Below are 71498 nucleotides of genomic sequence, written 5' to 3'. Positions count from 1 at the left end.
GTCAGTGACATATTGTACATATTGTAGCCAGTGCACAGCAGAGAGGAGGAGGAAGAGAAGGACAGATTGAGTACTGACCTCTGACGACCAGAGAGAGTCTGGGAGGGAGGAAGGAAGGAGGAATTAGAATTAGGAAAGGAAGGTTGCGTTAAAAAGACGAGGGCAAAAGAAGTTAACAGTGTGACACACATCTCTGCTTCCAATATGTCCTTCATTCGACTCACCGTCGGATTGATCCATCCCTCTGTCACGGCCCAAATGACCTCCTGGCTCTGACCAACTGGGAGCAGGGAACGTAGTGCGTCCCACTGGTTTTCTATAACAGCTTTTCATCTCCTCTTTTATCATTCTCTCCTCTGCAGGCAAGAGGTTTGAGTCTGAAGGTATTGGCTCATCGGACTCTTCAGGTAATATAATTTATAATTTTCTACCTGTTTCTATCTGTATAGCAAAGTCTCTCTAGATATTCCTCAGACAGAAAACCCTGAGTTAAGTCTTCCTCTCCTTTTCCTGTAAGAGGAGGAGGAAGAGAAGGACAGATTGAGTACTGAGCCTGACTTTAGGATTGGTCAGAGCCAGGAGGTCATTTGGGCCGTGACAGAGGGATGGATCAATCCAGCTGCAGAAGAACAAGAAAGAGATGGACTGTGTTTATGTTCAATTTCCTACCATTCTCCATTCAACAGGGTATAATCACTAATTTCCTCCCTTAATGACACAAACAGGGAAGCAAACTTACCAAATAAGTTGCAGAAAAACTCCTGTAAACAACAAGCTAATACTTTTCAATTCAATGATGCGTGGTCAGTGTCCAGAGTAGCAAGATACAGTATTATTCCCACATGTACCTGTGCTATATCTGGCTACAGAAAAAAACAGGTGCGCTCACAGTCTGTTTATTTCCTCTATGGACACCGTAGGACTTATTAATGATCATATGATCACATGCTATTCCCGGGAGAGGCTATGGGCGTCTTTATGTTGTTTCTGTCAGTAAGCATGTTGAGAAGGGCCTGTAAGTAAGCATTAAGTAAGCATTTCACCGTTAGTCTACACCTGTTGTTTACAAAACATGTGGCAAATAAAATGTGATTTGATTTGAAATAACAAAATTTGATTAAATCACATGAAGGACAAAACACTCACTATACAGAAAAGGATTAGACTATACATATGCATCATTTAGTTTACCTAAGTTACTGGGTAAACAATATGAAAAGGATTAGACTATATGTACATAAGTTTACATACGTTACTGGGTAAACAATATGCCAAGCAATATGCCAAACGGTCAAATGCATTTGGTATTGACCCGACGATTGGTGTCTGGGGTACTTGCTCAGATTAAGCCTCTCAAATGGCCAGTTTAGAAATCCCCTACAATAACCCATGTGCAGCCTGCAATATGTATTACATTTCATTCACACTTAGACAGTCAACAAAGTTGAATTTGTTTGGTGACAAATATAACAGACAAGACACATTGTGGGCCATAACATTACAGTTCCATCTAGATAAGCTATATAGATTAGCTATATTGTCGCAAGTAGGATATTATATATTTATTTGCATTCGAAATTTGGATCACATGTATGCAATTGGATTGTAAGGATAAAGATGTATTTACAGTGCCTTCAGAAAGTATTCATACCCCATGAATTGTTCCACATTTCATTGTGTTACAGCCTAAATTCAAAATGGATTAACTAGATTTTTTTAACCCATCTACACACAATAACAAATAATGACAAAGTGAACACGTTTAGAAATGTTTGCAAATTAATTGAAAATGAAAAACAGAAAATGCTTTGGTTCTGACTTCAAGTGTAGTTGGTTAGGCAAAGCGAGAGGGATAACCAAGAGGAAACTGCTCCCACAGTTTTGCTTCGGTACTGCAGTTTATTTTACGCCCGGGCCAGAAAGACCATTTCCATAATGGCCACGTAGAGAAGTCAGATTTGAAAATTCTTAGCAAGACAGTTTAGTCATTACCTTTGTGCACAAAACATCCATTGTATTATTAGTGGCCCAAAATTTGTATCACTTACTGCCGAAGATATTAACATTTTATATTCATCCAATGTCTGCCATGTTTTTGGATGACGTGATGACTTCGTTGTTGTTTTCAAGATTACCTTAAAAACAATTTTCTTAAGAGACAAAGACCAGGTCGCACATGCCCTTAATGCTATAACTGCATTTTATATTGCATCAGGATTAAAACTGAATGTTTCTAAATGTGAAATCTTATGTTTATTTGACTCTGATGATAAAGAAATTGAAAATATTCCTGCAAAGGACTGTGTTACATATTTAGGAATACATCTGTCAAAAAACCACTAAGTCAGACAACATTTGAATTTCTCTCCTAAAATTAAGAGAACTAAAAATATATTTAATAATTGGCTACAAAGAGATCTTTCTATACTTGGGAGAGTACTTCTGTCCAAGGCAGAGGGACTGTCTCGTTTTGTGTACCCCTCATTATCGTTATGTGTAAATCCAGCTACTTGTAAAGAGATCAATAAGACCTTTCTTGACTTCATCTGGAAAAATAAGTCTCACAAACTAAAAAAATATGTCCTTTCTAACCAAAGAGCTGAAGACGGTCTAGAAGTGTTGGACTTTGTTGACATAAATAACACTTTCAAGATAAACTGGTTGAACATTTTTTTTGCTCGATACTGATTCAATGTGGTATTTCATTCCAAATAATGTGTTTAATAAATTGGGAGGCCTTCAATTTTTACTGAAATGTAATTATATTCCTGAAAAATTACCTGCTAAATTGGCTAGGTTTCACCAGCAAGCTTTACTGGCCTGGAAAATATGTTTCCTGCACAATTTTTCCCCTCATAAAGCTCTTTTGTGGAATAATTCAGACATAACTGTAAGGAATAAGTCATTGTTCTACCCCAGCAGGCATGAGAGGAATATTGACTTTGACCTTGATATTTTCAACAACAAGGGTAATATTCTCACATATGAACAATTTCTAACATTGAAAGAGTTTCCAATACCTTTCAGAGAGTTTATTTCTGTGATCAAAGCCGTTCCCAGTGGTCTAACTACACTTATGAAAAGTCATCTTAATTTTGGGAATGATCACAAAGTTTATCCAGAACTCAGATTGGAAGGCGTGGGCTTACTTGAGAAATGTTGTTGTAATAAATATATAAGACAAATTCTTCATTCACAAAACCAACTTACACGAGGAAAGTTTTTCTGGAACATGCTTATTCCTGACATTGTCTGGAAAAATGCATGGTTAAGACCTTACAAATACTGTATACCAAACAAAGTTAAGGAAGTGCACTTCAACATTTTGCATAAGATATATCCATGTAATTCTATGATGTCCAAATTTGTGGCTATTGATGATATCTGCGTTTTCTGTGAAAAAGAAGGTGAGAATCTGTCTCACTTGTTCTTTGAATGTAAATTTGTGTCCGAATTTTGGGAAAACCTTGCAAAGTACTTATTTACCATTATGAACACTGCCTATAATTTTAACATAAAATATATAATATGTTACTATTGCAATGATAACAAAACCACTGAAATGATTGTTAATGTTTTTATTCTTGTTGCCAAATACTTTATACACAAACAAAAATTCCAAAATTCTATACCAAAATTACACATTTTTCTGATTGAATTTAATTAACTTACTAAAACACTAACCCTAGTGAATAACAAAAATAATAATTTCTTCGTGAATCATTATAATAAAATATTTTCAGAGTGAATATAATTGCACTTAAATTGTTTCTTTTTTGTATTTTATTTATATTTTTTGTATGTTTGAGCATTGTTAATACCTGTGTTTGGTTTGCTAGACATGTTTGATGTAAGTAGATTTTTGTATTATGAATAATACAAAATAATAAAACATATTAAAAAAATTACCTTAAAAACAATGGTCGGACATCTTGGATGCAGTCTCCAGTTCGTATTAGTTTATACTTCAGTGGGGGATAACTGGGCCCAAAAATCTGTCTTCTCCAGCAGGTGGCGTTTTCATTTTTTTTGCTCACCAAGCAAGGAGATTTTGTATGGAGATCAATGAGTGTCGAATTTGGTTAACTAAAAATGGCTTATTTGCTACAGGGCCTTAAAAAAGTATCCACACACCTTGACTTCTTCCACATTTTGTTGTGGTACAGCCTGATTTTTAAAATAGATTTTTTTTGTCACTAGCCTATACACAATAACCCACAACGTCAAAGTGGAATTATATTTTTCGATTAAAAAAATTAATTAATTAAAAATGTAAAGCTGAAATGTCTTGAGTCAATAAGTATTCAACCCCTTTGTTATGGTAACCCTAAATAAGTTCAGGAGTAAACATTTGCTTAACAAGTCATATAAGTTACATGGACTCACTCTTGTGTGCAACAATAGTGTTTAATAACATGATTTTTTGAATGACCACCTCATCTCTGTACCCTACACATACAATTATCTGTAAGGTCCCTCAGTCTAGGAGTGAATTTCAAACACAGATTCAACCACAAAGACCAGGGAGGTTTTCCCATGCCTCACAAAGAAAGGCACCTATTGGTAGATGGGTAAAACATAAAAAAGCAGACATTGAATATCCCTTTGAGCATGGTGAAGTTATTAATTACACGTTGGATGGTGCATCAATACACCCAGTCACTATAAAGATTCATGCGTCCTTCCTAACTTAATTGCCGGAGAGGAAGGAAACTGCTCAGGATTTCACCATGAGGCCAGTGACAGAGTTTAATGGCTGTGATCAACAACATTGTAGTTACTCCACAATACGAACCTAATTGGCAGAGTGAAAGGAAGAAAGCTTGTACAGAATAGCAATGAACTTTTTGTCTTGAATACAAAGTTATGGTTGGAGCAAGTCCAATACAACACATTACTGAGTACCACTCTCCATATTTTCAAGAATAGGGGTGGCTGCATCATGTTATGGGTGTGCTTGTAATAGTTAAGGACTGGTGAGTTTTTCAGGATAAAAAAAGAAGCGGAATGGAGCTAAGCACAGGTAAAATCCTAGAGGAAAACCTGGTTCAGTCTGCTTTCCACCAGACACTGGGAGATGATTTCACCTTTCAGCATGACAATAATCAAAAACACAAGGCCAAATCTACACTGGAGTTGCTTACTGAGAAGACAGGGAATGTTCCTGAGCGGCCAAGTTACAGTTTTGACTTAAATCTGCTTGAAAATCTATGGCAAGACCTGAAAATGGTTGTCTAGCAATGATCAACAACCAAATTGACAAAGTTTGAAAGCTCTTAGAGACCTACCTGGTAAGACTCACAGTTGTAATCACTGCCAAAGGTGATTCTAACATGTATTGACTTAGGGGATTGAATACTTATCTAATCAAGATATACAGTATTAGTGTTTTATTTTTCATATTTCTTTAACAAATGTTAGAATTTTTCTTCAACTTTGACATTAGAGTATTTTGTGTAGACCGTTAACTTTGGGAAAGGTTGGGTGCTAGTGTCCCATCTCGACAACATCCGGTGAAATTGCAGAGCGCAAAATTCAAAATACAAACATCGTAATATTAAACATTCATGAAAATACAAGTGTCATACTGTAAGGGTTTTCCTGTGGTGAAGTAGAGGCGGACCAAAACGCAGCGTGATTATATTGATTCATGTTTAATAAAAACTGATAAACATGAACACTACAAAACAATAAACGTGGAAAACCAAAAACAGCCCTGTCTGGTGCAAAACACAGAGACAGGAACACTCACCCACCAACACACAGTGAAACCCAGGCTACCTAAGTATGATTCTCAATCAGAGACAACTAATGACACCTGCCTCTGATTGAGAACCATTCTAGGCCGAAACATAGAAATACCCAAATCATAGAAAAACAAACATAGACTGCCCACCCAACTCACGCCCTGACCATACTAAATAAATACAAAACAAAGGAAATAAAGGTCAGAACGTGACACATACATCATTTAAAATCTTAACTTCTTGATAATCCAGCTGCTTTGTCAGATTTAAAAAATGCTTTACGGCGAAAGCATACCATGCAATTATCTGAGGACAGCGCCCAGCATACAAAAGCATTAAAAACATTTTCCAAACCAGCAGAGGCGTCACAAAAGTCAAAAACAGCGATAAAATAAATCACTTACCTTTGAAGATCTTCCTCTGTTTGCAATCCCAAGGGTCCCAGCTACACAACAAATGGTAATTTTGTTCGATGAAGTCCTTCTTTATATCTCAAAAAAAGTCTGTTTAGTTGGCGCGCTTGATTCAGTAATCCACCTGATCCACTCGTTCTAAATGCATACAAAGGAATCCCAAAAGTTACCAATAAACTTTATCCAAACAAGTCACACAACATTTCTAATCAATCCTCAGGTACCCTAGTATGTAAATAAACGATCAAATTTAAGACAGAGAATAGTGTGTTCAATACAGGAGATAAATAATGAAGTGCGCGCCCTCATCCCAGTGTTGCCATCTCCTCAGTAAGGAAAGTAGCTATTGGCTGTCCTAAAAGTCACTAGAAGTCGCTAAATGAAGTCATCGCCTAATTTGCATGATTGGACATGTGCATGTAATTGTCATGGACGCTGTAGGAGAGAGGAATAACGTCGTGGGAGAGACAAAAAGTGAGTAAAAAACACCCTAAATATGTTTAGAACTACAAATGAACTTTCTTCTGTCGATTCTTGTTTTTTTATGTCACAATTCCAAATCTCCTCCTTTATCCGGGCTTGGGACCGGCAAAAGTGACCCAAAAGAGACACTCTGGCGGAGTTACTTATTTTTATTTTTATTTTTTTTGTTTTTTTTGTCTAGTTTTCTTCATTTGGTTTGCTTTTTAACCTTATGGTCCACTTAGGAGCCTATAGCAAGTCACAGTAAAACAACATTTTTAACCATAACATTTTTTACATTTTTTTGTATACAATCTACATTAACAATCTAAATGGACCAAAAATAGACAATAGAAAAAAAATGTAATTGGCAATGTGAGAAAATGATGGTAATTAGTCTGGCCCTAATTCAGGTTAATTGTTTTTTATTCCAGACCCCCCTCTACACACACACAGGCTGTGCTGGCTGACAGAAAGGGTGGGTCATCGTCATTTTGGTCAAGGCTCTCTATGGCAGGTTCAGCAACTGAGGGAGCTGACTTAAATGAGTAAGCAGCTGATGTGCCAAATAGCTGCAAAACATTACGAGGCAGCTGGTTCTCATAGCAAGCCTCATCAGACAGCTTCAGTCCATATCGAATATACAGGATGGAGTTAAGGGTCTTCAGCATTCAAGTGTGGCAAGGACAATACGGACACAGCAGCCATGGCAAGTTCTTGAAACGGGTTGATATCAGCTGCATCCCTGAATTTCCAAATCTCACTCCAGAAGCCAGTGTGTTTTTTGTCTCATTCCATTTACTAAGATGGATGGCACACCATTGCTGGACAATCTTGTCAATCTCTGCAGAGGAGTAGCCAAGGAGATTGACTATTTTTTATATTTCTCCAGGGCTCTTATTGTGCTTTAGAGTTTCCTCCACATTGAAAACTGACATGTACTGCAATGCTTCGATGTTGTCCGGCAGTCTCACCCTCAACTCATTAGTGAGGGAGATGGTGAAGGCTACACACCACTTCGATGTTGTCTGGCAGTCTCACCCTCAACTCATTAGTGAGGGAGATGGTGAAGGCTACACACCGCTTTCAGACATTGTTTTCATCCTCAGGCGCAAGGTGGAGCTCAGCTGCCTTTGACTCAAAAAGGTAACCAAGGTACGGTTTGGGACTGATGTATCCATCTATTGGCCCTTTGAATACATCAACATTTGCCAGTGGATTCAGCACCCAGCTGCTCACAGACTTGATCAGGCTAACTAAGCTGTCAAGTAGCTTAAGAGGATCTACTTGCTCTCCCTCAAAAGCATTGATGGCCAACTGTACCTCACCCAGCACTGACTTCACAAAAGTCAGATACAATATGTTTTGAGGATCACTGTACATGGCGTATAAAACCTCAGCCATGTAGCAGTGTTCACTGGACTCGGTGACTGCGAAATGCAGTCTAAGCTCCTCTCACTGTTCCAAAATGCATGAAACCACGGGTTCAATGGAGAGCCAACGTGTGGCACACACCTTGGTTATCTGTAAAGGTTTCTCCGACAGTTGATGTTCTCAAATATGGCCTTGTAGGCCTCCCTGTGCTTTGGAGACACTGAAAACCAGTTATAAATCTCTTGTACCAAGTACTCCACACTACGGGGGATGGTGTAATTGGAAGCATGACTTACAGCAAGCTGCAGAGAGTGGCACACACAGCGAACAAGAACCAGATATTTGAGGCCATACTCCTCCTTCAGCACTTTATGGACCCCATTGTTAATCCCCGTCATAACAAAGGCATTGTCAGTCCCTATCCCCAGGAGATTTTCTTTTTTAAGACAACACTTCTCGAGGAAAGCCACAACAGCACAGGCTATAGATTTGGCATCTCCTCCCTCCAACTCAACAAGCCCCAGAAATGTTGTCTGCTTGGTGTCACTAAAGTACCCTATCACAACCCCTAGGTACTTAGAAACACTTACATCCGTGGACTCATCGAGGAGGAGGCTGAAACGCTGGTCACCCACATCTGCAACAAACTTTTTCAGAAAGTATGGTGCTAGAACACCATTCATTATTTCTGTGCACTTTATCCTGTGCATTTTGAAGTGGGTAGCAGCAGTGGAGTCTGAGAAAGCAGCTCTACATGCTTCTCCAATGTGATCACATGCCAGCATGGAACAGTGTTCAGCGATAGCTAATGCCATGGTGGCCTCAGAATTTTTTGCAGAATACATTTTTTAAACCATAAATGGCAGCTAGTTTTGGGTGGAACTGTTATAAGGCTTTGCCTTTTAAGTATGTTTTTGAGTTGTCATGTATTTTTTTACATTTTACATCACTAAGTTTGGCGTAGAAATCAGCCTTACAATACAGGCAGTATGCCCGTGTATCATCTCCAATAAACGGCTTCAACCAGCCTTTGAATTCAGGGTTTGATTCCCACTCCTTTCTGTATTTTTGAGTGTACAGTTTAGACTGAGACATGATGAGCTAGCCAGCTAGATGTTTAGCTTATGTCACAGAGACGCGCACACACACAGTGTACAAGGCGAGTAAGTGACTGAGGCTGTGTGAGTCAAATACAGTTATTTATTTTAGACAAAGAACATTTACATCCCACCCTGAATGTAAGCAAGGGTGGGATCAGCCAGCGGCAGCTTCCCGCATGCGCGATTCATTTGCAGTCTGGACGCAGAGGTGTGAACATCTCCTGCTCTGACTGTAGCTGGGAGGGACTGCTGCTCGAGGACTGGGCCACCTGTGAGTGCTTTGGGACGGGGGTGGGGCCCACGGCAGCACCCGCTGCTCATTGAGAAGAGTAAGAACAGTTTCTAAAAGTCTCCAATAACAGCAGAAAAAGTCGGTAGGCGATTTTTGGGAAAATGTATCGCTAGAGGGGTCTGAATACTCGCTAAATATAGCAACTAAGTCGCTAAGTTGGCAACACTGCCTCATTCACTCGCTCCACAAGACTACTGTCAAAATGAGAGCCACTTTGAAAAACAACAAATTCTATATCATTTTTCAAAAAACAAGCCTGAAACCCTTTCTAAAGACTGGTGACATCTAGTGGAAGCCATAGGAACTGCAATCTGGGAGGATTTCCTTTGAATTTCCCATAGACAAGCAGTTCAATGGGTGGTCACCTCGTGCTGAATTTCAGCCTAAACATAGATTTTCCTTCCCTTGTACTTCCATATTTTCGTCATTTGTTTGTGTCACGGCTGATTTCCTCCTCTTCGTCTGAAAATAAAAAAAATAAAAAATAAATAACAGTAACAAATAATTAAAGAGCAGCAGTAGCGAGGCTAAATAGAGGGGGTACCGGTACAGAGTCAATGTGCGGGGGCACCGGTTAGTTGAGTTCATTGACGTAATATGTACATGTAAGTAGAGTTAAAGTGACTATGCATAGTTAATAAACAGAGAGTAGCAGCAGTGTAAGGGGGTGGGAGGGGCGACGACAATGCAAATTGTCTGGGTAGCCATTTGATTAGCTGTTCAGGAGTCTTATGGCTTGGGGGTAGAAGCTGTTAAGAAGTCTTTTGGACCTAGACTTGGCACTCTGGTACCGTGCGGTAGCAGACGGAACAGTCTATGACTAGGGTGGCTGGAGTCTTTGATGATTTTTAGGGCCTTCCTCTGACACTGCCTGGTATAGACGTCCTGGATGGCAGGAAGCTTGGCCCCAGTGATGTACTGGGACGTACACACTACCCTCTGTAGTGACTTGTGGTCGGAGGCCGAGCAGTTGCCATACCAGGCAGTGATGCAACCTCTCGATGGTGCAGCTGTAGAACCTTTTGAGGATCTGAGGACCCATGCCAAATCTTTTCAGTCTCCTGAGGGGGACTCGGCTTTGTTAGAGTCGTGCCTGGCAATCTAGTCATGAGTGAACAGGGATTACAGGAGGGAACTGAGCATGCACCCCTGTTGCCCCTGTGTTGAGGATCAGTGTGGCGGATGTGTTGTTACCTACCCTTACCACCTGGGGCGGCCCATCATGAAATCCAGGATCCAGTTGCAGAGGGAGGTGTTTAGTCCCAGGGTTCTTAGCTTAGTGATGAGCTTTGAGGGCACTATGGTGTTGAAGGCTGAGCTGTAGTCAATGAATAGCATTCTCACATAGGTGTTCCTTTTGTCCAGGTGGGAAAGGGCAGTGTGGAGTGCAATAGAGATTGCATCATCTGTGGATCTGTTGGGGCGGTATGCAAACTGATATTTAGAAGCTCTTTTTGGTCATAAGTGAAGGTGGCAGAAACATTATGTACAAAATAAGTTACAAATAACGCAAAAAAACACACACAACAGCACAATTGGTTAGGGGACCGTAAAACAGCAATCATCTCCTCCGGCGCCATTATTCCAGTTATTGCACAATAAGCCAGATTCGAGTAAGATTCGAGTTACATTCTAGTGCTGAAACTTTAAGCAGCAGCCACAGCACAATCAATCGGAAATGTACAGCTCATGGTGCTGAAAGTAGGTATAATTCATTTCAACCGTCTCAATTTGAATTAGATGTTACTAACAACAAGAGGGTTTTGTGTTGGAGACCATTTCTTCCTATTTAAGAAATAAGAGGTAGGCTTACCTGTTTGACAAATGAATTTAGGCTACGGGCTGCTATATGCATAGATATATCAGTCACTTCCTCCACCCACCACTCTTTATATGAGGTGATGCAATAGGCCTACCTTTTATTAAAGAAACTGGGGAAAAAAGCACATGCCTATCCCTTATTTGCTTAAGAGCTTGAAGAAAATAAAACTGATCTGATTATATAAAGTGATCTATAACAGCACTTTGGTCTGAGATACTTTATGCTAGAAACAAGATGTAAAATACCCGGGAAAGATGAGACTCCGATGCATATGGGGATATCATTGTTTTGTTTCTTTGACATTTATAGGCTGACTTTGCTCGGGAATAAATCAAATTCTGCCTATCAATTGATTAAGCTATTAACTTTCTTTACAATAGAAGACGTTTAAACCCCTACTCTGATAACATAGTGATGTTGCTTTTGATACCGAAGCTCTGAGGCATACGTCAAAATCAATACGCAGTTTACTTCTAAGCAGTGTGCCTGTATCACTTTATCAGAAGAACATGATCAATGACGTTCGAAGCGTTGTTTCCTCGAACAACCACCATGATGACTCCTTGCTGTCCCCAGTCCACCTGGCCGTGCTGCTGCTCCAGTTTCAACTGTTCTGCCTTATTATTATTGGACCATGCTGGTCATTTATGAACATTTGAACATCTTGGCCATGTTCTGTTATAATCTCCACCTGGCACAGCCAGAAGAGGACTGGCCACCCCACATAGCCTGGTTCCTCTCTAGGTTTCTTCCTAGGTTTTGGCCTTTCTAGGGAGTTTTTCCTAGCCACCGTGCTTCTACACCTGCATTGCTTGCTGTTTGGGGTTTTAGGCTGGGTTTCTGTACAGCACTTTGAGATATCAGCTGATGTACGAAGGGCTATATAAATCAATTTGATTTGATTTGATTGTTTTGGTAGGCTATTGGTTTGGTAGAAAACAAAAAGGCTACTATGCGCACAAGCTCCAGCATGTGGGATGTCATCTATAATAATTTGGATGCTCTAAATTATTTTGACCAGCAGGTGCCAACAGTGTACACTGTGTTGAGCAAAGCCTTGAGTAATGAACCTATTTTCGACACAATTGTCTAGAAACCTTCAATGCTTCAGGAAGCTTAGTTTCCCCCTCACTACCGAATAATGCCGCAACTGGGAACTCTAAACTCTGAAATCTCAGAATTTCGACTTCCATGTGTTCAAAACAATGGGGACCTCGAAAAAACGAGCTCCAGCTGGGAAAATCGATTAAAACGGTAATCGAGAAGTCGGGCTTCTTTCTAGAGCTCTGACATTCTGACCTGAAGATCACTGACTTCATGATTTGACCTCGTATTTTTTCCGAGTTCCTTGTTGTTTTGAATGCGGACTAATAACGGGTTATTGGTGTGCATGTAACCGTGGTCACTGACTCCTTGAAGGAGATATTTACTGAGGCGTGCTGAAGATGGCGGCGAGTGCAGACGAGATTTCAGCTTGCTCCAAGTAACCTTAACTTTTATCCCTCTCAAACTTAATTAAATGTAAAGAAACTTGGCTTATAGTAAACACAATAGAGAACAACGCTTAGTTGAGCGCTAATTTGATCTGAAACTTTGAGAAATGTAAGGAAAAAATTAGCGAAAGAGCAAAGGGAGGAGAAGGCAGCTAGCTGAGCACTCATACATTGGAGAAAAACCGCCACCTGACTCCTCAGGAGAAGAAATGGAGGATTCTGGACATTCGGTTGATTCTGAAAATCCAGTCAATAGTCCTGCACCCAAAAAGACACAGAAAGAATTGCCTTTGCGCGAACTACAGGTCAACATAATCGATGCTGTCTCTGCAAAGATAAACGAAAGAGCCGATCGTCTGGAGAAAATGATACGCGAAAACACATAAAAAATAGTTGACCTCGAGACCTCTCTGAATCATGCATATAAGAGTATCGGGCACAGGAGAAGACCATTGCAGACATGCAAGAGCGCTTATCGGAAGCAGAGCGATACCGGAGAAGATGGGTGCTACGGCTTTATGGTGTCCCCGAGGACCAGGATGAGAATGTGAAGTGCTTAGTAAGAGACATCTGTAACCATGTGGCACCGGACTTCCCCGATGGTTATATGGATATGGCTGTGGATGTCGCTCATCGTATTGGGAAGAAGCACGATGCCTTCGTCAGCCGCTCGCTCATCATCCAGTTTGCTTTTCGCACAGCGAGAGATGCAGTTTGGAAGAAAGCAAAGGAAAGCGCCTTTCTGAAAGAGATAAAGTTTAGATTCGGTGACGACTTGACTGCAGCAGATAAGGCAGCAAAGGGAAAATGGTGGCCTCTTGTACAACAGGCCCGAAATCAAGGAAAGGGTGGATACTACAGGGGAATCAGAGCCTTTTTCACCACGGAAAAGAAATTAGACCGGGGTGATTTATTCTGTCGGTAGGTTTACAAGGTAGCTCCTTCCCCACTGCAAACTGAGCATTCTAGTTTTGAATTATGGTGTAACTGTTTAAGAGTTAAGACTTCTGTTAATACATACAGTGGGGCAAAAAAAGTATTTAGTCAGCCACCAATTGTGCAAGTTCTCCCAGTTAAAAAGATGAGAGAGGACTGTAATTTTCATCATAGGTACACTTCAACTATGACAGACAAAATGAGAAAAAAAAATCCAGAAAATCACATTGTAGGAGTTTTAATGAATTTATTTGCAAATTATGGTGGAAAACACCTACAAACAAGCAAGATTTCTGGTTCTCACAGACCTGTAACTTCTTCTTTAAGAAGCTCCTCTGTCCTTCACTCGTTACCTGTATTAAAGGCACCTGTTTGAACGTGTTATCAGTATAAAAGACACCTGTCCACAACCTCAAACAGTCACACTCCAAACTCCACTATGGCCAAGACCAAAGAGCTGCCAAAGGACACCAGAAACAAAATTGTAGACCTGCACCAGGCTGGGAAGACTGAATCTGCAATAGGTAAGCAGCTTGGTTTGAAGAAATCAACTGTGGGAGCAATTATTAGGAAATGGAAGACATACAAGACCACTGATAATCTCCCTCGATCTGGGTCTCCACGCAAGATCTCACCCCGTGGGGTCAAAATGATCACAAGAACAGTAAGCAAAAATCCCAGAACCACACGGGGGGACCTAGTGAATGACCTGCAGAGAGCTGGGACCAAAGTAACAAAGCCTACCATCAGTAACACACTACGCCGCCAGGGACTCAAATCCTGCAGTGCCAGACGTGTCCCCCTGCTTAAGCCAGTACATGTCCAGGCCCATCTGAAGTTTGCTAGAGAGCATTTGGATGATCCAGAAGAAGATTGGGAGAATGTCATATGGTCAGATGAAACCAAAATATAACTTTTTGGTAAAAACTCAACTCTTCGTGTTTGGAGGACAAAGAATGCTGAGTTGCATCCAAAGAACACCATACCTACTGTGAAGCATGGGGGTGGAAACATCATGCTTTGGGTCTGTTTTTCTGCAAAGGGACCAGGACGACTGATCCGTGTAAAGGAAAGAATGAATGGGGCCATGTATCGTGAGATTTTGAGTGAAAACCTCCTTCCATCAGCAAGGGCATTGAAGATGAAACGTGGCTAGGTCTTTCAGCATGACAATGATCCCAAACACACCACCCGGGCAACGAAGGAGTGGCTTTGTAAGAGGCATTTCAAGATCCTGGAGTGGCCTAGCAGGTCTCCAGATCTCAACCCCATAGAAAATCTTTGGAGGGAGTTGAAAGTCCGGGTTGCCCAGCAACAGCCCCAAAACATCACTGCTCTAGAGGAGATCTGCATGGAGGAATGGGCCAAAATACAAGCAACAGTGTGTGAAAACCTTGTGAAGACTTACAGAAAACATTTGACCTCTGTCATTGCCAACAAAGGGTATATAACAAAGTATTGAGATAAACTTTTGTTATTGACCAAATACTTATTTTTCACCATCATTTGCAAATAAATTCATTAAAAAAAGTGGGAGAACTTGCACAATTGGTGGCTGACTAAATACTCTTTTGCCCCACTGTATGAAGCAACTTTATATAGAGAGGGTAGAGTTGAGTTTGCATATGATTTTTCTTTCTATTCAGTAGATATGGACTTGAAGTTTGTCAATCAATGCCACGGGATTCTTCTGTTGCAGGAGAGGCGGACCAAAATCAGAGACAATGACTAACACCTGCCTCTGATTGAGAACCATATCAGGCCAAACACAGAAACAGACAAACTAGACACACAACATAGAATGCCCACTCAGATCACACCCTGACCAAACAAAACATACAAAGCAAACTATGGTCAGGGTGTGACAGCCAGGGGGATACAAAACCTGTTGAAGAGAAAATATTTTTTTGTTGTTTTGTAAGGACTGCAATGCAGATCTTGTATTCGTTCAAAAAACACATTCATGCAAAGAGGACTATAATTATTGGAAAAATCAGTGGGGCAATATCATTTTTTGGGGCCCAAGGAACTAATCATTCAGCTGGGGTTGCAATTTTAGCACACAATTTCAAAGGGACATTTTTGTTTACTCAAATGGACACCAATGGACATTGGCTAGTAGCGGTCATCAACCACATGGACAGATTATTTGTGATGTGTAATGTATATGGATACTGTTCTATTCCTCCAAATAACTTACTTCTAGAGGAAATTGAAGAAATTCTTAAAAGTCTTCTGAGAAAATATCCATCCAGTCAGATTATAGTTGGTGGAGATTTTAATATGGTTTATTCTAATGAGACTGATAAATTGCCCCATAGGCCTAACATTGGTGTGAACAAGTTGGTGAAGTTCTGCCAAAGCCTGAACTTAATTGACATATGGAGAGTTAAAAACCCTGGAGAGAAACAATGCACATGGAGTAATAGAGATCGTTCTTTACAATCAAGAATTGATTTGTGGGTGATAACCTCTAGTCTTGAGCCCAACACGGTAGAGGTAAAAATACTGCCTGCAGTCCTGACGGATCATAAAGTCATATGGCTGACTGTAATAATGTGCAGTAATGATGGTAAGAAATACTCTGGTGGTTATTGTAAATTAAATAACTCATTGTTATTGCATGCTGATTTAAAAAATGTGATTAAGAATCTAATTTCTGTTTCCTGGAGTTTTGCTACATCTAATGCAGAGTATGGGATATATTGGGAACTGCTGAAATGTAAAATCCGCTCAGACTGTATTACTTCTGGAAAAAGGCTTGCTTTAAGAAGGAGATGTGAGGTAACTGAACTCTCTAAGACAATTGCGGATATCACAGAGATTGAACATCTTGATCTTAATGAGAAAGCTAAATTGAATGATTTACAGAATCAACTAGATACATTGTATGAGGAAAATGCTAGAGGAGCATTCATAAGATCCAGAAAACAATGGCTTGAAAAAGGTGAAAAGAACAGTAGATACTTTCTTAATTTGGAAAAGAGGAGAGGGAAACTCAACACACTTAGGAAATTTAAGATTAATGGGGTTACCACTGAGGATAGAGAGTTGTTATCAGACTTTACCACTAAGTTTTATGAGAATCTTTACTCCTTAGATAACAATTTGAGTGACTCTAAGGATCTCCTTGATTCTATAGAGAATGTTAATTCGATGAGTGAAGAATTCAATTGGTCTTGTTGTCAAGATTTATCCATTATGGACATCCAGTACGGGATTGCTCAGTTAAAAAATAACAAATCTCCAGGTTGTGATGGATTAACCTCTGAATTTTACAAAACCTTCTCTGAAGAAATAGCACTATTTTTACTTGAAACCTTTAAGGAGGCGAAAAGAAGGGAGAACTACCTGCCTCTCTGAAGCAATGGGTTATTACTCTTATACCTAAACCACACAAGGATCTCGACTAAAAAATGATAGCCTTCATTTTTGCAAAAAGGTTAAAGTGTTGCTTGAATGATCTGATTGATGAATGTCAACCAGGGTTTATGAAAGGGTGCCATATATTTAATAATCTGAGGCTGGTGTTAGACTTGGTTGAGTATTGTGATCTATTGGATGACTTCCCTGTTATCCTATTTTTGGATTTTCAGAAAGTATTTGATACAATAAGTCACAATTTTATCTTTGATTGTCTTAAGCATTTTTTTGTTGATGCTATTAGAACTCTGTATAATGGTGGCAATAGCTGTATGAAACACTGTCATGGAACATCTTCAAGGTTTAACATTTACAAAGGAATACGACGAGGTTGTCCACTTTCACCTTTTTTATTTTTGTTAGTATCTCAAATGTTATGCTCATTAGTTCATAAAAGTCCATTTGAAGGCATTCCATTCCATTCCAGAGAGATCAGATATCCCAACTGGTGGATGACACCTCACTTTTTTTTTATGTGTCACAAGCTAGATTAGCATTGGATATCGTGAAGCAGTCCTCCAAAATCTCAGGTCTGGCATTAAATCTTTCCAAATGTGAGATGTTTGTTTTGAAATGAGCAGATGGTAACATCTCAATCCAGAAGATTGTAACATCTCTGAAAAAGATACTGTAACCTACCTCGGTGTAAAGATCACCCAAAATCTTAAGGCTGTGAATGATCTTAATTTGAACCCTGTAACTGAATCTGTCAAAACAACATTTATCCTCATGGTTAGGGAGGGATTTAAGTCTTCAAGGAAGGGTGCTTTTATCCAAAGCTGAGGGGTTATCTCGTGCATCCTATCTTTTTTCATCTATTGACATTCCCAAATCCACTTGCTGTACTTTAGATAGGCTTTTGTACAACTTCATATGGAAAAACAAGCCACATAAGATAAAAATAGATGCTATCACCAACAGGGTTTGTGATGGCGGTCTAAATGTCTTAGACTTCACTCTCTTCAATCAGATATCAAATGTCAACTGGATTAAAAGGTACATAAAAAATCCTAATAGTTTCTGGAATATTATACCTCATTTTGTTTTTCAGAAGTTCGGAGGGCTTAATTTTTTACTACGATGTCCATATATTGTGGATAAACTTCCTGTGAAACTGGCAGCTTTTCACAAGTAGGCTTTAATGTGCTGGGCTTTGTTGTATAAACACAACTTCTCACCTCATAAATGTTTTATATGGAACAATGGGTCGATATTACATAGAAACAAGATGTTGTTTAACCATAAATGGTCCTCGAAAAACATTGTCCTTGTCAGCCAATTAGTTAATATTAGAGGGAATCTATTTACACTGAAAGAATTTATGGAAAGATAAAACTTTGAGGTTTCAAGCAAGGAATATGACACTGTTATTAAAACTATACCTAGTGGGATAAAAACTTTACTTCAGAATAATGCATATTTTGGAATATCTCCGATTGTAAGCGATATCCAGGTGAATGGCATTGGTCTACTAGATATGAAATTCAACAATCGTTTATTAAGGGATATTTTCTACGGGAAGTCTATTCCCTCTGCGATATTTTGCTGGGCTTCATCGTTTGATGTAAACTGGCACCGTGCTTGGCTCACTCCACACACATTTATGGTGACCAATAAAGTAAAGGAGATCTCCTTTAAGATTATCCATAGATTATATCCGTGTAATAGCTTGATTTCTAAATATATACCTGATGTTACCAGTGAATGCAGTTTTTGTGAACTAGAAACTGAATCTATTGAACACTTATTCTGTCATTGTTTATATAGTGAAGTGTTCTGGACTGATGTAAAACTATATCTTGGCCTCAAATTGCATACAACCATAGAAATGTTTAAGTTTGACATATTATTTTACTACACTGATTCCACAATTGAACGTGAGGATGTCATAAATCTCTTTATTTTATTAGGAAAACATTTCGTACACAAATCAAAATTTATGAAGAAAAAGCCCCTTTTCTTATTTTTTTAAATCTGATTTGGAAAACTATTTAGAGTCTTTAAAACGTATACAAAACAAAATGTCAAAAAAATGTATTCGCTATATGTCTGTATTTGAATTGATATAATGTGGATTATTTTAATTTTATTTTTGGATTAGTTTTATTTTACTTTATGTTTTGCATGTTACTGTTAATAAAAAATAAATAATAAAAAGGAGCTATTTCCTTTTCGGAGTTTACCCAGAATACGCCGTGCGGCCCATTGCCAACGTACACCGTGTGTTAACAGATATACTTTTTGAGGAGATAAGAAACTCCTTTGTAATCAATTAACGGCAGCGCGGGGCATTCTGGGTGATTCTGGGACAACACGAGCTCTCCTACAAGGAGTGAATGGGAGTCAATTGGGCGCTAGCTCAAAAACCCAACATTAGCATGAATTTTGTAAACAAGAACTACGATATCAATAACAAATCGGAGACGTGAGATAATTTACTTATTATCTGTAATATCGTATAGCTTTGGAATCGGGACACTGTGTACTTTCAAGGAAAATAGGCAAGTTTCTCGACTCATACCCTGACTTTGAGAATGGAACGTGACGATGAGTTTAGCAACCACATGACGCAGAATGACAACTTAAACTCGATTGGGCGACTGTCTGCCTCCATTCATTTTCAAATGAGATTCCCATCTCCTCCTTTCTCTATTATCGCTGGTATTATTACGATTCCTTAAAAGTATATCCGCTCCTCCCCTCAGTTTGTTTTCGCGGAAGTAAAATCCATCAGCGATAGCTATCCGACCATTGTCTTTTCCTACTGAACATTATCTTTAGAAACATAACACTGGTCCGATAAAATGTTGTTCCAGGAGAATATGACCAACTGTGTTACTTTTCAGACCAAATTATCATCCGTTATGGATGTGTTGGCCAAAGCTGCAGTGACCGAAATAAGTAAATTGTTCGATGATGGGTTTGCTGTGTTACGCTTGGAAATGTGCCACAGAGAAAATGAAATTGAAGCCTTGAAAAGAAAATTATTCATGGAGAACGAACGGCAAGCGACGAGTTCAAAACAGCGAGAAGCAGGCAATTCTTTCACATGCTCTTCGTCTTCCAGAAGGACAGAACAGGGTAAGGTTGCGCGTGCTTGCTTACTGTACTAGCTAACTAGGTTGACTTACCTACAGTGTGTTGTTGTCCAGTGTCCATCTCAACTCGGGTCAATTCTTCAAGAACATATCAAATACAGTATTAACAACATAACTGACAATAATTTAGCTCAATGCCTATCTAGTGTACATATTGCCAGGAAACCCAACGTTGAATTGCATTGAATTCTGTTGGGCAGAAATTAGTTTTTGAGTCAGGGCAGTTTCCTCTCACGACCTTGAATACAATTACATTTTAACCTACTTTATCGGTTGTCCGTGCAGTTGGTCTTTTTGGCGTTAGGAATGTGACAATATATCCACAGAAAATTATGATTACATCAACTTTACAAAGCTCTGGTAGTGGGTTCAGATTTCTATCACCTGAAGCATGCACATAACCATGTAAGCACGAGCTCGGCAAGTATGCATGCATCTCATGAATGTATTTTATTATCTTGTGCACATGCTTCAGGTGATAGATATCCGAAAGCACTGCCAGTGCTTTAGAAAAGTTGATGTAATTATACTTTCCTGTGGATATATTGCCTCACATACCTACCTCCAAAAGGAGCAACCGCACAGACAAATATCAACAAGTTCAAAATTAATTTTATTCAACATTCTGACTTGGAGAGGTTGTGAAGGGAAACTTTCCAGATTCAAACACTCATTTCTGCCCAACATAGAATTCAATGCAATTCGAGGTCAGGTTCCCAGACAAGTGTAGAAAATGGGTTTCAGTTCTATTGTTGACCTTTGTTAAGTTGTCCAGTACACTCTCAACTTTGTTTTATAGTGCTTATGACATATAGCTACTGACAGTTCAGTTAAACCTTCCCTTTCAGGGTCCAAGGGGTCTGATGAGGATGCTGGTGAAAGGACTTCATTTGAGCAGACCGCCAGGGACAAAGCGATCACACCTAAAGACAAACAACTGGATCAAAATAGACCACAGCCACCTGCAGAATCAGTAGAGGGGCTCAATGAACAGTACAGGTCTAGCCAGCGAGAGAAGGGTAGTGCACTAGAGTTTGTGAAGACAGAGCACGAGGAGGAGTATGACGTTATTTCACTACATACATCAGGAAGTGAACATGGCACAGAGCTATCAAATCATCAGGAAACTGAGTTTGCCATGGATCGCAGAGAGAGTCATCTGTGGGCGTCTGTATCAGAGATTAACTGTGACTCTGAGGGTCCTGATTGCTCATATGGTACAGAACAATATAGACAGGATCTCAATACAGACATACAGCTTATTCAAAGTGCTGTGGAGGGTCTGGATAGCGATCCATCATCAGAGATGGGGTACATAAACAGACTAATGAAAGAAGAGATGCGAGCACAGTCTGGTTGGAATGACCAAAGAAGGACCCCTATAGATTTGGTTCAGGCACAACCAGGTCAGCACAGAGAGCAAACTATGCACCCAGAGAGAAGGGAGGATGGGACAACTACCAGAGTGCCGTCAGACAAACAAACACGAACCAATGAGGGTACAGCATATTCCAACGTTTGGCTAAACAATGTATTCTCGCTTACCCCAAATGGTTTCAACTCAGCAAAGGTAGCCTCAAGGAGTACCCCAGCAAGAGAGAAGTGGTTTGTTTGCAACTTTTGCGGAAAGAGCTTTGACAGGGTCAGTCACTTGGAGATGCATCAACGGATTCATACAGGAGAGAAACCGTACAACTGTGTGACATGTGGGAGGTGTTTTGCTCAGCAGAGTAATCTCCGCACACATCAGCGAGTACACCGGGGCCTCAGAACAAAGCAAACGAAAAGTAATCACAATGACGAGACGACTAAGAACATTCTAGAGAAACCAGCTGGGGCCCGTCCCACACATTATGAAACACAACCTCATTAATATAAACTTTTTCTAATGACTGAGAACAGAGAGTTCCTGAGAAGACAGTCAAGACACTCGGGCAAAAAGCCACAGGATGCTACTTTTGTCTTCCTATTCTGTAAAGTTAGAGCAGTGTGACCCTACCACAACTGTTACACTAGTGGTGCTAATATACTGTAGGGAGTTAAAGTTACAGGTTTACATCCTCCTGCTTGTATATTTTGAAAGGAACAGTTATCAAGAGGTGGATCTCCGTCATCTTTTAAGTTTTTGTAGGACTATGCCAGAGACAACACATCTGGAGAGAAAATACAATGCACGTGCTTTTATCAATGCATACATTTTTATGAATAAACATGAACATTCTCTGAACTTTGAGCCCTTGTTGTTGTTGAAATACACTGAGAATACAAAACATTAACACCTGCTCTTTCCATAATAATAATACTTTATACCATTTCTATAGCGCTTTTCATAGAATCTCAGTGCTTCAAGAGCAACAAAAAAAACACGCATGATAGGTGAACTAATAGAGGCCAAGTCTTTGAAAGCTGCATCCTCTGAAGATGGAGAGGGTCAGTTCATGGCTTGAGCGGAGAGAGCTGTTCAGAGGATGGTGATGGAGTCTGTTGGTGATCTTGTAGAGGGCACATCTGGGAACCAGTCTGACTCTTATAGCCACGGGTCTTCTTCTCTTCCAGTCTGTGGAGCACCCACTTGGGTGATGCCTCAGCAGCTCTGGACACCAGAAAGTACACCACACAAAGTTCAGAATAGTAGCCAGTCGTCCTCACTACGAGCGCTCTGTCTTAGCACTAATATATTCCTGCATCTCCCATTCCTCTCACGCTTCAGGCGACTCCTAAAAATTGTTCTCAGAAGATCGGGAATTGGCAGCCAGGAGAAACAAAAAAGCTGGTAATGTGTCCAGATGCATTTTTCAAACAAAAATATTAGCCAGCTGGCTAGAAAGCCAAACAAAAAATTGTTAACCTGTCAGTAAATCTGCAAATTCGTGGCCCTAAAACACAAGATATACAGTACCAGTCACAAGTTTGGACACGCCTACTCATTCCAGGGTTTACTATTTTCTACATTGTAAAATAATAGTGAGACATCAAAACTATGAAATAACACATGGAATCATGTAGTAACCAAAAAAGTGTTAAATCAAAATGTTTTATATTTGAGAATCTTCAAAGTAGCCAGCCTTTGCCTTGACAGCTTTGCACACTCTTGGCATTCTCTCAACCAGCTTCACCTGGACTGGTGAGGCTAGGGCACCATGGCAACTATAGAACATGACAGACTGACCAGGTGAATACAGATGAAAGCTACGATCCCTTATTGATGTCACTTGTTAAAGAGACAGGTTAAAGAAGGATTTTTAAGCCTTGAGACGTGTATTTAGAGGGTGAATGAACAATACATTTTATATTTATGCCCTTCTTTGAGAGGCATTTCAAAATCTCCCTGGTATTTGTGGTTGAATCTGTGTTTGAAATTCACTGCTAGACTGAGGAACCTTATATAATTGTGTGGGGTACTGGCATGAGGTAGTCATTCAAAAACCACAGTGTTACACACAGAGTCCATGCAACGTATGTGAGTTGTTAAGCAGATTTTTTGTCCTGAACTTATTTAGCCTCGCTATAACAAGGTGTTGAAACCTTTTTCACTCAAGACATTTAAGCTTTTCATTAAAATAAAATTGTTATCAAAAAACATAATTCTACTTTGACATGGGATATTGTCTGTAGGCCAGTGACAAAACAAATCTAAATTGAATCCATTTGTAATAACCCTATAACACAACAAATCAAGGGGTGTGAATACTTTCTGAAGGCACTGTATACAAGAAAGAAAAAAAAAGGACAAAGTAAACGTAAAAATGGCAATTAATGTGAACATGAGGTTGCCAAACACTCACTGAAGTCCAACTGTATCCAAGTTCAGTTCACAGGAGTGAGTAGCAGGCCTCCATGACCATTGGGTTAGGGTAGAGCTGAGGGCAGTTCCCTTTTCAACCAACTTCTTTCACCCCTGTCTAGATATTCTGTCCTCCGGGGTGTAGGAGAATGTTGTTGGAGTGTGGTTTTGGCCGCAGAAACCCATTGTTGTGGTTGGGGAGTGCCTCAGTATGATACTGTACATAATGTTGTAAATGTACAATATTGTTGACGCTTTTATGAACTCTCACCTCAAGGGACATTAGGCTTTTTTTTCCATTCTACTGTCTAGTCTGAGAAGTGTACAGTCTTCATTCTGTGCATGGGGTGACAAGTAAAAATACAAAAATGATTGCTGGCAGACACTCATTCGGCAGACTCGACAGCCTTGGTTTCTCAAATGATTGCCTCGCCTGGTTCACCAACTACTTCTCTGATAGAGTTCAGTGTGTCAAATCGGAGGGTCTGCTGTCCGGACCTCTGGCAATCTCTATGGGGGTGCCACAGGGTTCAATTCTTGGACCGACTCTCTTCTCTGTATACATCAATGAGGTCGCTCTTGCTGCTGGTGAGTCTCTGATCCACCTCTACGCAGACGACACCATTCTGTATACTTCTGGCCCTTCTTTGGACACTGTGTTAACAACCCTCCAGGCAAGCTTCAATGCCATACAACTCTCCTTCCGTGGCCTCCAATTGCTCTTAAATACAAGTAAAACTAAATGCATGCTCTTCAACCGATCTCTACCTGCACCTACCCGTCTGTCCAACATCACTACTCTGGACGGCTCTGACTTAGAATACGTGGACAACTACAAATACTTAGGTGTCTGGTTAGACTGTAAACTCTCCTTCCAGACCCATATCAAACATCTCCAATCCAAAGTTAAATTTAGAATTGGCTTCCTATTTCGCAACAAAGCATCCTTCACTCATGCTGCCAAACATACCCTTGTAAAACTGACCATCCTACCAATCCTCGAATAGCCTCCAATACCCTACTCAACAAATTGGATGCAGTCTATCACAGTGCAATCCGTTTTGTCACCAAAGCCCCATATACTACCCACCATTGCGACCTGTACGCTCTCGTTGGCTGGCCCTCGCTTCATACTCGTCGCCAAACCCACTGGCTCCATGTCATCTACAAGACCCTGCTAGGTAAAGTCCCTACTTATCTCAGCTCGCTGGTCACCATAGCATCTCCCACCTGTAGTACACGCTCCAGCAGGTATATCTCTCTAGTCACCCCCAAAACCAATTATTTCTTTGGCCGCCTCTCCTTCCAGTTCTCTGCTGCCAATGACTGGAACGAACTACAAAAATCTCTGAAACTGGAAACACTTATCTCCCTCACTAGCTTTAAGCACCAACTGTCAGAGCAGCTCACAGATTACTGCACCTGTACATAGCCCACCTATAATTTAGCCCAAACAACTACCTCTTTCCCTACTGTATTTTAATTAATTTATTTATCTTGCTCCTTTGCACCCCATTATTTTTATTTCTACTTTGCACATTCTTCCATTGCAAATCTACCATTCCAGTGTTTTACTTGCTATATTGTATTTACTTTGCCACCATGGCCTTTTTTTTGCCTTTACCTCCCTTCTCACCTCATTTGCTCACATCGTATATAGATTTGTTTATACTGTATTATTGACTGTATGTTTGTTTTACTCCATGTGTAACTCTGTGTCGTTGTATCTGTCGAACTGCTTTGCTTTATCTTGGCCAGGTTGCAATTGTAAATGAGAACTTGTTCTCAACTTGCCTACCTGGTTAAATAAAGGTGAAATAAATAAAAAATATTTTAAAAAATTCAAGTAGATGATAACTAATAACTGAAAAAGACCCCTCTAAGAAAATGAGAGATGACTGAAAATACGAGTAACAAGTGTTTGAATTGAAAGTACTCTACCTGTCGTCTGGGATCTGTGCTGAAAGAGTTGAGTCTTGTGGAGGAGGCCTGTCTGGAGAGTGTTGATTTTTAACCTATGAAAGAGCTTTTTAGAAACTAAGGAGGATTTAAGGATAGGGAAAGGGGGTTCCAAGTATTGTGGAAATCAACTCATGAAGCTCCATCTCTAATGTCCTGTTATTGCGTCTATGGTATTAGTTAACTAAGATAATAATGACGATGACCAACACCCCAGCAGCCACACCTATAATGATCATCACTAGAGTGTCAAAGATCACTTCCTGCACACTCCGAGATGTCTCTCAGTGAGGGAGTGGAAAGGAAAGAGGGAATGCACACAAAATTGTGAACACATACCACCAAAGGTAGCGATTGCAGTGCCATGTACAGTGGGGCAAAAAAGTATTTAGTCAGCCACCAATTGTGCAAGTTCTCCCACTTAAAAAGATGAGAGAGGCCTGTAATTTTCATCAACTTTGACAGACAAAATGAGAAAAAAAATATCCAGAAAATCACAATGTAGGATTTTTAATGAATTTATTTGCATATTATGGTGGAAAATAAGTATTTGGTCACCTACAAACAAGCAAGATTTCTGGCTCTCACAGACCTGTAACTTCTTCTTTACGAGGCTCCTCTGTCCTCCACTCGTTACCTGTATTAATGGCACCTGTTTGAACTTGTTATCAGTATAAAAGACACCTGTCCACAACCTCAAACAGTCACACTCCAAACTCCACTATGGCCAAGACCAAAGAGCTGTCAAAGGACAACAAAGGGCCCTACTGTATATAGGATGCAGGTTTGTTGCAACTTTAGTGATCTCTGTATTTCAGGTTATTATCACAAGTGGGCAGCAATATTACAAATATTACTAATGAGGCATCAAATAAAAAAATAATGATCACATGCGCCAATACAACAGGTTTCACCTTACAGTGAAACGCTTACTTACAAGCCCTTAACCAACAATGCAGTTAAGAAAAATAAATAAAAGTAACAAATAATTAAAGAGCAGCAGTAAAATAAATAAGACATGTGACCAGTGTTTTGTTTTTCTGTTCAGATCTTAGCAAAATACAGGAGTAACTTTGCCCATTTCCCCTTACCTGTAACTGTGATGTTATGTTCTACTTTCCTTGTCCCAACGCCGTTGTTCACCACATATTCATAAACTCCAGCGTCATTCTGTTTCGGGGCTCGGCCAAACAGAAGCCTTGCTCCATCCACAGTCAGGCCATCTGGCAGAACCTTTACCATGTACTGATGATGGAAGGGAAAGGGTGAGGAAAAGGAATAGAGGGGTAGAAAGCGAGAGCAGTAAAGGGGAGAGAGAAAGGTTTTGAGATTCAACTTGATGTTTTTTGTGAGAGATTAAATGCAGAATCTCCTCCCTCACCTTTTTGTCTTTCAGTTCATCTTTTCCCCTCTCTATCTCACCAAACTCCTGTTCCCCAATTGACATGTTTTGGTCCAGCTCCTCTTCATCCAATACCTTGTCCAGAACATGCATCTCTGTGGACACCTCAATCTCCTCAGCCATGAGACTGTCCTGGTCAGAATCCTGACATGTCATGAGGAAGAAGGAGAACACATTCTGTATACTGCCATTACCTTACATTGTCAGAGAAACATATGGACTCAGAATCACTTAACCAATAAATTGAGAATCACAAATGTATTTTATTTCAAAGATTGACTGTATTGGAATGGACACCACAAACAAAAACAGACTGAAAGAAAGGGATGGGCTTATGGGGCTACATACCACACAAATCTCTTCAGAGTAAGACAGCATTTATTTTTTATTTTTTTACCTTTATTTAACCAGGCAAGTCAGTTAAGAACATATTCTTATTTTCAATGACGGCCTGGGAATAGTGGGTTAACTGCCTGTTCAGGGGCAGAATGACAGATTTGTACCTTGTCAGCTCGGGGGTTTGAACTTGCAACATTCCAGTTACTAGTCCAACGCTCTAACCACTAGGCTACCCTGCCGCAGCATGTCCTTACAGGCAGACCGCCTTCCTCATCCTCCCAGTATTCATCCAGAACAGGAGGAGGAGGAAGGCCAGTAGGAGGCAGGACACCACTAGAGAGTGAAAGGTATGAAGAGGACAAAGGACCGAGAGGGAAGAGAGGAGGAATGAGTGAAGAGGAGTGAACCTCTCTTTAAGAATTGGTTCTCTGTGCTTAGGAGTGGAGAGGTGGGGGAGAGGAGGATGTGGTTGAGGTTAGCCTGCAGGGCTGGAGAGACTGGCAGGAGGAGGGCAGTGATGCACATGAGGTCACAGAGAGGGCCTTAGGCAGCACAGAGGCCTGGAGCAGGAGTCTGTTCTCCATGCTGTCGCTGGTAGTTGGAGTAGAGCCTCCCTGGTGCGGCTTGCTGATCCCGGGCCCCATGAGGATGGAGCAAAGTCAGTGCCTTTATCTCTGGTGGAAGAGAAGTCTACTGACTGTTAGGTCACATGTGCGCAGAAAGTTTACGTTTATTGGGATGTATCTTGTCCTGGAGGCCGAGCTGGGTGATTTCTACTAATGAGCCAGCAACAAAGTCAAAACTGGCTATACATTGTAAAAAATTAATGAAAACAAAAATATGCTTTTTTTTGCTTAACCTTAAGGTTAAGCATAAGGTTAGCAGTTCGGTTAAGGTTAGGTTTAAAATCCGATTTTATGACATTGTGGCTGTGCCAGCTGTCCCTGCAGAGCTGCCTCCAGTACACAAGTCATCCCAAAAATGCCAACCTGTGTATTCACACAGCACAGAGAGGGTCCGGGCCTTTTACAGTACATCTAGGATAAACATAAAACACACTGGCAAGACATTCCAGGTTCATTATTTAAACAGTCCGTGTAAAACATACAAACTGCAGGTAGCCCAGTGGTTAGAGTGTTTGGTCAGTAACTGAAAGGTTGCTGGATCACATCCCTGAACTGTCAAGTAAAAAATCTGTTGTTCTGCCACTGAACAAGGCAGTTAACCCACTGTTCCTAGGCTGTCATTGTAAATAAGAATTTGTTCTTAACTGACTTGCCTAGTTAAATAAAACACAAAAAAGCTATCCCTGTGTTTGAGCCTTTCTCTGAAAAAGTGAGCAGTAACAGTGAAAAAGGTTCACTCAACTCAGATAAAGATTGTTGTTTGGTTGAGTAGCAGGTGTGTGCTTTAGATAACTTGCTCAATAAATGAATGACATCAGTCCAGAATCATAGTATAATGCACCAATGTTGTTCTGGACAGAAAACCAGTCTGAATTGGTGATGATGTTAGATTGGTTCAGGAGACAATAGTACTGTAGTCTGTTCCCTGTGCATTACTACAGTACAGCCCATCAATGTACATAGATAAACCACTGCCAGACTAGAATATATTGTGCCAATCGAATAATATATTGTAAAAACAGCACAGGGATTAAATCAGAGTTGAAAGGAATCAAAAGGCACAATCAAGTTGGGCTACCCAGAATAATTGACATGTACATTGAATGGGCATAATATTAAGTCTTGGGCTCCCGAGTGGCGCAGGAATCTAAGACACTGCATCTCCGTGCAAGAGGTGTCATTGGTTCGATGTTGCATCACATCTGCCGTGATTGGGAGTACCATAGGGCGGCGCACGGTTGGCCCAGCGTCGTCCGGATTTGGTCGTCATTGTAATTAAGAATTTGTTCTTAACTGACTTGCCTAGGTAAATATATATATTTTTAATCCCCGAGAGACATTAACAGGGACGCAAACTTACCCAATAAATCGTGGAACAACTAATGTGGAACAACTAACTAATATTTATATATTAGTTATATATATATGTGTGTGTGTTTGCGTGTTTAAGATGCGTGTTCGGTGTCCAGAGCAGCAAGACACAGTATTGCGTGCCTGTGCCATGTATCTGGCTTCAGAAAAGACAGGTGAGCAGGCGGTCTGTTTATGTCCTCTACGGACACCGTAGGACTCTTTAATGATCATATGACCACGCGCTTCTCCCATCCTTTGTTGTCGCGGAAGTAAAGACCCATCAGTGGTAGCTAGCAAAAGTGGTTAACAGTTAACTCAAGCAGTTTACCTTCCCAAAAAGTATACTTAACTGGGTGTGTCTCCCATAGACACCAATGCAATAGCAGCTGGGTCTGACTTCCATGGAAACAGGAAAAAAAACAGCGAGTCGCTTCCTCTTCCGTCTCTGGTAGTTTGCTATTGTATTGTCTTTTCCGACTGAACATTATCTTTAGAAACATAACACTAGTCAGATAAAATGTTGTTCCAGGAGAATATAACCAATTGTGTTACCTTTCAGACCAAAATAACCTCGGTTATGGATGTGTTAGCCAAAGCTGCGGTGGCAGAAATAAGTAAAATGTTCGATGATGGTTTTACTGTTTTACGCTTGGAAATGTGTCGAAGAGAAAATGAAATCGAAGCGTTAAAAAGAAAATTATTGTTTGTGGAGAACGAACGGCAAAGGACGACGTCCAAAGCGCGAGAAGCAGGCTGTTCTTCAACATGCTCTTTGTCTTCCAGCAGAACAGAGCAGGGTGAGCCAGATCGTGTTTACTATACTCATAGAAATAAAATCCATGTATTATATTGCTAAGACTGTACTAGCTAGCTGTGTTTAGAATGAACCAGTACATGGGCTTGAGGAGACGATACATATGACGAGCACTCTGACGCCCAGGATCCTTCAATTTAAAGACCCATTAACCAGCTATATAAACGTTATAATGTAAAAAAAAAAACACATGGAGTTATGCAGAGCAACTACAGTCATTACTGCCTTACGCACGGTATGTACTCCCAAAAAAGGTAAATAAGACCGCATGCGCCAAAACCACCTCCAATAAAATCACTCATTACTACTGTCTCGCATGCTGATCCACCAGCATTACAATATTCCGAAAGGTCATAGATTTTATTGGAAGTACATACCGTGCGTAACGGCAGTAATAATTAGTTGCTCTGCGAAATTCCATATTTTGGTGAGTACAGAACCTATTTTGACGTAACGTTCGCAGAGCTGGTTAATGGGACTTTTGCCTCGTTCTATTGCAAGTCTGAAAAAGAAAACTTTGACATTTCCGACATGCTAACTGTTGTAGCGATACAAGTGCCGCGTTCAACGAATCAGCAATTCGGAAATGTCCGCGTTTCCTACTTCCGATTAGAATGTGAACGCGGCATTTGAATTGAAGGATCCTGGGCGTCAGAGGAAAGGTCGTTATATTAAGCTTATCCCCAAGCCCAGGTACTGGTTCAGGTATGCCGTGTTCAAATGCTAGTCGGAACTAGGAAACTCGGAAATTTCCAACTTGATGATGCGTTACTACTACCAGTTAGCAAGGTGGACATTTCCGACTTTCCTAGTTCAGACTAGCACTTGAAAGGTGCATTTGAGTAGACCTATCTGAAATGTGTTGCTGTCCATCTCTACTAAAGGGTAAATTCTTCAAAAAGATAGTATTAACAATATGACTGACATTTATGCCTAGCTAGTGTAGATAATTGATTTCAGTTGTTGACCTTGTTCAATTGCTCAGTGCTCTCTGAACTTTTACATTGTTTTTGACATTTACTGACAGTTCATTTAAACCTTTCCTAGGGTCCAAGGGGTCTGATAAGGATGCTGGTGAATGGACTTCATTTGAGCAGACCGCGAGAGACAAAGTGTTCACACCTAAAGATGACCAACGGGATCAAAATAGACCACAGCCACCTAAAGAATCAGTAGTGGGGCTTAATGAACAGTACAGGTCTGGCCAGCGAGAGGAGAAGGGTAGTGGACTAGAATTAGTGGTGAAGACCGAGCAAGAGGAGGAGTATGACATTATTTCACTACATACATCAGGAAGTGAACATGGCACAGAGAGATCAGATCATCAGGAAACTGAGTTTGCCATGGATGACCGAGAGAGTCAGCTGTGGGCGTCTGTATCAGAGATTAACTGTGACTCTGAGGGTCCAGATTGCTCATATGGTACAGAACAATATAGACAGGATCTCAATACAGACATACAGCTTATTCAAAGTGCTGTGGAGGGTCTGGATAGCGATCCATCATCAGAGATGGGGTACATAAACAGACTAATGAAAGAAGAGATGCGAGCACAGTCTGTTTGGAATGACCGAAGTAGGACCTCTACAGATTTGGTTCATGCACAACCAGGTCAGCACAGAGAGCAAACTATGCACCCAGAGAGAAGGGAGGATGGAACTACTACTAGAGTGCCATCAGACAAACAAACGCGAGCCAATGAGAGTGGAGCATATTCCAACATTTGGCTAAACAATGTATTCTCGTTTGCCCCAAATGGTTTCAACTCCCCAAAAGTAGCCCCACAGGGAACCCCAGCAGGAGAGAAGCGGTTTGTTTGTACCTACTGCGGAAAGAGCTTTGACTGGGTCAGCCACTTGGAGATGCATCAACGGATTCATACGGGAGAGAAACCGTACAACTGTGTGACGTGTGGGAGGTGTTTTGCTCAGCAGAGTAATCTCCGCACACACCAGCGAGTACACAGGGGTCTCAGAGCAAAGCCAACAGTCTACTGATGATTATCACCATGACAAGACAATTAAGAACATTCTAGAGAAACCAGCTGGGGCCCGCCCCACACATTATGAAACAACCTCATTAACCACGTTTCCATCCAGTTTTTATGCGAGGAAAGTCATACCATATTAAAACAAAATCACAGCTGTGATGTTTCAGTGCAATTTCATAAATTCTGACAGATAATTTGTTTGTTCTACCTTTTTGTGTCTGTAAAATGTATTATGTGAGAAATGACAGTGGAAACACCTTTATGCGCAAATATTTATATAATAACCATATCAAAGTAAACTTGGAGTCACAATTATATTGTGGGTGGTCCTCCCATACGACTTGGGAAACCATGGTTTATTAGGCTACAGATTCAGTTATAAACTTCACAGCCCAATAGGCAAAAACTAGTTGCATCATTGTTTCCATGTTATTTCAACAACAAAAATGTAATCTGATGACGTTGAATCAACCTGGAAAACTGATTGGATTTGCCAAAAGTCTTAACTGTAAGGAAATGGTCTTTTTCATCCAACTTTTAACCTAAATCTAATGACATGGTGACATTTCACAGTAGTTGACATCAACCAAATGTAAATATAAACTAGACGTTGAAATTGTCTATGCCCAGTGGGAAGGTGATGAAAGTGCACGGTGATCTTGATGCTCCTTTCCAATAAATATCGAGGGTCTTATTCTGGTGACATGATCAACGCTTGACTGCCGTGCTTGACAAATAAAAATATTCATAATCTCATCATGTAGACTAACCCTACCCGTACTGTATGTGAGCTGTTGGCTATAGCGCACATGCCACGACCAGAGTAGGCATATTTGCTATATAACGCAACTGTTTTTGTGACCAAACTATCGGTAGTTGAAAATGTGATGGGAAAAGCATTGAACTTTATTCAGTACATGAAAACAAGTCAGTTTGGGGTAAACACTGGTTGGAAATACAAATATTTTATGGGGATTCTAGAATATTCACATGAATCGCCAATTGGATGGAAACCTAGCTATTGACAAATGTTTTCTAATGACTGAGAACAGAGTTTATGAGAAGACAGTCAAGACACTTGCAGAAAGCAGCAGTGTTACTTTTGTCTTTCTATTCTGTAAAGTGAGAGCAGTGCGACCCTACCACAACTGTTACACTAGTGGTGCTAATATACTGTAGGGAGGGATCACAGCCTCCTGCTTGTAACCTTTTAAAAGGAACAATGATATCAAGAGCCGGATCGCCATCGTCTTTTTAGAACTTTGCCAGAGACTAAGAATTCTGGAGAAAAAAAACAACAGTGGACATGCTTTTACGAATAAACATGAGAATTCTCTCAAACAGCCCTTTTGATTTTTTTAAATAGAAAGAAACATGAAAATAACATTAAGGGTAGGGTATATTTAGTATATCAGAACTATAAGGTTAGCTAAAATGACACCACAAGCACAACTGATAAGTGCTTAGACAATACTAGGTTTACAGTTGACAAAGTGATGCTGGAATTTAACAGGCCTCCATGACCATTGAGTTAGGGTGGAGCAGAGGGCAGTTCCTTTTTCAACAAACTCCTTTCACCCGTCTAAATGTTCTGTCCTCTGGGGTGTAGGAGGATGGCGTTGGAGTGTGGTTTGGGCCGCAGGAACCCGTTGCTGTAGTGGAAGTGGTTGGAGAGTGCCTCTGAGATCTGGTATGAACTGGTGTCAAAGTCAGCCTCGTCAACCTCCAGCACGTCCTGTCTGTCGCTCCAGTCTTCCCCTTCCGTCATGCCTTCCCTCTGGCCACCCAGGTTGCTGAGCATTGGGGGGATGTCTGTGGGCCCCACACTGCCATCATGATCCTGGGGCTTCATGGGGACAAGGGAGGAAGGAAGGCCAGAGTCCTGAGAAATGGAGAGCCACATATTGTGTGGCATTGAGAGAAACAGATAGGCCTTTCAGTTATTACAGAGTAAACTTAGTCTGCATTTTCAAACTTTCACGTATCCTCTTCCTCTCTCGGACACAAATACACACCAGGGACATATTGCTGCTCTTTAGGTACGACTCCACCCTTCGTCTGCGCTCTTCCCTTTCTCCCTCCATCTCAGCCCCCCTCATACTCTCTCTGCACTCGCGCCAGCTGGATTGGTACAGGATGGGGCGGCCTAGGTAGTCCAAATCACCCTCTCGAACTGTCCCCCACTTCCCACCGAGGGTGGATTGACTGCCTTTGTAGATGGGATGGTCCTAACGAGAGGGATCACAATAATCCACAGATTAAACATCAATTAATAAATCAGTATGATATTGTTGAAGCTTTTATGAACTCTCACTTCAAGGGACATTAGGCTTTTTTTCATTCCACTGTCTAGTCTGAGTAGTGTACAGTCTTCATTCTGTGGGTGGGGTGAAAAGTAGAGAAAGATAATAATTATTGCTGGCAGACACTCATTCACAAGTAGACGATAACTAATAACTGAAAATAAGAGCAAACAAGCGTTCAAATTTAATGTACTCTGCACCTGTCCTCTGGGGTCTGTGCTGACAGAGTTGAGTCTCCTGGAGGAGGCCTGTCTGGAGAGAGTGTTGATTTCTAACCTGTGAAAGAGAGCATTTCAGAAATGAGCATTTAAGGATAGTGAGGGGGGGGGGGGTTCAAAGTATTATGGAAATCAACTCACATCCTTTTGCTAAGCGCCATCTCTAATTTTCTGTTTTTGCGTCTGTGGTATCGGTTGACTAAAATGATGACGATGATCATGACGATGACCAACACCCCAGCAGCCACACCTATAATGATCATCACTAGAGTGTCAAAGATCACTTCCTGCACACTCCGAGATGTCTCTGAGTGAGGGAGTGGGAAGGAAAGAGGGAATGCACACAAAATTGTAAACACAAACAACAAAAGGTAACGATTGCAATGCCATGTATATAGGATGCAGTTTTTTTTTCAACTTTAGTGAGATCTGTAATTATTATCACAAGGGGGCAGCAATGTTACAAATATCACCAATCTGGTGTAGTGTGACCAGTGTCATGTTTTTCTGTTCAGATCTCCCCAAAATACAGGAATAACTTTGTCTATTTCCGCTTACCTGTAACTGTGATGTTACATTCTACTTTCCTTTTCCCAACGCCGTTGTTCACCACACATTCATAAACTCCAGTGTCATTCTGTCTCAGGGCTCGGCCAAACAGAAGCCTTGCTCCATCCACAGTCAGGCCATCTGGCAGAGCCTTACCATCCCTGCAGATGGAGACAAGTGTACACACATACAGAGGATTAAAGAATAGAAAACAGGAATGCCCACATTAATACTAATCCTCTCAACAATGTACTCATGTAACCTACTCAACATTGCACTATGCTACCTGGGGCAGCAGGTAGCATAGTGGTTAGATCATTGGGCTAGTAGCTGAAAGGTTGCTAGATCAAATCCCTGAGCTGACAACGTAAAAATCTGTCGTTCTGCCCCTGAACAAGGCAGTTAACCCACTGTTCCGAGACTGTCATTGTAAATAAGAATTTGTTCTTAACTCAGGATTAGTACACATTAAATAAATAAAAACATACTCATCATCACTCATGGAATAGCAGACTCACTGCATGAAACAATGGCTATGTCCATGAAGGCAGACACCGTGGGTACATGGATGGATGGGCCTCGTTGGACACAGGCCCACCCACTGGGGAGCCAGGCCCTGACAGGCCCACCCAATCAGACTGATGTGGTTTAAGCATTTTTGTGGACTTATATCATCACATTCTTGTCCATTTTCTATTACAAAAGTGTGATTTCGAGAGTGTACATCTGAAAATCTATAGGAAAACTCATTAAAGAAAACAGGATTGTTTCACACAGGGTGTCATTACTTTGCTGGGCGGGCCATTTGGGAACTTTTTTGACAAAATTAGACTACACCACCTTCTTCAGTCACCACTACACCACTGCATAGGACCGGTAGAAAGACAGCAGTCACACACAGCATGATGTTTGGGATAAGCAGTCCATAAACTCAGACATAATAAGCCAGTAGGTCCCAATCAGAATACAAAATCACAACCATTAAGCATTTCCCAATCGAAAAGTACAACTACTACTTCCCATTGCAAAGAAATTCACGTTTAGCACACAAAGTAACCAGTGACCTTAAGTTTACAGTGGAACTGACAGCGTTTTAACTACTTTGCAGATATGAAACAAACAGACAATCATAATCAGTCAAACATACAACATTCCCAGTTTTTGCTACAAAATCAACATTATAAGAAGTTTTAAAAATAGGTTATATTTGACTCGACGTTCCATGATGTACACTAAGGCATTGTTGGCAGAATAGATGGACGCAGTTCAACGCATGATTAATATAATTCACCAATACTTCTTTGTCATCTAAAAAATATTGCTATCAGGTTGTAAATCACAGCTGGCCTGGTACATCGTTTGCTGCCACCATTCGGGATGCACCATTTCAGTTTCAATGACTCAATATTCTGGACAAAAACTGAGAAATGTAACTAAGGATGGGAATGTCAAGACAATCAAACTAGGAAGAGCAATGATCACAATTCAGTCATAATGTGGCTAATAGGCTAGTGTATATATTTATGTATCAAGCTAAAAACCCGGAGCCTAACGTTACCTAGATAGCTAGCTGCTAGGAGGATGTCATGTCATGTCATGCCCTGGAGGAGTGACTTTTCCCCCCTCATTGTTTTTCGGTGACTATACACAGCTAGAGATGCAGGTGTCATTTGGTTAGCTAGCAAGAACTTGAATGACTATTATAGTTAGCATATCTCTTTCGTTCACAAATTTACTCTGGCTATCTACTCCGATGTCAGAGCACTCTCGTCTTGAGTGTGCGAGAGCACAAAACAACTGATGAATTTACGAACTTGCAACACCTGAATTTGACCGGTGTCAGTAAATGTAGGCAAAAAAAGTAATAATTAGTCAAGAACGCTCTAGATAACATGTAAACAGCCTAACCAGCTCTTCTTTAGCGAGTAAAATGGTCATTTGTTCTCTCATTTGTGTCTGGAAGTAGCAAGCTAGCCAACTTTACCCAGTTAGCTTGGGTGCTTTGTTGGGACAAGCATGCATTGGCAGGCAAGCTGCAGAAAGACGAGGAGGCTACAATTTTCCATCGTTTATCAGTGCAATTTTGACGGTCAACTAGCTGAAAAAGTTTGACAAGGTTTTTAATGTTCCTTCATTAGATTTTAGCTCATCTTGCTCTTGTTAGCATTAGTTGTTGATGTGCATAACAGAGAGAGCGCCTACATGGTTGTTTGATCAATAGGACTATAAAGTTCCCACATGTAAGAGGACTCATGGAGTTTACATTTTTGCAGAAATCCTTTCAGGTGTATATTGTGGCTTTTGGCGAATGCATTCTAATGATCTAAAGTCGCGCTGTTGCGACTGCCTGTAAACACACAGTCCAGTTCAAAGTGAATGATGGCAGGCCCATGTGGTATAAAAGCCTACTGTAGCTCTGATTGGCTATAGAGCACCGGTCCTGGACAAGAGAGGCGTTTTTATTCAGTGTTATTTACTGCAGTGTCAATTAATTGTCCAAGCGCATGGCCGCATTCCCTCTCTATATTGCTATAGAATTTTCAGATGCCTTAGTATACATAATTCCCAAACATTCTAAGAATGTATGAAAACGAAAAAATTACCATATCTACATTTTTTAAAAGTGTGATATTCTTCCTGGTAGTGTATATGAACATATTTTAATAAAATTTCATGATGCTAAAATGCTTTCAGTTCCACTTTAAATGTAACAATGTTTCACACACAAGCTATTTTCAAAGAGATGACTAACATCAAAGTGCGCTGCAATAAACCCAGTTCCACTCACCAGATGAACATTTGAAACTTAACTTCTTGTTTAAAGTTATTCTTGAAAAGGGAGAAGCTACCAAATTAGCAACAACATCCTCTTTGATAACACCTGCTGCAGCCGCTACAAACTAGTTAGAGAAGGCATAAGTTTTTTGTAAAAACGGTCAAAATGTGATTGATTGGTTCCACTGTCACTCCACAAAATGTTGCCCTAATACAGTTGAATGGCAGATGTCTTTATCTACTGTTTATTCTTATGGCCTAGTCAGTGGCTGATTTAGCTAGCTAGATTTATCTCCCAAGAGACCTGCAAAGAAAAATCCTGATTGGATCTTTTTTTTCTCTTCAGTGTTAACCCTTTCCAACACAAACTGAAGAGATTAGATCAGAACATTATTGAAAATAATAATACAATTATATTATTATAATTATTTCATAAATCCTTAGCCCTTCTATGAAGGCGTAGAAGGCCAATTGTTCCCCACTATGTTTGGGTTAGTAATAATTTGTAGAGTGGCTATATTTTCCCTCAGAATAAATTTTTTCACTATTCTGAATGTCTAAAGAATCTATATGTTGTTCTGAAATATGAACGCAGAAATACTAGATATTTTTTACTCTTATTATGGTGGTGATTTGACAAATTACAATCATGGTCTTGAATTGGACTCGCATTTTTCTGATCTCGGTCTTGACTCGGTCTCAGACAACCCCTTGTCCCCCTCCCAGTGTCAGTTTTGACTCGGTCTCAGACGACCCCATGTCCCCCTCCTAGTCTCGGTCTCAGACGACCCCTTGTCCTCCTCCCAGTGTCGGTCTTGACTTGGACTCGATTTGCTCCAGTCTTGGTCTTGAATCGGTCTCGCTTTAGGTGGTCTCGAACACAACACTGGTTTTTAGATAAATGCATTTTTGTTGTATCATGTTGAACACAAAGGGAAACCAACCATTTGCATTCACTTGTAAAATCAGTTTAATTGCTGCTCCTATTGATCTGAATAGGAAATGACGCTTGGCCTGGGATTTGAGCCTACTATGAAGTAGGGACTATAATAGAGACAAGTATCTGACCCCACCAGGAACTAGGTCCACTGAGAGGGCTCATGTTGCCCTAGTTTCACTGTACCTAGCCGGGTTACCATTTTACTGCTCACCCCAACAAGAAGCTTCTCACATTTCTGTTCTCACTCAGCCCAACCTTCTAACCAATCCTTCATAATGGAATCAACGCCAGAGATTACATCTGACATTGAATATACTTTTTTTTGAAAAGTATATCTCCTTCAATTATATCTAACTACTGCAGAAACAGATTCATGGATTTTTATCATACTGCAATAGTGAGTATTTAATTGGGTGTTCTGTCATTATTGTAATGCTCGCAGAAGAATCTTAAATTATGTGCAGACCCTGTGTTTTACTGCGTATTAGAGTGATATTTGATAAAGTACTTAAGATGCGCCTCCAACTCTTTCCCCCTCCCTCCTTGGCTCCCTCACTCATGCGAAAATGTCTCTCTCCCAATCTGTTTTCTTATTCTGTAACTGGACACGATGTCTTTTATTTATTCTTGAATGGAACAAGGAGAGAAAGGCACCCTCCTAATTTACATACTCTTCTTTGTGTGTGTGTGTGTGTGTGTATATTTTTCACGCCAGTATTTGTATAGTATATTTTATAATGCAGATTGTGTTACATTAGGCAAATAATACATAGACAGAAACAAAGACAGTCAGTCAGACATCCAGACAGACGAGTAATACCTGGTCCAGGTGAAGTTTTTTGGTTTGGGGTTTCCTCCAGACTCACAACGGAGTTCAGCTCCCTTCAGTCCCATGTACCAGTTGCCATCAAAGCCGGTGACAGATGCATCTGGGGGAACTATCAACACAAACAATGTCACTTTAATCCATCCTAGCGTGGCCATCTAGTTACCACCTTCCCATGGTGATAGCTGAGGGTAAACTCACATTGCACCACCAGGCGGTTGCTGATCCTGCGGGGTTGTTCCAGAGCAGGGTGCCAGACCAGGCAGTCCAACCGCATGCCATTCATGCTCCTCAAGGGGTGCAGGGAGAAGTGAGTGGACACGACCCCGCCCTCGGAGCTGCGGTTCTGGGCCTGGCCAGGAAGGTCCGTGTCCCAGGTCAGGCGGGGTGGAGGGCGGGCCACGGAGCGGCAGGAGGCAGCCACGTGGAAGGACTGGCCCTCCTCCAGAACCACCGGGTCCAGAGAGGAGATGGGGAAGGCTGGGGGGAAGGGAGGTAGAGGGGCACGGTCAATCTGAGGTATATTAGATTGCATTTTATACAGTTAAATAGAGTTTTTAAGTAAGGCTTTGGTTAGTCAGAACTGAGAGTTCCTTCGGTGGAAATGGCTATGATGATTATAACAATGAAAATAGTAACTTGGTTTACATTTAGGATGAAAAGGAGGATGGTTAAAGAAATGTGTCTTACTCCACACAGTGAGTGACAGCTTCCTCTCAAAGTTCCCATAGGGGAATGTGCTGATGTGACAGATGTATTGCCCCTCATCAGACTCCTCCGTGGTCAGGATGAGCAGAGCAGAGTTCACCATGGAGCGACGGCTCTCAAACCTCACTCTCCCAGAGTACCGCCCAAACTCTGATACAAAAATGAGACACAGACAGATTTGTTTCTGGTAAACATCAGTCATTGTAGACAAATGCAAGAAAACAACATGATAGTGATTACGTGATGTGTGAGTTGGTGAGGGCATGGTGATACCAACCTGTGTGTCCCTCTGTGCGGTGGGCGGTGGTGATTTGTTCCTTGGTGCCATCAGGTAGCTCCTTGATCCAGCTGACCTGAACTACCTGCTCGTCCTCCTGAACCTGGTACTGACAGGGCAGCCGCGTCTCACCCTCCGTCAAGGACCGCAATGCAAAGGATGGAGGAGGCTCCACAAACCCACCCCTCACACACACTGCTTTATGCGAGAGAGAGAGGAGTGTGTGTGTTTGTGTGTGTTGGAGAAACAGGATGAGATAATGGGTGTGAGAAAGAGTAATGCATAATCATAATAAACAAGAGCAAAAATGTCTTTGAAATGTCTGGGGGGGATAGACAGTCTGTAGTTAATGATTACACCTATTTTACAGACAGGGGAGAGTGGGAAACAGACAGATACACACAGGGACTCAGAGGTAGAGTATGTGCCACAAAGCTGTTTAACTTGCTTCTCCTGTTTATGACATTTTCCTTTACCACATTGCAGTTTGGCAGTCATGCTAAGGCCATTAATACACAAACACACTGAAAATAAGTGCACTTACCACAAAGCAGGCCTACTTTAAACACAGGTATGGGTCTATACATGCTACAAAAATGTACTCATTACTAATCAATCAAAACAAAAGATGCAGGAAAATAGCCTGTGTTTTTTTTGTTTTCCAGAGAAGAATGTTACTCTACCAGATTTCTATGGTGAGTGTTGTTCAGCACTTGTCACCACCACTCCCTTTCCAAAGTGTCATGGTATGCAATAAAAGCTATATAAATACATATATTTGTTGTTGAAAACCCATTCCCAAATCTTACCAAATCCCCATAACACCAACCAGGCTGCCTCCCACTGGTTCTGGTCCCAGACAGGTAACTTCATCCCTCGATTCACCAGTTCCTCACAATATCAACGTTGAACTACAAGCTTCTTAATGTTATGAAATAATTCCTTTTCGTAATCTCATGACTAGAAATATGAGAGTGAACTGGTGCCACTTAAAAGTGCAATTGAAGTGTATTGAAGCAAAAAGATTCAGCTCCTAGCGCTGTTTACGGCAGAGGCAGGTAGACGGGCTGTGCGTCAAGTTGGCAGTGTGTCAGGTGTTCACCTCTCTTCGTTTATGCTTCACTAACCAGACTGTTACCATGGTTACTCTATGGATTTGCAGTGTGACCAAAGTCGCCCTAAAAAAAAAGACACAATAGTCTCTACAAGCCAGAATGTTTAATAAAATTACATTTACTTTCCCTGTTGTACATGCTGGTTGAGAGAATGCCAAGAGTGTGCAAAGCTGTCATCAAGGCAAAAAGGGTGGCTACTTTGAAGAATCTCAAATATAAAACAGATTTTGATTTGTTTAACACTTTTTTGGGGGGGTTACTACATGATTCCATGTGTTATTTCATCGTTTTGATGTCTTCGCTATTTTTCTACAATGTAGAAAATAGTACAAATAAAGACAAACTGAGTAGGTGTGACAAAACTTGTGACTGGTACTGCACATACACAACATGGCCAAGAAAGAAATGACTTCCTAGCGAGGGTGGTAGCATGTTGTCACTAGAGGGTCATGTTGAATAATGGGGTGCTGTGGAAAACAAATAGCCAGAAAAGAACGAGTAGAAAGTGTTTTAGGTAAGAAAGAGAAGTTTAAACTCCATCGGCATTACTTTTCAATTCGACATCTTTCTCTGAATGAAAACTCAAGAGCCCATTACGTCTTTAAAATCATCTTCTCGTCAGTAGGCTTACAGTATTGTTTTTCCTAACAGGACCAGAGAATGAAAGACAGGGCTTCATACAATCACAACTTTGTGTATGTGAGAAAAGCAGAGACGGGGAGAACAGGAGTAAAAACATCGAGCACACTATACAAGCTACTATTATCAATAAAGAAACATTCAAATCTTTGTACACAGACACACACACACCACCACTTTTCCAAAAGTAAAAACATTTGTTTGAATTGAATTATAACTTAATAAAAAACATGTATAGAAAACTAAAACAACCTTATAGAAAATGTATTTAAACCCAGAATTCTAGCATGCATAAAAAAAAAAAACTGGAATGACACTCTTTAGCATTGATGATATCATCAATTATGTCAAACCAGTTGTGAACTTTCATTGGTTGTTCTCACAGAAATGTACGGTATTAGAGTTCTAACTGCTTGAATAGAAATGATTGGCAGTCATATTGTGGCTCAGAAGATGAACTGCACCAAACTGTTGTCTAAGTAGCAACATTAAGCTGCCAGTCACAGTACATCTGGGTTCGAACCGAGAGGTTTAGTGGTCAGAGAAGTGGTTCTTTGCCAGAGATCACCGGCCAGCATTTTGTAGTTCACACATGGGTAAGGCTGTTACTGTGCTTGTTTTAATGTTTTACAAATGTGGCACAATCTGGTGATTTGCTATGACAGCAGACGACTTGCAGTGAGGATACAATCACATGTCCCTGGTCAGAGTGAGATGGGTGGAGGACAGTGGACACAGGATAGAGACAAGGCAAGTCCATTCAAAACAGCTTCATGGAACAACAGGTTATTCAGGAAAGTCAGTCTGAGAAACATTGTAAGAATGCTGTCCCAAGGCAGGAATGATTTACTCATTCAATGTTACCAAATCATGATAACTTTTGTGTAAAAAAGAAAAGGCCAGTGTAAAATTAAATGAGAGCCACATATACATGAAATAAGACTCTACAACACACAGAGTCTCAGTTACAACAAGCTCAGGAATGTAGTTCCTTTGGAAACTGATGGAGACAGTTGGCCTACAGACAAGAAACACCGTAAGGGAATTTTACAGTGTCATAAAACATGGTCAAGGCATCCATTTTCTGTCTTTGGAAGATCGTAGCTTCATCCCATTCTGTTAACATCCATGACAATGGTTCAATAGGAGAGTACATGATGATCTAGCACCCTGCGTATCCCAGTAGGATCAGGGGCCTCCACTGACCCCCCTTCACACAGAGGTCTCCGACTGCAGCCTCATCACAAACTTGTGGCTCTTGGGGTCGATAAACTCCTCACCGATACGCAGGAAGGGGAGGGGCTGCACCGTGACGACAAGGGAGAAGTCGAGGCGGCGCAGAGAGAAGACCAGACCCTGACGCAGGGCAGAGGTTACCGGCTCCTCGCTCACTAGAGTCCACTGGCGCCCCCTGCCAGTCTCACGCTGGTACTGCATGGTAGGGCCTGGGCTCACGTAACGCTCCAGGAATGCCTGGACAGACAAAATAAAATACAGCCTTTCAAAATCAACCTGAATGAGGAAGACATGTGAATGGGTACAGAGAAGATGAGTAGTTGTGTACAAGTTAGAATTTGAATTCAAGATCTGATCAAATGCATGCTATTTATTAGGGCTGGGAGGATACCAGTATAGCGATGCACTTGAGTATTGTGGCAAGGAGAGCGGATTTGACTTCTTTAGGACAGTCCTAATGTTTGAAAACAAATACAATTATGCTGTCATCCAGTCACATGTATTTATTTTCCAAGCTGTGGCAGACAATATTTTACTTTTAGCAGGTTTTTAAAACCAAACTGTTTCGCGTTTTAAATTTTGTCATGGTAAAAAAATAAATTGCAACACTGGTATCGTCCCGGCCCTACTATTTATCCCAAAAGCCGTTCTAATATTTTACCCAGAGTCACACTATTTTAGCATGATATATTATAGACTCCAAGAGAACATGATCAATTCTGCTCACCTTGGGGGTCATGTTGTGGGTGATACAGAACTGCAGGTGTGTGAGGATGCTCTCCATGCTGTGATAGGGCTGCTGGCGCGTGGTCCTCAGGTACTTCTGCATGGCTCGCGCCATGGGGGCGAAGATGGCCTGAGCCGCCTCCCGGGGGTCCATCACCTCACGGGGGTGTTTGTGGGACGAGACTGCGGGGTCATCATCCTGGAGACGCTTGATGTGGGTGAAGGCCTCTTCCACCGCCACTACCAACCTGGACAGCGCCACAATAAATCATTATGATCAGTGTTAGTGTTATTATTACCATCAGCAACCGCACTATGATACAGGAGAACTCAATGGGCAGTGGCATCAGTCATCATAACTGTGCCTGAAATACACTATGAAAGGGACTGGTTATCCCCCAGCAACGTACATAGCAACAAGACTGACTGGAGACAAACAGAACAGGGACATTAACAGGGTTCTTCTTTCCCTAATCACTTTAAAAAGCATATTAGACATGTATAGGGAGACAGGATGTTGTCGGTCTTACCTGGCCTTGCGCTTGCGGCACCTGCGGTCCATCTCGGCCTCCTCGTAGTAGTACTCGTTGTGGGAGTTGTCTCTCCTGCGGGCCGCAGCAGCGATCATGGCCCGGGACTGACTGGTGGAGTTATTGGTGCTGTTCTCTGTAGATCAATACATCAGCCAGTGGATGGATTAATAGGAGGGAGGGAGGATAGTTGGATGAGTGGGTGGACAAATGACTAGATGGGTGGATTGATGGACAGCTGAATGGAAAGATACTGTAAGGTAGAGAGATAAGGGGGGGGGGGGGGGGGGTGGAATGCTGTTTACCGTCCAGTGAGTAGACTTTGAATCCAGACATCTTCTTGGAGAGGATGGACTTGGGCAGGTTGAGCAGGGCAGGGTTGTAGACTGGGAAGTCCCTGTAGTACTGATCCAGCACCCACACTGCTGCCCTCTGGATACTGGAACACACAAGCATCTTCAATACTATCAACATCGCAATGAGGCTACGTGAACAGCACAGTGCACACACACAGACGAACACGTAACACACTGACCTGAGGTGGCCGACGTTGTAGAAGCGACTAGCTCCGTCGGTGGTGCGCACCACCTTGAGGCAGAAGGCAGGCTGCAGGTGTCTGACCTCCAGCAGCACCAGGGCCAGGTACTGGATGAAGAGCAGCGCGTCCACCAGTGATGCAGCATACTCCACGATGCCTCTGTAGTCCCTCTCCCGGGGCTCCAGCACGCGCACACCGTAGAACAGCCAATAGGACGCCACGAACAGGAACACCAGCACCATGAGCAGGCAGCGGAAGACGAAGAAGCGGGGCAGGGTGGCGCGCGGCGGGTGCAGGAACAGCGCCCAGGAGGAGATGAGGAGCACCAGGAGCTTGAAGGCCAGGGAGACGTAGAGACCCTCGCAGGGCGTCCCGCAGGGCTCCAGGGCCTCACGCCACAGCAGCTGGGGGAGGACAAGGAAGGCCAGGGGGGTGAACAGAGCGAACAGGCCCAGGCAGCCGCCCAGCACGGGCCCCAGGAAGCGCTTGCATTCCAGAGGAGACGATTCCTCCAGCTCCTTGGAGACGCGCGTCAGGTCCTCGTTGGACACACTGTGTTCTGATGTGCCTGTGACCACGGTGGTGGTCTCGCCCCAGTTGTCATCCTGCAGACAGGGACAGAGACAGGACATCAGGTAAACGCGGAGGAGAGATTGGAGGGGGGGCTTTATAGCGATATAAAAGGATAGAGAGGTTGTGATTTGGACGGGTAGGGAAGATTATTAACGGGACCTGACGTTTTTCTGACCGCATAACCTGATCCTGGTTCAGTCACAAGGTCAGGAAAAAACAATGTCCCTATTATGAGAGAAATAAATACGGAGATGTAGAGGGGTTGAAGAGGAGACGGTTGTGATTCTAACCCGGTCATCGCCCCGGGTCGACTCTGCGTCTAATAGCGACTCCCCGGGGGCCTGGATGGTGACAGACTTGTCCCCACGGCTGCTGCCATCTCTGCTCTTGGAGCGATGTCTGTCCCGCCGATCCCTGGATAAAAGAAACGGGACAGCCACACAGTTATGTCCAGCGTGTTAAGCCTCTGTCATTGCGTAACCGAGGCCCGGGGGTACATGTGTTTTGTGTGTGCTTGCTCATCAATGTGCCCATCGACTAATGGATCGATGTGTGTGCATATTACAAATGCGTTTGAGCCAAGTGTTTCACTAAAACATTTGTGGAACGACAGTTTCAAATGTACTTGCTCACTTGTGCGTTTTTTGTTAACTGACTGACCCTCTGGTACCTGTGCTTGCGGGAACTGCGAGAGTGAGACGACTTGTAGGAGTAGCCTGAGTACTGTGACTCGTTGTCCATGTCTCGGGTCGGTGGACAGGGTTGACAGGCCCCTCTCCCCCCGCCCCTCGTTCCCTGACTCTTCCCAGCTGGCTCTTGAGCTCGGAGATGGACTTGGTGGACAGGGCCAGAGGCAGCTTCAGCAGCTCAACCTTACTCCTGAGAGAATCTATCCTGGAGGCCAGAGGACAGGGAGAAGAGCCCACCAGACAGATGGAATCGGGGAAACAATGGACTAGAAAAAGGAGGGTAGGAAGAAGAGAAGACAGACTAGACAGGGGGTGTGAAAAGATAAGATTATGAGTAGGATGGGGGGGCGGGTTGAAGTGGACAGGCCCTGAAATAAAGAGAAGGGAATTAGTGACAAAAACAAACTCCTATCCCGAATCTGGTGTTTAAATCCAACCCAATTTCATTTTACATTTCATTTTTTGTCATTTAGCTGATGCTCTTATTCAGAGCAACTTACAGTTAGTGCATTCATCTTAAAATAGCTAGGTGGGACAACCACATGTCTCGGTCATAGTAAGTACATTTTTCCTCAAAGTAGCTATCAGCACAGTCAATGCTAGTGGGGAGAGGGTGGGGGCTTGTTCTGTGGGATTTTTTTATTACCTTTATTTAAATCAGGTAAGAACAATTGAGGTTAATAACCTATTTTAGGGGAGCGACCTGACAATGAGGCAAAACAGGGAAATAGCAGCATGTGCATCAAATATTAGCAAAAAATACATAAATACACACAAAAGTGTCATAAGTTCAGAGGGAAGCTGGTTCCACCATTGGGGTGCCAGGACAGAGAGGAGCTTTGACTGGGCTGAGTGGGAGCTGCCCTCCGTTAGGGGTGGGTGGGTCAAGAGACCAGAGGTGGCAGAATAGGGTACTGGGGGTTTGGGGTGTAGGGCATAGCCTGAAAGTGTTTGTGGGTATTTGACCCTGACCGTCTGCGCAACTGAAGACATGTTAGCTCTCGGGTTAAATACAAGCTTTTAGATCTCAGGCAGGGTTGGCCCTCAAGTAGTTCTACAGACAACAAGTCTGCAGTGATGCCGAGGTCCAGGAAAGCTTACAGATCTGATACAATGGAGTCATATTGGGTTACTGTGTGTTCACAAACTTGTTTGCCCTCGCCCCCTCTTTCCCTATCTCACATTCCCTCTTGGTCTCCCTTGGCCCCCTGGGTAACAGGGCCTCTCCGCTGCTGGTGATGATGAAAATAGGGTGCTCAGATGGAGGGAATTGGAGGTTGACCTTACACCACCCTCTCCTACCCCGAGAAACTGTATTGGCTCACCATGTTAATTGGACAGTTTGATTTGTCACATATGGGGCAATAGTCAGTCATGGCCATGCATGCAGGGCATTACGTTTAACAACTAACTCCATTAAACTGCCAGTCTATTCTCAACTGTGTGTATCTGTTTGCATGCACAAGTTGACTTGAGCCTCATCTTGGGAAATGCCCCACTGTATATGCTATAAAAACTCATAGCCTTTGTACCCTCCAATGGAAATCTAAGGGCCCCAGAGCATTTGCTGAACTTCAGCTCCCATCACATGCTGTGCAGCCCTGGGAGGGTGTGGTGGATATGGAGCAAGCAGGGGCAAAAATGTATAGTCTACTCCGCCTGCATTTCAAAACCATTGTCTGATACATAATGCAAAACAGAGGGAACCCACATGCTCATTGTGGCTTGTTTGTATTCCCATGCTCTGGGATTGAGCTCCCAAAAAACAAATCCCCACAGGCTGTCTGTGATACTGGCGATATGATGAACACCTGATCCATCAACGTTTGGTCTGCTGGAGAGACAGAGTTCCCTTTTCTTATTTCAACCGTATATGTCATGTGATCCGGTCAATGAACTCGGCGACCGTGGTGATTCCACACTCACGCCGTCCTCACTTAGCCACATCATGATATCATAAAGACCTAACCAGCAGGAAGGTCTGATTTCACTATTATTAAAACAAGATCCCAGATGTCAAATACAAAGACCCAGCCCATCGGGGAGAAAAAAAGAAGAAAAAAAAACTGGGAGACCTCTTCAATGTTGTGATGCAAAACACTAGCGTAATGCATAGCACTCAGAATTAAAAAAGGTTTTACCAGGCAATGTTCATCCTGATCAGTTTTTTTCTACATGAACGATACATTGGAGATAATATATGACAACTACAAGAAATAACAGCACAACATGAAACTTCTAAAGAAGCCAGGCCTGGTATTTATAGCAATTTTGAAAAGGCCTTTGATAAAGTAAGACTGGATTTTATATATATAAATGCCTGGATTTTTTTCATTTCAGTGAGTCTCTTATTCAATGGGTACAAGTAATGTATAGTAATCCCAGATGTAAAATAGTAAATACTTCTGAGAGTTTTGAACCGTCTCGAGGAGTTAAACATAGAGTGCCCACTGTCACCATATGAATTCGCTATAGCCATGGAAACGCTAGCTATTAAAAGCAGATCAAATAACAGAGGATTAGAAATCCAGGGCTTGAAAATAAAAAGGTGTCCATGTATGCCGAAGAATATGAACTGGGTGGGCTGAGATTAAATAGAAAAGCACTAAACCTCGAAAAGCTTTACTTACACAAAAGTTTTACTTTAATTCAAAATGGTTCTCAAGTAGATTATCCCTCGTTTAAAAATTGCCTCTGGGTTTTCTCTCAACCAGCTTCATGAGGTAGTCACCTGGAATGCAGAAGAGGACTGGCCATCCCACATATGCTCTCTCTAATTCTCTCTTTCTTTCTCTCTCTCGGAGGACCTGAGCCCTAGGACCATGCCCCAGGAATACCTGACATGATGACTCCTTGATGTCCCCAGTCCACCTGACTCTGCTGCTGCTCCAGTTTCAACTGTTCTGCCTTATTATTATTCGACCATGCTGGTCATTTATGAACATTTGAACATCTTGACCATGTTTTGTTATAATCTCCACCCGGCACAGCCAGAAGAGGACTGGCCACCCCACATAGCCTGGTTCCTCTCTAGGTTTCTTCCTAGGTTTTGGCCTTGCTAGGGAGTTTTTCCTAGCCACCGTGCTTCTACACCTGCATTGCTTGCTGTTTGGGGTTTTAGGCTGGGTTTCTGTACAGCACTTTGAGATATCAGCTGATGTACGAAGGGCTATATAAATAAATTTGATTTGATTTTGATTTAGCTTTTCCACAGTCTTGAAGGAGTTCCCACATATGCTGAGCACTTGTTGGCTGCTTTTCCTTCCCTCCGCGGTCCAACTCATGCCAAACCATCTCAATTGGGTTGAGGTCGGGTGATTGTGGAGGCCAGGTTATCTGATGCAGCACTCCATCGCTCTCCCGCTTGATCAAATAGCACTTACACAGCCTGGAGGCGTGTTGGGTCATTGCCCTGTTGAAAAACAAATGATAGTCCCACTAAGCGCAAACCAGATGGGATGGCGCATCGCTGCAGAATGCTGTGGTAAGCATGCTGGTTAAGTGTGCCTTGAATTCTAAATAAAATCACCAGCAAACCACGCTCATACATCACACCTCCATGTTCCACGGTGGGAACCACACATGCGGATATCATCCGTTCACCTACATCTCACAAAGACACGGTGGTTGGAACCAAAAATCTCAAATTTGGACTAATCAGACCAAAGGACAGATTTCCACCAGTCTAATGTCCATTGCTCGTGTTTCTTGGCCCAAGCAAGACTTCTTCTTATTGGGGTCCTTGAGTAGTGGTTTCATTGCAGCGAGTCGACCATGAAGGCCTGACTTACGCAGTCTCCTCTGAACAGCTGATGTTAAGATGTGTCTGTTACTTGAACTCTGTGTAGCACTTATTTGGGCTGCAATTTCTTAGCCTGGTAACTCTAATGAACTTTGGGTCTTCCCTTCTTGTGGAGGTCCTCATGAGAGCCAGTTATCATAGCGCTTGATGGTTTTTGCGACTGCACTTGAAGAAACGTTCAAAGTTCTTGGCATTTTCTGGATTGACTGACCATGTTTTAAAGTAATGATGGACTGTCATTTCTCTTTGCTTATTTGTGCTGTTCTTGTCATAATATGGATTTTGTCTGTTACCAAATAGGGCTATCTTCTGTATACCACCCTACCTTGTCAGAACATAACTAATTGTCTCAAAACTCATTAAGGAAAGAAATTCCACAAATTAACTTTAAACAAGGCACACCTGTTAATTGAAATGCATTCCAGGTGACTACCTCATGAAGCTGGTTGAGAAAATGCCAAGAGTGTGCAAAACTGTCATCAAGGCCAAGGGTGGCTACTTTGAAGGATCTCAAAAATGAAAAATTGTTGATTTGTTAAACACTTTTTTGGTTACTACATGATTCCATATGTGTTATTTCAGAGTTTTGATGTTTTCACTATTATTTTTCAATGTGTGTCCCAATGGCACGTTGTGTTAGATAAACCTGGATTATCATTTTAAAAGGCTAATTAATCATTAGAAAACCCTTTTGCAATTATGTTAGCTGAACAGCTGAAAACTGTTGTTCTGATTAAAGAAGCAATACAACTGGCCTTCTTTAGACTAGTTGAGTTTCTGGAGCATCAGCATTTGTGGGTTCGATTACAGGTTCAAAATTGCCAGAAACAAAGCACTTTCTTCTGAAACTCGTCAGTCTATTCTTCAACAATGAAGAGGCGACTCTAGGATGCTGGCCTTCTAGGCAGAGTTGCAAAGAAAAAGCCATATCTCAGACTGGCCAATAAAAAGAAAATACTAAAATAAAATGGGCAAAAGAACATAAACATTGGACAGAGGAAGATTGTAAAAAAAAAGTGATATGGACAGACAAATCTAAGTTTGAGGTGTTCTGATCAAAAAGAAAAACATTAGTGAGACGCAGAAAAAATGAAAAGATGCTGGAGAAGTGCTTGACGCCATCTGTCAAGCATGGTGGAGGCAATGTGACGGTCTGGGGGTGCTTTGGTGGTGGTAAAGTTGGAGATTTGTACAGTGTAAAAGGGATCTTGAAGAAGGAAGGCTATCGCTCCATTTTGCAACGCCATGCCATACCCTGTGGATGGCACATAATTGGAGTCAATTTCCTCCTACAACAGGACAATGACCCAAAGCACAGCTCCAAACTATGCAATAACTATTTAGGGAAGAAGCAGTCAGCTGGTATTCTGTCTATAATGAAGTGGCCAGCACAGTCACCGGATCTCAACCCTATTGAGCTGTTGTGGGTGCAACTTGACCGTATGGTACGTAAGAAGTGCCCATCAAGCCAACCAAATTGTGAGAGGAGCTTCAGGGAGAATGGAATGACTAGAACGCCAATGGTCTGCAAGGCTGTAATTGCTGCAAATGGAGGATTCTTTGACAAAAGCAAAGTTTGAAGGACACAAATATTATTTCAATTAAAAATCATTATTTATAACTTTGTCAACGTCTTGACTATATTTCCTATTCATTTTGCAACTCATTTCATGTATGGTTTCATGGACAACAAGGACATTTCTAAGTGACCCCGAACTTTTGAACGGTAGTGTGTGTACTAGAGGTCGACCGATTATGATTTTTCAACGCCGATTTTTTACATTTATTTGTACTAATGACAATTACAGCAATACTGAATGAACACTTATTTTAACTTAATATAATACATCAATAAAATCAATTTAGCCTCAAATAAATAATGAAACATGTTCAATTTGGTTTAAATAATGCAAAAACAAAGTGTGGGAGAAGAAAGTAAAAGTGCAATATGTGCCATGTAAGAAAGCTAACGTTTAAGTTCCTTGCTCAGAACATATGAAAGCTCGTGGTTCCTTTTAACATGAGTCTTCAATATTCCCAGGTAAGAAGTTTTAGGTTGTAGTTATTATAGGAATTATAGGACTATTTCTCTCTATACCATTTGTATTTCATTAACCTTTGACTATTGGATGTTCTTATAGGCACTTTAGTATTGCCAGTGTAACAGTATAGCTCCCGTCCCTCTCCTCACTGGGCTCGAACCAGGAACACAACGACAACAGCCACCCTCGAAGCAGCGTTACCCATGCAAAGCAAGGGGAACAACTACTCCAAGCGAGCGAGTGACGTTTGAAACGCTATTAGCGTGCACCCCGCTAACTAGCTAGCCATTTCACATCGGTTACACAAGCCTAATCTCGGGAGTTGATAGACTTGAAGTCATAAACAGCGCAATGCTTGACGCACAACGAAGAACTGCTGGCAAAAGGCACGAAAGTGCTGTTTGAATGAATGCTTACGAGCCTGCTGCTGCCTACCACCGCTCAGTCAGACTGCTCTATCTAATCATAGACTTAGTTATAACATAATAACACACAGAAATACGAGCTTTAGGTCATTAATATGGTAAAATCCGGAAACTATAATCTCGAAAACAAGATGTTTATTCTTTCAGTGAAATACGGAACCGTTCCGTATTTTATCTAAGGGGTGGCATCCATTAGTCTAAATATTCCTGTTACATTGCACAACCTTCAATGTTATGTCATAATTACGTAAAATTCTGGCAAATTAGGCGGCCCAAACTGTTGCATATACACCGACTCTGCGTGCAATGAATGCAAGAGAAGTGACAATTTCACCTGGTTAATATTGCCTGCTAACCTGGATTTCTTTTAGCTAAATATGCAGGTTTAAAAATATATACTTCTGTGTATTGATTTTAAGAAAGGCATTGATGTTCATGGTTAGGTACACATTGGAGCAACGATACGCACCACATCAATTATATGCAACGCAGGACATGCTAGATAAACTAGTAATATTATCAACCATGTGTAGTTAAATAATGATTATGATTAATTGATTGTTTTTATAAGATACGTTTAATGCTAGCTAGCAACTTACCTTGGCTTCTTACTGCATTCGCGTAACAGGCAGGCTCCTCGTGGAGTGCAATGAGAGGCAGGTGGTTAGAGCGTTGGACTAGTTAACTGTAAGGTTGCAAGATTGAATCCCCCGAGCTGACAAGGTAAAAATCTGTCGTTCTGCCCCCGAACGAGGCAGTTAACCCAAAGTTCCTAGGCTGTCATTGAAAATAAGAATGTGTCCTTAACTGACTTGCCTAGTTAAATAAAGGTGTAAACAAAAATTGGGGACAAATCAGTGTCCAAAATAACGATTTCCGATTGTTATGAAAACTTGAAAATCGGGCCCTAATTAATCGGCCATTCCGATTAATCGGTCGACCTCTAGTGTGTACAGTTGTGGCCAAATGAATTTCCACAAATGTTTGCTGCTTCGGTGTCTTTAGATATTTTTGTCAGATGTTACTATGGAATATTGAAGTATAATTACAAGCATTTCGTAAGTGTCGAAGGCTTTTATTGACAATTACATGAAGTTGATGCAAAGAGTCAATGGCAGCCCATTCTTGCATAATCAATGCTTGGAGTTTGTCAGAATTTGTGGGTTTTTGTTTGACCACAAGTTCTCAACGGGATTAAGGTCTGGGGAGTTTCCCGGCCATGGACCCAAAATATCGATATTTTGTTCCCCGAGCCACTTAGTTATCACTTTTGCCTTAAGGCAAGGTGCTCCATCATGCTGGAAAATACATTGTTCGTCACCAAACTGTTCCTGGATGGTTGGGAGAAGTTACTCTCGGAGGATGTGTTGGTACCATTCTTTATTCATGGCTGTGTTCTGAGACAAAATTGTGAGTGAGCCCACTCCCTTGGCTGAGAAGCAACCCCACACATGAATGGTCTCAGGATGCTTTACTGTTGGCATGACACAGGATTGATGGTAGCGCTCAACTTGTCTTCTCCGGACTAGCTTTTTCCCGGATGCCCCAAACAATCGGAAAGGGGATTCATCAGAGAAAATGACTTTACCCCCAGTCCTCAGCAGTCCAATCCTTGTACCCTTTGCAGAATATCAGTCTGTCCCTGATGTTTTTCCTGGAGAGAAGTGGCTTCTTTGCTGCCCTTCTTGACACCAGGACATCCTCCAAAAGTCTTCGCCTCACTGTGCATGCAGAAGCACTCACACCTGCCTGCTGCCATTCCTGAGCAAGCTCTGTACTGGTGGTGCCCTGATCCCGCAGCTTAATCAAATTTAGGAGATGGTCCAGGCGCTTTCTGGACTTTCTTGGGCGCCCTGAATTCTTCTTCACAACAATTGAACCGTTCTCCTTGAAGTTCTTGATGATCCGATAAATGGTTGATTTAGGTGCAATCTTACTGGCAGCAATATCCTTGCCTGTGAAGCCCTTTTGTGCAAAGCAATGATGACGGTATTTGATTCCTTGCAGGTAACCATGGTTGGCAAAGGAAGAACAATGATTCCAAGCACCACTCTCCTTTTGAAGCTTCCAGTCTGTTATTCGAACTCAATCAGCATGACAGAGTGATCGCCAGCCTTGTCCTCATCAACACTCACACCTGTGTTAACGAGAGAATCACTGACATGATGTCAGCTGGTCCTTTTGTGGCAGGGCTGAAATGCAGTGGAAATGTATTCGCAAAGAGGGACTTTGCAATTAAATGCAATTCATCTGATCACTCTTCATAACATGCTGGAGTATATGCAAATTGCCATCATACAAACTGAGTCAGCGGACTTTGTGAAAATTCATATTTGTGTCATTCTCAAAACTTTTGGCCACGGCTGTATATAAGACCTAGCCATACCAATCTAAACAAACATAGATGGCACCATAGTAAATGGGTGGTAACCATGAATGGGTGGTAACCAACCCCAGTGTAGCTCCCTGTAAACAAGCGTAACGGTAGGGCCATTATCTTCTGGCAAATCTAATCCATATAGTGTAGATAGGGAAAATATGCAAACATCTGCCAAGTATACTGGCATCTATCAGATTCATCTGCCAGTGCTCGTAGAAAATTCATACACAAGCAAGCCCATTACCCACTCGGGCCCCTTGAGTAACTACCTCAAATGAAAGTCAAATGATATATCCAAATCAACCTCTGTCACTTGTAGAAGTCTAATCTGGCCCTGTTGTCAGGGATTTGAGATAATGACCCAGTCAGATAAGCCAATGCCAAAGGCAGGGCTTGCCTGACAGTGCATAAACTATCATGCACGCCTCGTTGCCCCACAGTGAGCATCACAGATGCCTTTACCTTTTCTGAGTACACATCTCTCTCTCTCTTCACATGGCTCTAACAATTACTAGCCTAATATAATGACAACATCTCCTTCCTCTCGTCCAAATCTTAATGGGTTAATGGAGCTTGGTAAATATAAACAGAGGAAGTGATATACCTCTAACTACATGCCCACACAGAAATACAATTTAAAGCCATTGGACAAATCAACGTTTCTACATTTCATGAAATCCAAACTTTCACCAGCTGTTTGAGGGAGGGGAAAAGTCCAAACAACTGATTGTGGCAATGCGGTATGTAACTTCATGTATGAGTAATATGAAGCCAAAAGACTGCAACTGTGAAAATAAACATGTACAGCCCAGTACAGTGGTAGAGAGTTAGTGAGTATGAGGGGGCCACACACACCACCCCCACCCACCTACTGCTAACTGCAGTGACAACAGAAAATCCAGCGAAAAACAGACAACTGCACTCTCAACCTTTGTGCCCAGTGCTCCTATGAAGTGGAGCAGGTGTGTGTACAATGTAAAAGATGAGGTGTGGCCAAATCAACATACAGTCTATGGACTGGACAAAGCAGGCTTGTTACAACATTGTTACCAGAGGGGCAAGACAGTTTACCGTTCACTTGCCAATACATTTTTCTGTGACCATATCCAAGTATGGATTTGAGGTTACCACTGTCCAAAGTCTTGCCTCAATAACCACTTGTCTCTTTTGTCGTGATGTGCCCAACAATGTTTGTACCCTGTTTTGTGCTGCTGCCGTGTTGTGTTGCTACCATGCTGTTTTGTCATGTGTTGATGCCATGCTATGTTGTCATCTTTAGGTCTCTCTTCATGTAGTGTTTGGTCGTGATGTGCATTTTGTCCTATATTTTTATTTAATTTATTTTTAATCTCAGCCCTCATCCCCACAGGAGGCCTTTTGGTATGCCATCATTGTAAATAATAATTTGTTCTTAACTGACTTGCCTAGTCAAATAAAAAAGTCTAATAAATACAACTATGCCTCTAATCTAATGGGCCTGTTTATTTTGAGAGCCACAGGCAGCTGGGACAATAGCATTTGCACTGGGAACTCTACATTAGCCCTAGCAAAAGCTAATTACATGAGAAAAATAGGCATCAAATAAGCAAATAAAGATTAATATTGTAGGCAGATTGCTGTGGCAAAGTTGGTCGTTTAGGACCATTTTGATTTCATAGGCCTAACTTAACGTTTAACCTAAAACATTCAAAACTCAGTAATTGTGTAGTTTACGAAGTGAAAGCTTAACATTCGCCATAATTGGGGCTACTGTAGTAGCCTACTGTAGACATACTGTTTCACTTTAGTCTCTAGACTAGATTACAAATTTGTAACATGCATATCTGCAGTCCTTGTTAATATCTTGCTACGTTGTTACAGTGTTGCAAGTGCAACAAGGTTACAAACACGTAATTTAGCCACCAACTGAATCAGATCCACTGTAGCTAACTATATTCGTAACAAATAGTGGCATGCCTCATTTCATTACCGGTCGGTTTGGAACAGGGATTTAAATGAAGTGTATCCACAAAAGCCTGAATGAAACAATAACCTGTTACTAAATGAGCAATAACCTAGCAAACACAAAACACGTTTATCGAAGATTCAACTACGATATATACAAGTTATAAATGCCCATTTTATCCGACCTAAGCATAAATGTATCCTCCATTATGAGGGTTAGCAAACAATAGGGCGAGACTCTCCGGTCACTATCGAGCACAAATGGATGATCAGTTTTCCGTCTGCGAATCTTTTCCCCCATTTATTTTCGAAAGGGGAAGCCCTGGACGAATGGATCATGCACATTGAATTGAACACCAACCTTCGGCGAAATTTCTCACAGAGCTTGAAGCCACACGTGTCCTCTCAGCGTCTCGTTCCCATGTCGTTGGGATGAGGGTTGGCTAATTTCTCCCAAATTGTTGGGACTCAGGATTCAACTCTTCGAACCACGTAGCTACGTGGCCTGGGTGAAAATAACAATAGGCCCGATCACGCCAGGGGTCCTCTCTAAACTTCCCTGCAGTTTCGGTCTGGAATGAAAACCGAGTGCGAATATAGTCTCTTCCCGACTTTTGTTTCGGAACCATGAAACCTCACCCTAGCAATATATATTGTATTCCCTCTTTACTTCAATGGTGAATTATTTCCAAACATGTTCACTATATATATCCACACAGAAAAAGACGCTTTCGACCCCCCGCCCAAAAAACAGGGTATGGCTACTTATCCCCAAATATACATTCAGGTATTTTCACTTTCCTCTTTTCCCCCACGACTGACTGGTAGACAGGGTTGCCAGGTCAAGCTACAATTTTACTAAAATATCTTCTGAAAACCCACCCAGAATGCCTGGAAACTCTCCCCAAAACATCGCAGCAAGAGATGAGTTGCCACATTTAAACCCCTTTTCCATAACGTTATTCAGCAAATTTAGAAGTAATATCGATGTCATTTTTAACATGTTTTCCAACAAAATAATAATTATCGGGAGTTTAAGAATTTGTCACAAGAGAAAAGACAAATCGCCCTTATTAAACGCTCGAGATAATTTCCCATCAATGGAAGTCGATGTAACTTGTTTTGCCTGCTATGATTAAGCAATACGGCCCGAGGAGGTGTGGTATAAGGCCAATATACCACAGCTAAGAGCTGTTCATAGCCCTTAACCATGGTATATTGGCCATATACCACAAATACCTGAGGTGCCTTATTGCTATTATAAACTAGTTACCAATGTAATTAGAATTGTAAAAAGTTCGTTTGTGTCATTCCCCTGGTATATGTCTAATATACCATGGCTTTCAACCAATCAGCATCCAGGGCTCAAACCTCCCAGATTATAATTGTAACCTCAGGGGGTGGGGTGTGGTATATGGCCAATATACCACGGCTAAGGGCTGTATCCAGGCAGTCCGCGTTGCGTCGTGCATAAGAACATCCCTTAGCCATGGTATATTGGCCATATACCACACCCCTCATGCCTTATTACTTAAATAAATCATGTTTGCTCATATGCATAACTATAGATAAATCCGACAGGAGAGTTTGACTGATGAAAATTGGACAGGGGATCCCAAAATCTCTGTGTAAGAAACACTCGGACGAACTTCAAAAAACAAATGTTGGGCAATTTGCTGGCAATTGTGCTGTTATTATGTGCCAGATGTTTAAGACTACTTGTTATTAATTGACTATTTGTGAGATTGACTTGTTATTTCAATAGGCATAGGCTACTGACAAAAATCTGAGTTTATAATTGCAATTCAACTTTGCCATGGTTTGCTGAGCTAGATGCAGGTAGCCTTATAGGCCCTGATAGGCCTACATGCCGAAGTCCACAATGAAACTGACATTAAATGTGGAGAATGATACATTTGAGATAGAGCGGTGACCATGATCACAATTGATAATTTAATTAACTAAAAATGGCCATTAATAATTGCATAATAACACAAGGCTACAACAACAAACTGAGTTATAGGCTATTTATTAAATCCATTTGCCAGCTCCAAGTAGGCTACACAAGTTGCACAAATTGATTTGCAATGACTCCAGTGATCTCATCATTTCATTATATTTATTGTATCAAATGGTAGGCTACAGTAGCCTGTAATGGCATAGAAATTAAAAGCCTACTTGATGGCCAACAGATGCAATGTAGCCTATCATTCTCCACATTTAATGTATTTTTCATTGTGGACTTTTTCCTCATAAAACAGGCACGTGAGGGAGTTCCATAACTTCCACTCGCTCAGCGCTCCAGACCCTAGAACTGAGCATGAGTAAAATCCTTCGCTTAATATTATCGATAAGAAAAGTCAACATTAGAATGCAGTTTACTTTAAACCACCTCTGAGCGAATTTATCTAAAGAGCCCTATTGCACCTAAAGTCGTTTTGTTACCATTATATCAGTTCTAGTGTGTTAATATGTTTTGTGGAAAAAGGGTGTCTACATAATGACCAATCTAAATAGCTTACCTACAACTTGTAAAAAGTTGTCAAGACATGCTCGTGTGCTGCTGTCTCCATGACTCAGCTGCCTCTGCTGCAGCACTCTCTCAACAAGTGCTCTCACTGCACACACACATATGGGTGTCACGAATCCCGCCGAAGATGGTGCCTCTTCCTGTTCGGGCGGCGCTTGGCGGTCGTCGTCGCCGGCCTATTAGCTGCCATCGATTCCCTTTCCTTTTGTTTCTGTTTATTGGGTTTAATTGGGTACACCTGTTTTGAGTTAGTGTTGTTTGTAGGCTATTTAAGGGCACTAGGCCCGCTGGGTATTGTGCGGGCTTGTTCTCTGTTATTTTGGTGTATTAGTGTTATCTCATTATTTTCGGGACAGTTTTAGTCCTGTGTATTTTGGACGGGTTGTTTCATGCGCCCTAGTGTTGGCATGTCCATGTCTCCTCTGTCGTTTGAATAACTAGATTCACGTACGATATTACCTGCTCTCTGCGTTTGACTCCTCCACCGCACCATTTATAGAAGTCGTAACAATGGGCAGTGATTCAGGCCAGAATTCAGCCACTGAAGCTACTGATACCTCTCACCAAGTCACCTAACGCCATTAGATACCGTCATGAATAAACATGGACTGTCAATGGAGACAACTTTTTTCTAAGATGTCAAACTGCCGTGTCGGCAGTACACAGTGTCAGTTTGCTTGTAGTTTTTTAATGAAAGATCTCACCACGAATGCCTTAAAAACGTTTACAGGTAGATGGAGCGATCTTCTGGTCAGACTTATGAGGCACGCACACCACCCACCACTTCCGAGTATATTACTCGCTAATGTCCAGTCTCTAGATAACAAGATAGACAAAATAAGGGCACGGGTTGCTTTCCAGAGAGACATCAGGGATTGTGACATATTCTGCTTCACGGAAATGTGTCTCTCTCTGGATATGCTGTCGGAGTCGGTACAGCCACTTGGAATCTTTGTGCGTCGCGCCGGCAGGAATAAACATCTCTCTGGGAAGAAGAGGGCCTGGGGAGTATGTTTCATGATTAAAGACTCATGGTGTAATTGTAAAAACATACAGGAAGTCAAGTCCTTTTGTTCACCTGACCTAGAATTCCTCAATCAAATGCCGACTGTATTATCTCCCAAGGGAATTCTCCTCGGTTATTGTCACAGCCATGTATATCCCCCCTCAAGCCGATACCACGACGGCCCTCAAAGAACTTCACTGGATTTTATGCAAACTGGAAACCATATATCCTGAGGCTGCATTTATTGTAGCTGGGGATTTTAACAAAGCAAATTTGAGAACCAGGCTACCTAAATTCTATCAGCACATCGACTGTAGCACTCACCCTGGAAAAACACTGGATAATCTATACTCCAACTTCTGCGATGCATATAAGGCCCTCTCCCGCCCTCCTTTTGGCAAATCTGACCACGACTCCATTTTGCTCCTCCCTTCCTATAGGCAGAAACTCAAACAGGATGTACTCCTGCTAAGGACTATTCAACACTGGTCTGACCAATCGGAATCCACGCTTCAAGATTGTTTTGATCAAGCGGACTGGGACATATTCCGGGTAGCCTCAGAGAATAATATTGACGTATATGCTGATTCGGTAAGTGAGTTTATAAGGAAGTGCATAGGAGATGTTGTACCTACTGTGACTATTAAATCCTACCCTAACCAAAAACCATAGATAGATAGCGGAATTCGCACAAAACTGAAAGCGCGAACCACTGCATGGAAAGTTGACTGGGAATATGGCCGAATACAAACAGTGTAGTTATTCCCTCCTCAAGGGAATCAAACAAGCGAAATGTCAGTATAGAGACAAAGTGGTCGCAATTAAACGGCTTTGACACGAGACATATGTGGCAGGGTCTACAGACAATCATGGACTACAAAAGGAAAACCAGCCACTTTACGGACCACAACCTTTTGCTTCCAGACAAATTAAACACCTTCTTTGTCTGCTTTGAGGATAATACAGTGCCACCAACGAGGCCCGCTACCAAGGACTGTGGGCTCTCCATCTCTGTGGCCGACGTGAGTAAGACATTCAAACGTGTTAACCCTCACAAGGCTGCCGGCCCAGACGGCATCCCTAGCCGCGTCCTCAAAGCATGCACAGACCAGCTGGTTGGTGTGTTTACGGACATATTCAATCTCTCCCTATCCCAGTTTGCTGTCCCCACATGCTTCAAGATGGGTACAGGAACAATGGTGGCTAAGAAAACAAAGGTAACTGAACTAAATGACTATCGCCCCGTAGCACTAACTTCTGTCATCATGAAGTGCTTTGAGAGGCTAGTCAAGGATCATATCACCTCCACGTTACCTATCACCCTAGACCCACTTCAATTTGCTTACCGTCCAAATAGGTCCACAGACGATGCAATCGCCATCACACTGCACACTGACCTATCCCATCTGGACAAGAGGAATACCTATGCAAGAATGTTGTTCATTGACTATAGCTCAGCATTTAACACCATAGTACCGCCCAAGCTCATCATTAAGCTTGAGGCCCTGGGTCTCAACCCTGCTCTGTGCAATTGGGTCCTGGACTTCCAGACGGGCCGCTGCTGGTGGTGAAGGTGGGAATCAACATCTCCACTTCGCTGATCCTCAACACTGGGGCTCCACAAGGGTGCGTGATCAGCCCTCTCCTGTACTCCCTGTTCACCCATGACTGCGTGGTCATGCACGACTCCAACTCAATCATCAAGTTTGCAGACGATACAACAGTAGTAGGCTTGATTAACATCAATGACGAGACAGCCTACAGGGAGGAGGCGAGGGCACTCGGAGTGTGGTGTCAGGAAAACAACCTCTTACTCAACGTCAACAAAAGAGATGATCGTGGATTTCAGGTAAGAGCAGAGGGAGCACCCCACTATCCACATCGACGAGACAGCAGTGGAGAAGGTGGAAAGTTTTATGTTCCTCGGTGTACACATCAAGGTCAAACTGAAATGGTCCACCCACACAGACAGTGTGGTGAAGAAGGCACAACAGCGCCTCTTTAACCACAGGAGGTTGAAGAAATTTGGCTTGTCACCTAAAATCCTCACAAACTTTTACAGATGCACAATTGAGAGCATCCTGTCGGTCTGTTAACTGCCTGGTACTGCACCGCCCACAACCGCAAGGCTCTCCAGAAGATGGTGAGGTCTGCACAATGCATCACCAGGGGAAAACTACCTGCCCTCCAGGACACCTACAACACCCGATGTCACAGGAAGGCCAAAAAGGTCTTCAAAGACAACAACCACCCGAGCCACTGCCTGTTCACCGCGCTACCATCCAGAAGGCGACGTCAGTACAGGTGCATCAAAGCTTGGACCGAGAGACAGAAAAACAGCTTCTATCTCATGGCCATCAGACTGTTTAACAGCCATCACTAACACATACAGACTTGAAATCATTGGCCACTTTAATAAAGCCACTTTAACAATGTTTACATATCTTGCATTTGTAATCTCATATGTATATATTGTATTTTATACCATCTATTGCATCTTGCCTATGCCGCTCTGTTATTGCTCATCCATATATTTATATGTATATATTCTTATTCCATTCCTTTACTTAGATTTGTGTGTATTAGGCAGTTGTTGTGGAATTGTTAGATTACATGTTAGATATTGCTGCACTGTCGGAACTAGAAGCACAAGCATTTCGCTACACTCGCAATAACATCTGCTAAACATGTGTATGTGACCAATAAAATTAGATTTGATTTACATGACATCTACATGTACATCATGCTTTGACATCGTGTACACGCGACACTTACGTGTCACGTGTAAGTTTAAGTGTCTGTTTAGTTTATTATTAAGTATCTCACCATGAAGGCCTTAAAAACGTCTACATAATGTCTACATACATGTACATGCTTTTGCACATTTTTTTTTATTGCCAATCTCTGCCTTCCGACTTCAGTACGTTCAAGATAACTGGGAACTCGGGGAAAAAAAGAGCTCAGACTGGGAAAAATAGTTGTGAACTATCATCCAACTCGGCATTTCCAATTCAGAAACTTTGGCATCTTTCACTGACTTTCTGACTTGAAAATCACTGATGTCATGATTTGACTACGTTTTTTCCCCCCAAGAGTTTCAAGTTGACCACAAATTTACCGGTGTAACAGACACAATCACTCACCATGCAATCCTTAAACTATACATTGTGGAGATGTTTTATGGTTAAAAGCAGGGTTTGAATTGAGGGGGTATGTGAGGAAAAAGGCCTAAGCCTTGCTATAGAGACGGGCAAAAAGCATATACTACCCCTTGTTTGCTTAGCCTTAGAAAAAAACTACAGTCCAGATTATATAAAGCGATCTAGGCTATAGAAATGATTAACTCCACGATTATTTCTACATAATCTTCTAGCCTATTGAAGGTCTTGCTCAGCCTCAACATGGGTTATTGGTAGGCCTATAGGTTTATGAAAACATTCACTTTTAAATTAAAAGCAAGTGTCACTATCACAGGAAAATATGGATGTTTTATTAAATGCTCTGCAATTTAGAATATTAGTGATGGTCTTTTGCTGTAGACATAGCCTAACAAGATAGACGGTGTGGGTCTATCCATAGACCATAGACCAAACAGCTTAACAGATACATTTATTCAGAATTGCATTGAATCATGCTATTAATTTCAGTGCAGTTGAGTTCTTACTCTTAACCTTAGCCTAAACGGAACCGAAAACACCCCTGCCTGTTTTGATCACAGATCATGATCAAGCCTGAACATGTCAGCTATATCTGTCATTGATTTAGCCCACTTTCACCTACAGATTTGATACATATGAAGGCCTATATTTAATCTGAATTTGACAAACAATAGCCTGAGTAGAATCCTTTGACTTTTCCCCACGCAATATGTTCCCATATTTATTTACAATAACCCGGCGCAAACCAGCATGGAGTACACTGTAACGAGTGTCGTCGGGAGAAAGAAAAGAGGACCAAGGTGCAGCGTGGTAAGTATTCATAATGCGTTTAATAAATACGAACACTTGAACAAAAACAACAACTGAACAGTTCTGCAAGTTGCAATACACAAAACAGAAAACAACTACCCACAAAACCCATGTGGGCAAGAGCTACCTAAGTATGGTTCTCAATCAGAGACAACGACAGACAGCTGTCCCTGATTGAGAACCATACCCGGCCAAAAACAACGACATAGAAAAAAGAACATAGAATGCTCACCCTAGTCACACCTTGGCCTAACCAAAATAGAGAATTAAAAGCCTCTCTATGGCCAGGGCGTGACATACACACACATTTACATATAACAATTCCACACACAGACATTGGGGGAAACAGAGGGTTATATGCCAGACGAGTATTTAGGGGATGCAAACCAGGTGTGCGGGAAAACAAGACAAAACAAATGGAAAATGAAAGGTGGATCAGAGAACGGATAACTTTTCCTCTCCCCTTACTTGTATTCCTTTTCATACTGTCGTGTCTTTGGCTATGCTGGATTAATTGCTAAAACATGCTATTCTATAAAATAATTTATCCGTAATTAATATCACCTGATTGAGCTAATCATGGAAATGTAACTAAACTAGAGAGTCGGGCACCACAAAATAATATTTATAGAGCTGTTATCTTCCGAATAAATTCTTAAAGATCTAGCAATATTTTACATCAACAGCAGTCAATATCAATCGTCATCTTACTTCAGTCTCATAATCTGAAAGTTGCAAATTCTTGGTTTTCTGCAAGAACCCTGGCTAACAAGTTGAATCAGCAATGCAAAATTGGGTTTAATTATTTATTTACTAAATAACTAACTAATCACACAGAATTCACATACACATAATTAAATCATAACCTGATTACAAATTACGTCATAAAGGAAAACGTCCCTAGCGGGCGGAACAGATATGACAGCTTGTTACACAAGGGAAAAGGGCCTGGGTTGAGTGGAAGAGCGGGAGACTGGAACAAAGGCGAAGCTGTGCTATCGTAAATACAGTATCTTATGTATTCTAAATTACCGCCCATGTGGAAAAGGAAAATCCAATAAATATTTACTCTGAGCTGCGCTTCAGTAGTTTGGTGGTAGATGGCCGTGTTGCCAAACCGAGTCCTCTGTCTTTTGAAGAATGTCTCTGGTTGTCAATTGGATACGTTGTAGTAATGTCGGTGTGTGATAGACGGGATACTCCGTTCCTTCCTAACCTGCGTTTGCAGCTGCGGTCGCTAACTCAACAGCTAGGAGGTATCACTTCTGTAGTGAATAAGAGTTCAAACTTCATACCATTCGCAACGAAAGCTCATGCTGATGCTGGCTTCATTCTGAACCATTCTGACATAGGACCGTCGCCCTCCTATCCTCGGAACATGAAGTTCTATTGTCGTCAAGGCTTTATATAGGAAGGGAGAAGAGGGCGTGTTTGAAAAGTTTTATAGCCCATGTCCCTTCACAAAGGCGGGCCACTGAGTGAGCAGCCCTAACTTATGAAAACCCACATCTCATATTTTTAGAGGCTAAAATCACATTTCAACCCATCACAAATAATTTCATATTCAAACAATTAAATTGAACAACAATTCCATGTGAATCCGATAACTCCAATAACTTTCCACTGTAGAGTTCATGTCATCTTATCATTAATGAGAATGTCTCAGATGACAACCGAACTGACATCATTTTCATTAAGTACCACCGCATATGTTCAATTGTTCGGATTACCAGAATATATTTAATTTCCCCCCACATTCTGATGTTCCCAGAATCTCTATGTTAACCAAGGTTTTTTTAAATGTAACCTCAGTAGGTTATAGAGAGGAAAAAAGGGGGGGGGGGGGGGAGAGGTATTTATGACCGTCATAAACCTATCCCCCAGGCCAACGTCATGACAATACCATGTTGCTGCGGGGGAACCAGTCAAAATCTCTCCGGATACTCATCGACTCTGGGGCTGATGAGAGCTTTATGGACGCTACCCTGGCTTCCGAGCTGGATATCCCCACTCAGCCCATTCCCATGGACGTTAGAGTGCTGGATGGGCGCTTTATTGGCTGGGTCACCCACAATACCACCCCCATCAACCTACGTATGTCAGGGAACCACAGCGAGACGATCCAGTTCCTGCTCATTAAGTATCCTCAGGTTCCCGTGGTATTGGGATTCTCCTGGCTCCAGCGACACAATCCCCTCATTGACTGGTTTGCCGGTGCCATCATAGGCTAGAGCCCGTTCTGTTACGCCCATTGCCTGAAATCAGCGCAGCCTGCCCCGGGGCGTCTTCTTGAGAGCTCGGAAGTTACCTCACCACCATTTCCACAAAGTACCTGGACCTCCCGGGATGTGTTCAGTAAGGCCCGGGCCACTTCGCTGCCGCAGCACCGACCATATTCCTGTGGGATTGATCTTCTCACAGGCACCACTACGTCCAAGGGATGAGTGTACTCTCTTTCGGGTCCGGAGACCAAGGCTATGGAGACCTAGATTGAGGACTACCTAGCTGCTAGGTTCATCCATCCTTCCACCTCCCCCGCCCGGTGCAGGGTTCTTTGTGGAGGACAAAACCCGTGCAACCATGCATCGTCTCAACGACATCACGGTGAAGAACCGCTACCCCTCATCTCCTCAGCCTTCGAGCCGCCCCAGGGGGCCACCGTGTTCTCCAAGCTGGACCTACGGAATGCCTACCATCTGGTGCGGATACGGGAAGGGGACGAGTGGAAAACTGCCTTCAACACGGCCAGCGATCACTACGAGTATCTGGTCATGCCTTTTGGCCTGACCAGCCCCTGCTGTGTACCAGGCTCTGGTTAATGATGTTCTCCGCGACATGTTGAACCGGTCCGTCTTTATCTACCTCGATGACATCCTTGTTTTCTCCCGCTCCCCTCAAGAACACGTGCTCCATGTCCGACAAGTTCTCCAACGTCTCCTGGAGAACCACATTTTAAAAAAGTAGAAAAGTACGAATTCCATCACTCCACCATCCCCTTTCTGGGTTACGTCATCGCTGCAGTGAGCATACAGCTGGATCCCGGGAAGGTGAGAGCGGTGGTGGATTGTCCCCAGCCTATGTCCAGATTACAGCTGCAGCGTTTCCTGGGATTTTCCAACTTTTATTGTCACTTTATATGGGGCAACAGCACCCTGGCTTCCCCCTGTCTGCACTTACCTCTCCCAAGGTTCCGTTCACGTGGTCCCAGCTGCTGACCGGGCGTTCCTGGATCTCAAACGCCACTTCACCACAGCTCCCATCTTGGTTCATCCGGACCCCTTCATGGAACCCAAAAGGGTTCTTACTGAAACCAAAAAGGGTTCTCCTTTGGTGACAGCCAAAAAGCTCTGTTGGAACCCCTTTTTCGAAGAGTGTACTCAACAAGTTCAACCTGTTCAGTTTACACTATTTCATTCTGTACTCAAACATATGCCTGATATTCAAGATAACACGCAACATAGCACTAACCTCTGCTCAGACTTAAATAGAAGTTCTAAGAACCTCTACCAGGTGTGACGGTAGTATTCTCAAAAAGACAAAAAGGAGACGCAAGAGGGCACCCCACACTCATTTTAGATCCCGAAGGGTCTTTTATTTTCATACTGTATGCTCTCACGCTCAGCACTATCTCCGTTGCCATCTTCCATTTATGGCATTTCAACAATGACACAGACGGTCACATCACACGTCTTTTCTTGGAACTCCGCACGCACGCACACACACACACACACACACTACTGTAGCATCCTGTTTACATTTCTCACATTTTAGGCATCCAGCTGAGGCCTTGAATAGATTATGTTGCGCTAGGATATGTATGTACAGTCATTTTCAGTGTGGAGACAAATGTGTTGAACAGGAGAAGAGGATGTGGAGGGAGAGTAGTAGGGGTGGTGAGTTGAACAGCTGCAGTGATGCTGATCGGTTGCTCTGGCTCATCACTTCTTCTGACTAAAATAAATTAGTTTGACATTACCATAGTTCAACAGCTCATTAGACTTCATTAACATACTCCCAGAGATAGACATTCAGTATTCACTGAGTAAAGTAGCCTACCCATCCTCAATTACAATTTAATGAATCAATGAAATAAATTATACATTAGCACATTCAATGACATTATTTTAGACTAAAGGCTACTCCTGCGTCTACCTTGAACAATATCGTAATCATTGAATAAAGTAGCTTACCCATCCACATTTACAATTTCGTTCACCAATTAGATAAATAATACTAGCACATACAGTTTAGTTACATTGTTGTAGAATAGTCTACTCCTGTATCCACACTATATTAGGATACCGTTAGGATTTCATTAGTCTTGTCAGTCATGATTTTAAGTCTTCAATCAAAGTTGTATGTTGGACCTCGTTTCCCTTCTTCAGTGAAAAGTAGTTAAGCATCCCCCATTCAATTCAGTTCGAGTGTGAATGTGTAGGCCTAGTGGCAGTGGAAAAATAAACTCATAGCTCCAGCAAACAATGGCATATAGGAGTAGTGTATTACAATTTAAAATATGTATATATCCTATAGTACAGTGGTTCTTAACCTTGTTGGAGGTACTGAACCCCACCAGTTTCATATGCGCATTCACCGAACCCTTCTTAATTGGAAAAATAAAATATGATTTTTTTCAAATTCAAAACATAGGTGCATCAAAACAACCGTGCATCAACATCACTGTGTTCAAAGAACAAAATCATCAAAACATGATTTTCACACAAAAACAAAAACATAATAATAAATAGTTACTGCAAATCAGTGTGACTTCTTGTAACGCTCCGGGTGTCGTGGGTGTGGAGTCAGACGCAGGAAACAGAGAGTGCGATGCTGTGCTCTTTAATGCCCAAAAACGCAACACAGGGTGCTCACAACCAAAATATACGACCAGGAACAAACACGTTCCTCTACATACAAAACAGAAGGTCACAATAATCAATCCCGCACAAAGAACCAGGCGGGCCGGCTGACTAATAAAGCCTCACTAATTATACCCAACTCAAAACAGGTGTACTCAATAAACACATAAGGAGGGGGAGGAAAGAATCAGTGGCAGCTAGTAGGCCGGCGACGACGACCACCGAGCGCCACCCGAACGGGAAGGGGAGCCACCTTCGGTCGGAGTCGTGACACTTCTGCTGTTGCCTTTCAGAGGCCAGTTCAGAAATGCGCGGCTTCACCTTGGCAAGTGCCACTCTCATGTCATTTTCGCAACAAAGTCTGTTCCTTTTCTTCATTTTTATGTCCAGCATCCTCGAAAAGGATTGCTCGCAAAGTTATGTTGTAACAAACGGTATGAAAATCTCCAGGGCTTTCTTAGCAATAACAGGGTACGTTACCATTTGTTGACACCAACACGTTGAAAGCGTTGTTCTGAAGAGTTGCTGTTGAACCTGGCTCTGCTGAATTTCAATTATTTCATCGAGGTATTCATCATTGACATCTGTTGTCTCAACACTAAACGTGAACGGCTGTCTCAACCATGCTGGTTATGACTCTCTTGTAGGGAAGTATCCGTCGAGAGACTTTGCAAGCTCATCTAAGTGCGTGGCAATTGCTTGCTTCAGTTCCCGGGTACAGAAATGTCTCCAATTCCAGATACATCTTCGATCTTACTTACACAGTCGTCCAGCAGGGGAAAGTTTGCAAAGTTATCGTTCTCTGTTCGTCGTTTCCATAACGGTAGCTTTTTTTGAAAAGCCTTCAGGTTTTCCTCCGCTTCGATGATGTTGACTCCACCACCCTGCATCTTTTGATTGAGATGATTGAGAGCTGCGAAGATATCAGCCATGTACGCTAAAATGAGAATGAACTCAGAATTGTTGAAGCAATCTGCATGACAATGTTGGCGTTCTTGCAAAAACAGGGCTAATTCCACACGCATGGCAAAAACACGATTCAGCAACTGTCCCCGGGATAACCACCGGACATTAGAATAGTACAGAAGTACCTCGAATTCAGAGCCCATTTCTTTACACAGCTCACTGAAGATGCGGTGCCTCAGAGCACTAGTTCGCACATAGTTCACGCATTCCACTACAATTTTTAATACTTCTGCCAGTTTTGGAGGCAAGGTTTTTGTTGCCAACGCATGCCTGTGCAGAAACAATGCGTAACAATGATGTGTGGTGCATCAGCTTTCACTAACGCACCAAAACCAGACTTTCTTCCCAGCATGACTGGAGCTCCGTCCGAACAAACTGCAGAAACCATATTCCACGAAAGATTGTTGTCTTTGAAGAAGTCATCCACAAGTTTCTTCACATCGGCTGCCTTAGTCGTTGTTGTAAGAGGCTTACAAAATAAAAAAATCTTCCTTTATCACGTCGTCT

At 42.0% G+C, this 71498-nt stretch overlaps 5 protein-coding genes across 10 annotated transcripts; 2 read left to right on the top strand and 3 right to left on the bottom strand.

Moving 5' to 3' along the window:
- The first annotated feature begins 19324 nt into the window (after window positions 1-19324).
- Window positions 19325-22387, top strand: LOC110508508 (zinc finger protein 473 homolog). Its single transcript, XM_021589069.2, has 2 exons — window positions 19325-20143; window positions 21009-22387. The coding sequence occupies exons 1-2, from the start codon at window positions 19867-19869 to the stop codon at window positions 22031-22033; spliced, it is 1302 nt and encodes a 433-aa protein (XP_021444744.2). The 5' UTR covers window positions 19325-19866; the 3' UTR covers window positions 22034-22387.
- Window positions 22388-26533: 4146 nt separating this feature from the next.
- LOC110508160 lies at window positions 26534-28803 on the bottom strand. The gene is made up of 2 exons (XM_036966939.1): window positions 27285-28803; window positions 26534-27148 (listed from the first exon to the last, which is right to left on the bottom strand). Exons 1-2 carry the CDS (start codon window positions 27459-27461, stop codon window positions 26948-26950), a joined length of 378 nt encoding a protein of 125 aa, XP_036822834.1. The 5' UTR covers window positions 27462-28803; the 3' UTR covers window positions 26534-26947.
- A 1019-nt stretch (window positions 28804-29822) lies between these two features.
- Window positions 29823-33768, top strand: LOC110508509 (zinc finger protein 473 homolog). The gene is made up of 2 exons (XM_021589070.2): window positions 29823-30420; window positions 31485-33768. The coding sequence occupies exons 1-2, from the start codon at window positions 30141-30143 to the stop codon at window positions 32432-32434; spliced, it is 1230 nt and encodes a 409-aa protein (XP_021444745.2). The 5' UTR covers window positions 29823-30140; the 3' UTR covers window positions 32435-33768.
- On the bottom strand, window positions 32739-42230 carry LOC110508505 (nectin-4). Of its 5 annotated transcripts, none has more exons than XM_021589064.2 (11): window positions 41833-42230; window positions 41024-41221; window positions 40729-40896; window positions 40240-40518; window positions 40033-40150; window positions 35507-35658; window positions 35090-35255; window positions 34931-35006; window positions 34742-34804; window positions 34443-34655; window positions 32739-34360 (listed from the first exon to the last, which is right to left on the bottom strand). In XM_021589064.2, exons 1-11 carry the CDS (start codon window positions 41894-41896, stop codon window positions 34010-34012), a joined length of 1848 nt encoding a protein of 615 aa, XP_021444739.2. In that variant the 5' UTR covers window positions 41897-42230; the 3' UTR covers window positions 32739-34009. The 5 variants fall into 5 exon arrangements, with proteins under 5 accessions (XP_021444739.2, XP_021444740.2, XP_036822832.1 ...); XM_021589065.2 differs by having other exon boundaries at window positions 41024-41218; XM_021589066.2 differs by having other exon boundaries at window positions 33973-34309.
- A 501-nt stretch (window positions 42231-42731) lies between these two features.
- On the bottom strand, window positions 42732-58511 carry LOC110508506 (vang-like protein 2). 2 transcript variants are annotated; one of them, XM_021589067.2, is made up of 8 exons: window positions 58024-58511; window positions 47051-47437; window positions 46671-46794; window positions 45805-46412; window positions 45575-45708; window positions 45270-45405; window positions 44741-44987; window positions 42732-44250 (listed from the first exon to the last, which is right to left on the bottom strand). In XM_021589067.2, the coding sequence occupies exons 2-8, from the start codon at window positions 47119-47121 to the stop codon at window positions 43990-43992; spliced, it is 1581 nt and encodes a 526-aa protein (XP_021444742.1). In that variant the 5' UTR covers window positions 47122-47437; window positions 58024-58511; the 3' UTR covers window positions 42732-43989. The 2 variants fall into 2 exon arrangements, with proteins under 2 accessions (XP_021444742.1, XP_021444743.1); XM_021589068.2 differs by having other exon boundaries at window positions 47051-47370.
- Between the last annotated feature and the right edge of the window lie 12987 nt (window positions 58512-71498).

This window comes from Oncorhynchus mykiss, chromosome 28, assembly GCF_013265735.2.
Source record: "Oncorhynchus mykiss isolate Arlee chromosome 28, USDA_OmykA_1.1, whole genome shotgun sequence".
NCBI lineage: Eukaryota > Metazoa > Chordata > Actinopteri > Salmoniformes > Salmonidae > Oncorhynchus > Oncorhynchus mykiss.
The sequence above is the reverse complement of the archived record's forward strand: the minus strand, read 5'-3'. Positions and strand labels throughout refer to the sequence as shown.

Excerpts from the sequence above, each read along its gene's own strand:
- LOC110508508 (XM_021589069.2), top strand. The coding sequence starts at position 19,867 with ATGTTGTTCCAGGAGAATATGACCAACTGTGTTACTTTTCAGACCAAA. Across the intron at positions 20,144-21,008 it reads TTCCAGAAGGACAGAACAGG|GGTCCAAGGGGTCTGATGAG; the intron begins GTAAGGTTGCGC and ends CTTCCCTTTCAG.
- LOC110508160 (XM_036966939.1), bottom strand. The coding sequence starts at position 27,461 with ATGACATGTCAGGATTCTGACCAGGACAGTCTCATGGCTGAGGAGATT. Across the intron at positions 27,149-27,284 it reads ATGAACTGAAAGACAAAAAG|TACATGGTAAAGGTTCTGCC; the intron begins GTGAGGGAGGAG and ends TTCCATCATCAG.
- LOC110508509 (XM_021589070.2), top strand. The coding sequence starts at position 30,141 with ATGTTGTTCCAGGAGAATATAACCAATTGTGTTACCTTTCAGACCAAA. Across the intron at positions 30,421-31,484 it reads TTCCAGCAGAACAGAGCAGG|GGTCCAAGGGGTCTGATAAG; the intron begins GTGAGCCAGATC and ends AACCTTTCCTAG.
- LOC110508505 (XM_021589064.2), bottom strand. The coding sequence starts at position 41,896 with ATGAAGTTACCTGTCTGGGACCAGAACCAGTGGGAGGCAGCCTGGTTG. Across the intron at positions 35,007-35,089 it reads ATGGCGCTTAGCAAAAGGAT|GTTAGAAATCAACACTCTCT; the intron begins GTGAGTTGATTT and ends TCTCTTTCACAG. Across the intron at positions 34,656-34,741 it reads AAAGCCTAATGTCCCTTGAA|GACCATCCCATCTACAAAGG; the intron begins GTGAGAGTTCAT and ends CCCTCTCGTTAG.
- LOC110508506 (XM_021589067.2), bottom strand. The coding sequence starts at position 47,121 with ATGGACAACGAGTCACAGTACTCAGGCTACTCCTACAAGTCGTCTCAC. Across the intron at positions 45,709-45,804 it reads TACAACGTCGGCCACCTCAG|TATCCAGAGGGCAGCAGTGT; the intron begins GTCAGTGTGTTA and ends TGTGTGTTCCAG. Across the intron at positions 45,406-45,574 it reads CAAAGTCTACTCACTGGACG|AGAACAGCACCAATAACTCC; the intron begins GTAAACAGCATT and ends ATTGATCTACAG.